Genomic DNA, 72089 nt, shown 5'->3' on the forward strand with positions numbered 1-72089 from the left:
TCCCTTGTGATATCCTATGCTTGTGACGAAAGAAAAACGATTGGTATTTGCTAAAATTTTATACTTTCTCTACTGAAATAGTGAAGGTCTGTCTTACATTTTGCTGCAATTTGCTTGTCAATTATGCTTCCGTATAGTACCACAAACTTGGGCTGCTCGACATCTAATATCTCAATTATCAACTGGATCATATCATAATGTTTGAATATGTCATCCATCCAGAGTCCAGTGACGTGATCGTTTTTTCGCCGATTTTGTCCAAAGGGCAGGTATGGTTTGAAATCTTGATAAATTATCTGCTTGATGACAACGTTTTTTGGTGCTTTTGTATTGATGCTCGAGGGAAGAGCAAGAATTCAATTATCGTAACATTACATACAACACACTGAAGTGGCTTTTGCTGATATCTGCTTTTTGTTTCTCAAATTTGCCTTACTGTGTGTATATGTCATTATATGTATATAGACGCTGTTGAATATTGGATTCACTTGATATCCATAGACGGGGCATTACAGAGAAGAAAGTAAAAGAGGGATTTTGATGCATGAAAACTGTAACAAGTGGCTTTTTATTTCTCAATCTGTTTCAATTTTTGCTGCATGAAAACTGTAACAAGTGGCTTTTTAGTTCCAAATCTTTTGCATGTATAATTGAACTATTTGTTCGAAATAATTCTTGAAAATGTTCGAGATATATTTATATGATATATTATTATACTATATCGATAAAAGTGTTAATATCATGTGTAATTTGATTTTGAAAAAAATCACTTTTTCACTTTTAATTTCAAATTTTATCACCTTTGAATTTTTTTTTATATATATTTTTCACAATCTATAGATTTAATCATTTGTCTAAAAACATAATTTCTTTTAGACTAGAAGACAATTTCGAGTTCAACAACTAATTAAACAAGAAATATAAAATATAAAAAGAAAAAACAAACCCATAACAATAACTAAAAACGTAATTTCTGTCAAGGAGCAGTATAGAGCATTCTGATGTTAAAAAAGAAGGAGCATTTTTTAATTCAGAAAATGATTTAAAAAATAAGCAACACTGAAAACCAACGTTACTAGTGGGCAGAGCCATTGATTTATCAACATCCAATCATTTGTTGTTAGTGTTTTCAATCGGATCTTTATGTTTCGATGATTGCCTGAGATCTGGTTCTCTCTAAATCGGGGTTTCGACTACTGATGCATCGTCGTATTATGATACAGGTGATGTGTATTTTTTTCCAGATTCAAGTATTGTAGTTAGCTTGTTCATGGATGCAGGAGTTTGGTAATTGAAAATAGAAGCTGAGGAGATCTGCAAATACATTGTTCCCGGGATGAAAACCCCAGCCAACAAAACTAAGACAATACTTACAATCCCTTTAAGGGAGGATATCAGAATTTAGAGTTTTTCTGACAGAAAGTTGAGTAGCGGGCATTCCCCAACCATTTCTACTTTCTAGGCAAGCAAACTTGCACATCCCCATGCTTGCTGTATTATTCAGCAATTTTTTCCATATACTAGTTAACTTGGAGGGAAATCTTGAGGAAAATCTTTTTAGTTCTGCAGATATTGAAATAAAGATCGATTGTCCATCAGATTATTTCAAGGGGAAATATTTTTGCCAACATGGCAAGAATGAAGTTTCCTAGGTTCGAAAATTTCTCACCCATCTTATGATGCTTTAACATGATTCCACAAACAAGAAACCTGAGAAAAATAGCAATGCTATTTAACAAACTACAACTCCAAAAGACTCTCGATCAGAATCCAAACTGTCAAATCAACCTGTGGATTTTTCTTTCAAAAGGCTCCTCAAACAGAAAGTTGCTATTTTTCCAAAATACAGTGGATCAATCCAGACAACAAAAGGATATTCTCAACGTGAAGATGGAGCTCAGCTGATTTCCTCCGATTTTTCCAATGAGCACATATTCTTCCTTGTTAGAATGAGACGTTTAAATGTCCAAATATTTATTGACTGTGTGAACATCCTTGTCTCCTCTACCACTGCAGTTGAGGACAACCTTAGTTCCATCAGGAAGTTCTGGGCATAGCTTCTCCAGATAAGCCAGTGCATGGGATGTCTCCAGAGCAGGGATAATGCCCTCTAGCCTAGCTAGTCTCTTAAAGGCTGCAAATATAGGTCAAATAAGCCGTGGGGAAAATCACTCGAGATTGTCACTTCAGATTTTCTGTGTATAGATGAGTAACTCATGCATAATAAGTATGTCTCAAGTTATTTCAAGTACATTAACTATTGAACTAGCATATGAACCGACATTCAAAGCAGAAGATTTGACATCAGTCAATGGCCTTCATTCTACATGAAAGGAGACTTGCTTTTTAGTAGCATTATTAGCATGTGACAAGGAACGAACAACCACACACACTACTTCAATATATAGATCAAAATAAAATGCAGCCATCATTTCTCACCTTGTAAAGCTTCCTCATCGGTGATACTGTAGTACTCTGCCCGTCCAATATCTTTAAGAAAGCTGTGCTCTGGTCCAACTCCAGGGTAATCCAGACTATAAAAGCCATCAAGCATTATTTTTTAGTTAATGAAAAAATGTCATCACTTTAAATACAATGATGCTAACACAAATACTTTTACCCAGCACTAATAGAATGAGGCTCAATTATTTGCCCATCATCATCCTGCAACAAGTAGCTCATAGCTCCATGAAGAACTCCAACCTCTCCTTTAGTCAGTGTGGCAGAATGCTTACCACTGTCTAAGCCAAAACCAGCCGCCTCCACTCCGATCAATCTCACATCTCTGTCATCAACAAATTCATGAAAAAGCCCCATAGCATTCGAACCTCCACCAACACAAGCAACAAGCACATCAGGTTTACCACCCCATTTTTCCAATGCCTGTTTCTTTGTTTCTTTACCAATCACTGCATGAAATTCTCTTACCATCATAGGATATGGATGAGGCCCAGCAACAGATCCAAGTATGTAATGAGTTGATTCCACATTAGTCACCCAGTCCCTGATAGCTTCAGATGTAGCATCCTTCAGTGTGGCAGTTCCAGAGTGGACGGCTCTAACCTACAAGCCGGAAAATTTTGAAACAAAAAGCAGGAACACTAACTGGAAAAGGCCACTGAAGAAACGGAAATGAGACTAAAATGCATTTGTACATTTCCACACAAGAAAAATTAAGAGACGGACTTTTAATGTCCGTAGGACTGTTGGTCGCAATTGCAATTAATAGTGGGACCTCAGAACACTCGAGAAATTTAAAATTGATAAAATTTAACCGATCCATCAACAACTTTGAGGACAACTCTATGATGCCAATTTCAAAAACAAAGATATCTGAGTCAGTTACTGCTGCTCACAAGCATCCTAATGAGCATATGAACAAGCGGCTGACAACTTCAAGCCAGCCCACTTGAATACACAGCATTATTGCAGTAGAATATATGCCCCTTACAACACCATCACAATATAGAAGTTAAAAAAGGAATCAACCCACCCGTAAAAAGTAATTGCCGCGTGCATGTGTTGCTTAAAACAGCTGGAACGTATAAAAAAAAACTAGTACAAGCTGCAAGAGTGACAGACCTCGGCACCAAGAAGCCGCATTCTAAATACATTAAGCGCTTGTCTCTCCATATCCTGAGCACCCATGTAAACAACACACTGCAGACCAAACCGAGCACAAACGGTAGCTGTGGCAACACCATGCTGACCAGCTCCAGTTTCAGCAATAATTCGCTTCTTACCCAGACGCTTGGCAAGCAAAGCTTGTGCTACCGCGTTGTTGATTTTGTGAGCCCCGGTGTGATTAAGGTCTTCCCTTTTGAGGTATATATGAGGCCCCTTTGCATCAGCACGCTTATAGTGCTCTGAAAGCCGCTCTGCAAAGTAAAGGGGGCTCTCTCTTCCAACATAGTCTCTCAATATCCCATCTAGCTCTTTCTGAAATTAATCCAGAAAAGAATTATATTCAAATTTTTAAAGCATTGATGTACCCTCCCCGCTCACTTAAATATCATTATGACTTTCCCATGTTACATAACTAATTTCACTTCAATTCTAAGTAAGATTTATTCTTTAACTCTGGTAGATAAGTTACTCCAGAGTCGTAAGCTAGCAGAATAATCATGTCAGTTTTGGATTGCCATAGAGTCATAATCCCAAAATGCATAGAAATTATGCATTTCATAAGTAACAAGAAACACTACCAAAATCTAATTTATGATTGGCTACAGAAAGAAAGTGCAGAACAGACTTCAACCATGCATATAAATCGAAAATATTGGTAAAGAAATCAAAGCAGGAAAACTGTCCCATCAGGCCGTCGTGAACTTCACCATATACCTCGCAAATGTATCTGTTTTCTTTTGACCAACTATCACTCTGAAGTCATAAAATTTTCACAACAATAAAAAGTTTAATCCTTTGGTTCTTACAGATTTTGAGCTCTTAAAACATTGCCCATTAGATAGCACAAGAAAAATTATAGAACCTTTGTTTCTGAACTAGCTAAGATACCTCGGCATTCCCTAGGTCAGTTCTATTACCTTTCCAGACCATAAAACAAACACGTAACAAGCATCTTCAAACTCACAATGCATAGCACCACAAGATTCTTTGAACAAAATATTCACTATCCCACTGCTTTTCTAAAGACAATAAAAACAACAACAACAATAATAATAATAAGATCCAATCTTTTATGAAAGGGGAGCAACCAAAACCTGAAACCCGTCATCCGTAGCAAGGGATTTGAAGGCCTCCTCGAGCTCCGTGAGGGCGTGCATTAAAGTTTCCGGAACGTACTTCCCGCCAAACTTCCCGAACCGGCCGAAGGAGTCGGGCCGCTGCAGAGCAGCCGGGTCAACAGCCGCCGCCATTGCTTGTGGTTTGTCTAGCGTACAAACTATGGCAGGGTAACGTGGATGGCAAGGAGGTGTAATTTTGCTGAATTTAAAGGGTAAGATGCGAGGTGAATGGCAATGAGAGGAGAAGCGAGCTGTCGCCGGGTGGGATGAAGAAGAGGAGGTCATATTTTGTGTTAAAGGCGGGGAGTTCTGATTTCGCTTTTTTGATGGATTTCTTCAAATCCAACATTACAAATAACGAAAATGTGTAAAAATTTTGACTTTATAATACAGGTTAACCTTTTGTCAGTCAATAAATTGGGCAGATAAATAGTTCGATCATTTATGAGTCAAAAAAAACTCATATTTTCGAATCGAAGTCACGTTGTTAAGATGAATTATATATCAAGGGTTTAAACCCATTGTTCATTGGGGTCACTTTTTAGGCCGAAACCGCGTTGTCAAGTGGAATTGTAATCTGGTAGATAAATTGTTGTTCATGGCTCTAGTCATTCATTCATTCATTAAGTCATTCAATGAATAATTCAAAAAATCAAATATGCAGTACAGTATGACCAATAAATTGAGAAATTCACAATATGATGTAACTTATATAAATAAATTGTAGATTATGAAACTTTATCGTAGAATCCATTCCGAATGTCAAAAAGGTCATAATTTAAATAAAAATAAATAAATTTTGGAACTTTTTGAAAGTCATTTTGGTATAAAACTTATACTGTTTTAGTTAAAAACTTATAATTTCATATTAAATCAAAGACACGTCCAAAAAATACGAAACTTCACCAGATGGCCAGAGCCATGTTGGAAATATTTAGAAAATATAAAAACCAGCTTCTGGCTGGGGCGTGTACACGCACAAGTGCTGCGATGCATGTGGTTGCTCAGGTGACCACACACAACTGAAATTTTTCAGACGAATATATTTTTAGACGATCTACAACTTTTATGTTTACACATTTTGAAATTTTGAACCGAATATATTAGGTCCGTACTGAAATGACCTCAGCTTTGTTTTCACTAATCATAAATCATAACTCGAAAATTCTAAAATAACTAACTTAGCATTTCCAACAATCATAATAAATTAACATTTGAGATCTCAAGTGCATAAAATAAATCATATATCATCAACTAACCAAAACTCCTAAATCGACCTTCACAAAGATCAACTAACAATAAAATAAAGTATAAAAATATCTCTAATAAAAATCATTAACATAATCTTTAAATCATTAATCTATCTAGCTAGTGCGGAAACATAAAGGCCCTCGGGTGTGTAATATTGTACTTGATCCACTCAATCGTCACCGCCTCCATAAAATTATCAAATCATGCATCATACAAACCTAGTGAGTTTAAAGACTCAACACGTTCTAAACATGGATAGAAATTAATACATATACATTCACATGCATTAAAATCATACTTTTATTTAAAATAATCTTTTGAACATAAATAAACCATTTAAAATCATTTAAGCATAATTAAATTATAAATCATAAAATTATTTTAAAATAACTTTAAGCATAAATAAATCCTTTAAAAATCATTTAAAATAAGATTTGAGCATACATAAATCATTTTAAAAATAACTTTAATCATCATCATGAATCATATATCATAAAATCATTTTTATCATAAATTTTCAATCATATATCATTTTGAGTCAAGTTCGATATTTGAAAGTGACTAATATTTATTATTTGGTCGACTGATCAATCTTCAGCTCCACATGGCTCTTGGGGTTGTGCACTAGGCCCCACCGTGAAAATACAATCGTCGGGATCCCTCTGGGGCCTTGTCCCATACACGGGGTCTCTCTGGGGCCTTGACCCGTAAACGGGGTGTTTCTGGGGCCTTGGCCCTCACGATATCCCCACTAAATCATATCTTTTGTCACAGTCAATTCACATCTCTCAAAATAATATTTTGCACAACTTTACCATAAATCAATAAATAACATATTATCATCAAAATCATCATTTTAAATCATAAAATATCATTTAACATGCATTATGATCCTTCGGGACGCTGCCAAGCGTCTACGTATTTTTCTAAGTATAAAATTACCGTTTTGCCCTGGACGTAAAAATTCTTGATTTTAGGTTTTTCTCACTTTTAATGACATGAAATTATTCTAGATAATTATTTAAGCTTAAATCCAATTTTTCATAATTTTATAAACCTTAAATTATGTTTTTCAATTAATTCTTTAATTAAAATTTCGTGAGTCGATTAAATCCCGGATAAATTCAAAACTCATTATTTTGATCCCAAATTTTAAACATAACATATTATTTATTCTATCCTTGTCAGCCATGAACCAGACCCGTGGACCCATGGTTCCAATTTTCCTTATTAAATTCGAAATAATGACCTTCATTCGAACACACCAAGCCAACTCCCAAAATACTCAAGCCACGGTCTCCGCCTCTTGTCACCTCAAACTCGTCCTCACCTGCATCGATCAAGCCTAGTGAGTCTAAAGACTCAACATATATAAACTGGGAATAATAAGTAACGTATAATAAAACCACATGTATTTTAAAGTAGCACATACATACTTAAACTTTTAATATACTTACATAAGTATAGACGTACATTCATTTCATAAACGTATTACATCATACATACTTAAACATGCATCATCATCATTTTGCGTAGAGATATGTTTCAAAGCAAGTGACCCATAATATAGTGCGTCTGATCAGACTAAACCACATTACTGGGCTGGCAGAGATGTTCACTACCACATACAGAAGATCCTCGGTCATACTTTATCGGGTGGATTTGGTCCTTGTTCATATTTTTACCGCTTTCCAATCCTCATCAAACCCGGTCATACTTTACCGGGTTGGAGAGGTCCTCGTACACGTTCTCCGGCTTCCAAACCCGTTCATAATTGGTCACAAGACATTTAGCATACCTCAAAAATAAAAAAATTTCTATTTTTGCACGTCGAACATACTTACAAAGCATTGAGGGATTCGTTGGATCTCTCTTGGGCTACTGCTGCACATAATAATGCATTATCATGCCCTTTTTTTATAATTAGACGTAATAATCGTGCTCACCACCGAAATAAAGAATTGATTTATGACATTCTAGATCACTTGAGAATTGACATCGTTAAATCATCATACTAAATCATAACATTGAGCCCCAAAACAAATCTTGGTATGGAGTATGAACATTTCCCAAACGTTGGAAAACATGGACCTAAACTAGTAGTTCAAAAATTTCGGAACAAGTGCCTAGGCGCTGGGCAGTGCTGCGATGTGTGCCCCGAAGTACTAGCGTTGCGGTGCCACAAGGGTAGCGCCACGGTGCTAGGCTTTCGAGAATCGGGCGCTGCGGCGCTCCTCATAGAGCGCTGCAGCGCTAACCCTACGCAAACTCAACCCAAAGAACATTCTTGATGCAATTTTTATGCCACACCCAATCAACTCGAACCAACACTTCGAGACCCATCCTAGGACGATATAGCAATGACTCAAACTCATACAACGCTCCAAACGTCCCCAAACAAAGACGCACAACTACAATGCAACGCATGTAATCCCATAAACACGAATTTTAGACACAAAATGCTTCCTACGACTCCTATTGCAACCAAGTGTTTAACGACACGAAACAAAGCACTAATGTTCGAACACTACACTCGACATACCTATATGCAGCAGTGATCAACTGGCGATTCTCAATGAAGCCTGCAACAAAAAATTCTCAAGAACACGTTTTTATAACAACACAACTTGAGCAGTCACACGAGAATGATCGTAACTCACTCGTTTCTTGTCCAAAAATTACGAATTTACTGTTAAATCGAAGGTATCAAAAACTAATACGTTTTATATGTTGAAAGCTTTTCCAGAAAGTTGATCGAAAATTCACAGTACTTGAAGTGACAACAGACTCGTTTTTGAGATCTAAAATTTTGATCCAAAATCACTTAAAAACATTTTTGCTCAAACTTTTGTACAACATACATGGATTTTGCATACAATACGCATCAAAATACTTACTACGAGAAGATCAATGCAAAAATAAAAGAATATACATGTCTTTAATTTTTAAAACTCATGATACGGTGAATACCGAAACGAGGCGGTGCGAGAAGCGATCCGAGCAACTTGAGGCACGATTTTGCTGCTAAAAATAGATGGTGGCTGCTGAAATAATTCGAAGGTGATGGGTTAGCTGCTGATTTCTAAGAACCCTACCCCTTTTCTCTCAAAATGAAATGAACTCCAAGAGAATTGTGTGAGTGTGTGTAGCCGCTTAGTGTGTGTAGTTGTCTGTAACGTGTGTGTAGTTATTTGGGGGAAATATTTCTTAATAAATTAATTAAAATACTAATTAAAATACTAACCCAATACTAACTTTACTAAAATCCCCTAATTAAAAATGAAATGCACATGTGATAAACTTTAAAAGTTTAAAAAATCTTAAAATCACCTAATAAATTAAATTAGGCTTTAAAATGCTTAAAATTTCATAAATATTTTAAAATACTAAATTTCTTGAATTGAAATAAAATACAACATTTTCCCAAAATCGCCTAAAACGTCGCTGGTCTCTTTTTCCCGATCCTGCATCGAATATTCGCCTGAAACATACAACTCGAGAAAACATTTTAATGTGCATCAATTAAACATATAATAATTTAAAAATAATGCAAAGATCACAAATCATGCATTGCTAAAATCGTTTAAAAATTTAAATAAATAATCTAACAATTTAAATAAATGCAAGAGTTCTACGTGTACTGATTTTAAGCTCTAAAATTACACACCAAAGCCCAATTTTCTAAATGTACACTTAAAAACACCTCATCTTAATTAATTAATTAAAATTAATTATTTAATAAAAATATTTTTCATGATTATCTCCGGTCTCTGTTCGTTCGAGTGCGAAATGTAACTTAAAACCCTAATACATGAAACTTTAAAATAATCATGAAATAAACTCTAACAATAATCATATTTTAAATAAAATCCTAGATTGCATGCATTCAGGTCACGTAGTTTGAATTTCCTAAACCTTATAGTGTACAACCATAACCGCGACTATTTCATTCGATAAATGATAACTACTTAGACAATTTGAGGGAGGGTTGTTCAATGAATCATCAAACGATCACCCATCTATATGAATAAATATCTTCATGTCCTTACCAATGAAACATAGAGTTTACATTACAGATGCTAGTCTCAAGCTCAAGCGATATTTATCTTTATTTTAGATGGCTGATTCAATTAAGAACCTGTTTAGAATATATAGTATACTTCCTAATGAGTTTCATGGTCTTATATTGAGAGACAGACCTCATGGTACTTATTAAATATTCAAGGATTTTATCTATATAACTTGCATGATATACTAATAAAGTAAATGTTAATTGGATAAACCGTAAAATAGTATTAAAATAAGATCATTTTTACATTAGAGTAAATAAAACTCAATTGTCATTATCCTATCATATTTTATATATTATGTTATTTTTCACCACAAATTTTGAAATTTAAAGTACCCTTATTCTTAGCACACATGGAATATTATTGTATCATTGCACACAAAAGGTTTTAATTAATTGTGTATATGATTAAAGGCAAAAACTTGTGTGCGACGGTCTCACAAGTCGCACTTTGTGAGACGAAGTTTTTACTTGGGTCGTCCATGAAAAATTATTACTTTTTATGCCGATAATATTACCTTTTATTGTGAATATCGGTAGGGTTAACCCCTCTCATAGATAAAGATTCGTGAGATCGTCTCACAAGAGACCTGCTCATGATTAAATTAATATCACAACTGGGTTCATTTTTTTATTCGATTAATGATAGATTTTGATAATTGAAAGAATCTATTTGAAGTTTAAACAACTAAGCTTTTGGGAATCAAACCACGTTGTTTCTCTGGCTTAATTATCATTAGCACGTTACACACTAGGATTAATGGTACTTTTTCCCAATTTTTTAATAAATAGTTATCTATTAAATTAATGCAATTATATAAATAATTTATTAAATAATATATATAATAAGTCAGATTAATAGTTGTGTACGACCGAGTCCAATGAAACTTTTCATTCTTATGGAACCATTTTTTTTTAAAAATTTCCACTAAATACATCTAATTAATTAGCTGTTGAGTGCATGTTCTTCTATAAATGCATCAATAATATATACATATTATTTCATACTAATAAACAAATAACTTATAAAAATAAAAATGACATTTATGCTGTTTTTTCTAGAGGAAACATTTAAATGAAAAACATATTAGATAACATCTCTTTGATAGAAATTGATATAAATTAATGAAAAACATATTATAAAACTAAAATTAATACTCCAGAAAGTCCCTGCATTATATCTAAAAATATTTGATCTTGAATAATAAATTATTTTATCATTTTAATAATAACTTGATTTGGAATTTGAGTTTTTAAATGTGAGATGAAATAAAGATATCTGGAAAAGATTTTGGCTGATATGAGAAGTTGGTCAAGACAAGCTTTCTATCGACCATGTATGTCTTGCATAGTGGATTTTGTAGAAAATGTAAACATTGAAATGGTGCCTCTAATGTTGGTGCTTATCATTTTGTGACGTTAGATAAATTTCTTTTAGTTTTTTATCTTATAAGTAATTAAAGATACCAGCATTTTAAAATCTATAGAAAACAAAAATTACAATTTATGGAACAGCTATTATCTGATGTTGCGCTTGGATTAATGAATTTCGAATTATGGATTTCAAATCTATTTGATTGTTCTGAGGAATTTATATTTGTCACTCATCTGTTAATTTATTATGTTGATGTGTTGATAAGTGCAATAACTTTGAAATACACCGAAAATATATGTTATTTGAAATATATTTTCTGAATCTCTTCTTCCTAATCAACCGGGTGCAACTTAATAGTTTTCCAAATATTTTATATTCATGCATATATTTTCGAACAAAAACTCCCATGATACCATTCATATGTCATTTTTGTGAGACAGATCTCAATCGACCATAAAAAGTATTATTTTTTATGTCCAAAGTATTATTTTCATTGAAAAACATCATTTTTTGTTCTTTATGTTATGAAAAAATATTGTTTAATATGTACTAAGTTGAGAACAAATTATTATTTTATGTCAAAAATATTAGTTTTAATTTCACTATATGAACAGATCAAGTCGACGCGATTCAATAATATAGTCCGTTATATTGTTGCAACGGAGACCTACTAATATTCCCGAGCTCAATTTTTACGTATAATAATGAAATCCTAGAGGAATAATATTTGGAATCCTACTAAAAACTTTAATATCTACCTAAAAATTTCCCGTATTTTTTATTCATTTATTTCTTCTAAAACTTAGCATTCAGAATTACGGTAATATATTACCATATTTGTTGACTTTTTGGGCCTAATACAACAGAACATGGTCTCGACCCAATATGATCTCAGGCCCATTTGGAACCGAAATAATACGATATGCGCAGCGTATATATATATAGTTTTGATATCCTACACTTTTGGGGCCTACGGACCACAACGCGTTTCACTCTTATAAGAAATTATTATGGCATTCATGTATTCTAAATAATTAATACAGGATTGGGTAATAATAATTTTATATTTTTGCAGATAATCTTGTGTAAATTTTTAATATGTTTGAAATTCAATAAATTCTAAAAACAAATACGCGAAGCCAATTTTACAAAATATAGAAGTAACTTTAATTTAATATGGCTTTGAACTTGGAATATTTGCTAAGATCATGTTTAAAAAAAATTTCCCCAAAAATGATAGTTTCAAATTTCGATAATTATTAATTTGTCTCATTGACCTTACATATCATCATATTAACATATTCGTATTAGTCACAACCAACTCCCATCTTTCAAAAATATGTCATCATATTCATCACTTAATAAAACATACATATATACATAAATTTTTCTTTAAAATCAAACATGCAACGTATTTTTTTATAACTGCATAAAAAGTCGTATCCATGATGTCATAACGTTTAAAACATATAAACTCGTGGTTGGGGCGCTGCCAAGACCGATAACTCTACCCGAAGATAACCCCACTTAAATCATAATTCAAAGATTCTTAATCAAGCTTTGCATGACCTAATCTAATCCTCACTAAGCTCGGTCATAACGACGTATCCATATCCAAACGAGCCAATAGCACATAAATGATAAGCTCTTCAAACCCTTGACCAGCGCCTAGGCACCGACTCTGTGGCGCTGCGGCGCTTGGTTAGCGCCTAGGCGCCCGGTGTCAGCGCTCCCTAATTCGAAGCACAGGTGCTGCAGCGCCTAAAGGGCAGAGCCGCGTCGCTAACCCTGCGGTAGAAAAGTTCCCAAACACTTCAATGACAACATCTACCGTACTCTCAACCAACCCGAGCCAGCCTCGAACCAACACTTCCTAGCCCACCTTTGGACCCTTCCTAGACCAATCTAACCAAGAACCCTAGCCCATGCACGCTGCAAGGCGCAACAACCCGAGAATCACCCAAAAGAACTCCAACCGAGACCAACCTCAACCAAACCACTTCGACCTACTCCAAGAACCCCACCAGCTGTTCATAGCCCTCTCCCAGCCCTGTCACGGACCCAAGATGGTCAGCTTCTTTGCTGTAATCGAGCCATGCACGGCTGCAACTCCCTAACCTCTCCATCTAGCCATAGTCGAGACATACACCCAAGGAAACCGGTCGGCTATCACAAAATATCGAACTCCAACCATTTCCAGCCCCTTGACGCCTTACTTCTCGACATATACAGCCCCCTAGGACCCTTACTCGGCATCCCCTTGCACATGGTAAACAAAAACATGAGTTGTACACAAGATAAATGCATGTTCATGTCAAAACCTTTGCAAAAACGATGCAATATGACACATCAACGAAATTTCATGCAAAAACGTATACAACAACATATAAATGGTGTAAATGATGAGAAAAGGATGATACAAGGCGTGCCTTAACGTTTATAGGCTCACAAACTTGAAAATACGCACGTTGGACAAACACCGGAGGAGCGGAGAGGAAACTTCTTTGAAAACTTCAGAGGGTTTTCGAGAAAAGCTGCTGGTTGCTGCTGTATTTTCGAAAGAAGGCTGCGATTGGAGGGGAGGGGGAAGCCACAAGGTATGGGTTAGGGTTTGCTTAAGTGCAGTTTAGGTTAACTAAAATGTGTACTAATGTGCCTCAATTAAAAATAAAAATTTTTTGAGCCCATTTAGCATTAAAACAAACCCAACAGGCCAAATAACACTCTCGAAAAATATTTCATTTAGGTAAATTTTTGAAAATATTGCCCGAGCCCTCAAAAAGTCCCCCGACTTAATAAAATTTGCGTACCGGTTAAAAATATGACCCGGCGAGTGAAAATATTCATCAAGGCCCACTTTTTGAAAAACACACTTAAAACACTTCATTTTAATTAAATAAAATTAATCATTCAATAAAAATATTTTTCCTCAATTTTCCCCATTCTCCGTTACTCGTTCGAGCCGCAAAATGCAATATAAAACCTTAATGCATGAAATTTAAAAATAATCGTGAAATAAACCCTAATCATGCAATATTTATGCCTTAAATGCATAAAAATCATTAAACACCTATTTTAAATAAAACCATAGATTACATGCATTCAAGTTACGTAGTTCGGATTTCTGGACCTTACATAATCTGCTGACAAGTCTTATGGATTTAAAAGTAACCTACATCCAGTTCAATCATGTTGATGGTAGATACTTCATTAGTGGATCCCTGGATGCTAAGGTGCACATATGGAGCATCCCTGATCGCCAAGTTGTTGATTGGAGTGATTTGCATGAAATGGTTACTGCAGCTTGCTATACACCAGATGGACAGGTCTTGCATAAATTGTATTTATTACTGTAGTTCTAATTGTTTCAGTTTTTTTTAGTGCATAGTCTGGATAAATCCATTTGATTTTGAACATACTCAATTTGTTTCTATAAAATAAGTTCATAAATTGTTGTAAGGGGCTCTAGTTGGTTCATACAAGGGTAGCTGCCGCATATACAACACATCTGGTATGATATAGTAAATTAGTTGCATAAAACAAACTTCTCTTGATTAGTTTTTTTATGCATGCTACCATCTTTTTCTAGACAATAAATTGCAGCAAAAAAACCAAATAAATCTGCAGAATAAGAAGAAATCCCATCAGAAGAAAATAACCGGTTTCCAGGTAACCATGGCATTAGTAACTGCAGAAAAACACACACTCAACTATGTATCCACTTGTTCAGAAAGATAAAAGCGGGTGGTGGTGGCTGCTCTTCTAATTGTTCTTCAAATTATTTAAGCATCTCTGCCTTGAAAAGCTTGTTTTTTAAAATTATTGAGAAACTTGATTCTGATTTCACATATTTTGCAGTTTGCACCTGGAAGTACATCTGAAGTGCTTGTAACTTCTGCCGATTGTAGAATTCGAGTCATAGATGGTGTTGAGCTTGTTCACAAGTTCAAAGGTATGAAGATGTGTCTTAGCAAAAGTTCATTAAGGCTGTGATTTTGATCTATTAAATTCTTGATGGTATCACTTTAATGTACTTGCCAAAGTTTTACTTATTTTTTATTTCCCAGTGTCCGCCAACTCACTTTTTTGGCGGGTAAATTTCACAATCATCCTAACTTTCCTCCAATCCTCGGATGCTTCCAACATTTATTTTTCTTCAATTTGGTCCTTCTATTAAATTTATGATATCCATGTGTACCAGATGTTGAAAAATCAAATGATCTATCAAAAGAATCGTGTCTAAAATTATAATTACCCTGGTATCCATATCCACCTAATTGATATCCAGTCGGATTATACCCAACATGTTGAGAGTCCCAGTTGTAACTCATCGATCCGTAATTATCTCTCATTTGAATTTGTCGATTCCCCCCAATCCAAGACATCTTATATGCTCTTCGACACCCATGTATGGTTGAGAAAAATCAGTTGAATGTTCTTTATCACTGGCACTATGGAATTCTGATAAACTTTACAAAAAACGACGTTCATAAGTTCCAACCGCTACCGTTCCGTTCCACAATTAAAGCGCTGCTATAATGTCGAAGAACAACGCTAAAAAGCAATCACCGATTTGCCCTAGAACTTTGAGACGTCAGTTACCGTTCCCGTTCCGAAACATGCGCGGTCGTTCCGGCGAACCATGCCTATACCAAATTTTAAATTAATTTGGCTAAATACCCCTCGATCAATAGTTTTATGTGTGAAATAAATAAATCATCTAATTACGGGAATACATGTAATTTAATATCCCAAATTCGAGTTTCAACTTGCTATTTCAAATAATATGAATTTTAGTAATCCTTGACACTCTTAATACCATGTTTCAAGCCTTGTAGCCTCTTAAACATTTATCGATAGTAATGATTGGATACAAACCTCTTCCTCACGACCCTCTACATCTCATCCTATGTTTCGATAGGTTTCTCATTAAACCTTCTTCTAGTGGTCACAAATTGATCACACCAAATAAGAGCATAATTTAAGAATTCAACAACCGCCAACGCAACTTTTTTGAGTTCGGAGTAGTATCCGAACACAAACTCTACTATCTTTTCCCACTCTAGGTAAGCTTCTAGGTCAGATTTACCATGGAACGACTATTTCTTCATTTTAATGCTAACCACACCATCTTCTCTACCCCATCGTTATACGTACCATGCTCATAATCTCTTTTACCTCTCCTAAATTCCTTTATTTTCATTCCGACTCTCTTCCTCGTCTCCCAAATCATATCCTTCCTCGTCTTCTCCTCTGCCCGTATTCTTAAACTTATATTTAATCCCGCTAGTACTAACCTCAAGTCTACTCATCCTCTCATGTAATGGATCTAATTCGGCCCTCATCATCCTAGTGAAATGAGACCGAACAACGCCTCCATTTGAACCTTGAAAAGTTCTTGGTTAGGGCCATCCCCTACTTCCTTCTCAAATTTTCTTTCAGATATTGTACCTGCAAAAAACATTAGTAGAAATAACAAAATATTCCTCATCCAAATTCATACGGTCACTCCAAAGTAAAATCACTCGCTCTTTTTTTTTTTGTTCAAACTACAAATATTTCACGCGTCACTCCAAGGAAAAACACTCGTGCTCAAGTATTTCACTCAAGTTTGAAAATTGTTTCGAAGGGTACGCGTAAAGCTTTGTAGCTTGTGTGTATCAAACTTACAAGTTCAAATTTCTAGACATTGGCAACTGTCTCATTTTGACTGCTCAAAACCAAGAAAGTTTGAAGATTTTTCCAAGAACTTGAATATGACTTATACTAAAAACAAGAACAGGCGGTATGAGGCTATCCGACAAGCGAGGCTGGTGAGTAGACGGCGGAGGTGGAGGCGGCTGAGTTGATCAATGTTATTAAAATCTCAATCAACTGTCAAAGTCAAATAATTTTAAAAACCTTTGACATTCTCTTTTGTATTTACTTTTGGTTTCAACTATCTTCATCGTCAACCAACAATCGTCTCCAGCCGCCCGTTGCCGTCGTCTCTTCTATCAACCACCACACCTTAATTATCTTGTTAATTAGTTTGCATTATATATTTATTTGCATTTGTATAAATTTTATCATATTGTATGGGAAAAAAATTATTACTATGTATAATTATATTAGATGATTATATATAATTACTTACAAAAATAGCTGAAACAAATTCAATCGCCTTGGGGGGGCCGAGGCGATAGGTGGTCACTGACTGCCCCGCCACCGCCTCCCACTTTTTACAATGAGATAAAATTGGTTGAGAAGATTCATTTGTTACTGTTATTACGTGGGTTGGAGGAGAGCTTGGTAATTAAGTCTGTAAGTGACGTGCAACTTGTAGGAGATTGATGAAGCTTGGAGAAGAGAACATATGGTGACACACAAGTTGGGGAAAATGAAAGGCAAAAATAAGTTGGGGAATATTAATTATCTCTTCTATTTACTCACCGCAAACACAATAAATTTTCATTACATTACCCCATCAACCCAACCAAATGTATCCTAGGAATATTTTATCAGGAAAAATGATATGAAATGCATGATAATTGATACCTATTTTTGAATTTGTTGGAGTATAAGATTTTATCATTATTCTGTTAATTTTACATCTATTGTTTATCAAGAGAAATCTTTTTTATTTTTGCTTTATCGATATTTTTCTATTGGGTTATTGATTTTTTGTGCCTTGTTAAATCCGTATGCTATTTAATATAGGACATTTTATCAAATCATCACAGATAAACAATCGAAAAAGTTATTAGAAGGATCACGTTGAAGAATCAACAAAGAAATGGATGATGTTAAAATTTGATTCGGTTATGATCCTTCTATCAATTTGACTTTGTTTCACCTCCGATATGATTTAGTATTTAACCAATATTTTTTCTTTAATATAGTAAACCTAATTGAAGCATCTGCTTTGGTTTAAATATTTTAGGGAGATTTTCTTAAATAGGACTTCACACTATTACTATAATCAATTTTAGTTTTCAATTAAATTAATTTATCAAAATAGTCTTTTTATCATATCAAATTACATAGATATCCCCTATCATTTAAACTCTATTCACCATCAATTTCTTTATCTCAAACTCTTTATTTGATTTTCGCAATTTCTCGAATAATCTTATGAATTTCATGCATTTGGACATAGAGTGGTGATAATTTGAGATAATTCTTTTGTCGAGTATCATTTTTATGTATTTTATTTTTTTGAAAGTTTTTTGTGTATACTCATAAACTGGTAGCATTGAATAAAGTAGAGACTTAATTGAGACCATCAGTTTTTTGTTTATATTTATGTAAACTCACATTGATGTAATTATTAGTTTCATAACCATGGTGATTGGTGATTTTGTTATATTATTTTAGATGAGCAACAATCGTAATTAAAATATTATAACATTGGTGGTTTCGTTTGCACTAATTCAAACTAACCATTCATAATTTTATTAAAATGTGTTTGTTGATATAAGTAAGTAGTATTAAAAAAAATTAATATATTATAAATTAAATAAAATAGAACAAATGTTAAATCAACTCTTAAAGAGAAATAATACATAATTAAACAAATGAATCACGAAAAGGAACATTTGTGTTCATAGAAAAAAGGTATTTTAAGATTTTTTAATTAAATAAGACATAATGCAAAATGCGTAATAAAAAAGACCATTTTTAAAATTATGACTTTGAAATAGACCTAAATAATCAATTTCTCAATATTTTAGATACTTTTTTATGGCCAAGAAATTAATAGAGAGGACGGGTTTCCACAACAAAGAGAGTCAAATCTCAGCCTCCCTTGCATCTAACGGGAAATATGTGATGTGATCTCAGCGAGTGGAGATTCTTATGTTTATGTTTGGAGGCATGAAGTTGGATCACAACCAAACAGAAGTAAAGGTGTTTCTGTTACCCAATCTTATGAGCTTTTCCATTGTCTAGATGTATCTGTGGCAATCCCTTGGCCTAGCATGTCGGATCAATATGAGGTTCAACATAGTTCTGGGGGGAAAAATGGTATGGTTGATCGATTTGAGGAAGATATAATAGCCAATCATCCGACTACACCTGTTGAAGAAGCTAATGGTAGCGAGAGCTCGCCGTTAGCATCTGATCGAAGTAGTAGCCCATTTCATGGAACTCCATCTCGCGCTACAAATGATCACCTATTCGATAGAATCTCAAGAACATGGTCTGAGGAGAAACTCATCAGAGCTACTAAGAACCAGTAGTCCTCGTGTTAGTGTCGACTTCTCCAATGGGTTTTGTCAAAACAGGTCAGCCGTGGGTATGGTGATAGTAACTGCAGGTCTCAGAGGAGAGATCAGGATTTTTCAGAATTTCGGGTTGCCAGTTCGAATATAGGTGTTATTTTCTATGCTGCACCAGCTGATGTGTATTGATCAGTGTTGGATTTCATAGGTTCTACGTGTCAATACTCGTAGTGTATACCACCTGGTGTAGCTTAGAACTATGCCAGAATTAGGCAGTAATGGATTCGAACGGCAGTAATTAAGTGAAGTGCCTAATGCATTCTAAACTTCAACATTTCCAAAACTGTACAGATTTTGTGTGAGAAGGTAATGTTAGAGCATCTTGTTGGCGGTGAGGTGCAAAGAAGATGTTAAACCATTTAGAAACTTGTTTGTTTCTGTAATCGGCAAGTGTAGAGTGTCGAAATATTTACAAAAAGTCTTTTGACAGTTTCATTCAATTTTATACTGGCATTTGTATATAGTTAGTATCTGCTATTAAAGATACGGGCAGCTTCCTTACCTGTTTGTTTGTACATGTATCTGTGATTCCAAATTTCCAAAAGTAAAAAGGAAGTATTATTTGATAAATGGTTTGTGACATCTCTTTATTTTTCTTTGTAGCATTGTCTTTTCGATATTTTGCAATATTTCGTGTTGTGTCTTCTACGCCATTAACTAGACTTGGTTTGCTTTCCGAGGAAACTATGGTTAATCCCATGCGCTTGGCTATGTTGAAAAGGCAAATGTTTCTTTACATTCGTGGTCTAGCAAGTATCTCGGCTTAATTTTGATTCTGGCAAGAATTATGCTATAAACTCTGGACAAAATACTGGATTGTGTCCATGTTGTTGGGAAAAATAACATTTGCAAAATAGGGATTTCTCGTTGGTTGGCTAGTGTGTTTCCATGGATATTAACAATATTCTTGACTTAAGGAACTGTAAATAATATTTCCTGCACATCCGAGAATGATGCCATAATCCATTCCATTCCCGTTATCTATATTTCCATATCCCAGACCATAACGACGTTGGGGAATGCACCCGCACCCAATATCCATATTTTGTAAGTTGTAACTACCAACGCCAGCCTTTTCTTGGCTGTGTAAGAAAAAAGTAATAAAAAAATATCACGAGGGAAATCCCAAACCACAAATTCTGATTGGTTTTCACAGTCCAATTGGCATATACATCCACAAAATATTATCTTATCCTTATATCTTTGTCAATAATCTCCCAAAATCCTCAATATATACACTGTTATAAGTTACTCCACTCACAAACTCGGAAGTATCAAGTGTTACTTGGATTGGCAGCAATAAAAAAATATTTTACTCAGCCATCACTCGCTTGATACTCAATGGCTCTACAGTCAGCTGCTTTTGTTCCCTCTGCATTTACCATTCACAAGGAGGTATGTGGATAAATTAACATCATTTTCAGGATTCAGTTTCCTATGTTCTTGGCTAAGATTTTATGCTTCCACTGCAGGGAAAAATCACTGCAGGTTTGAAGGAATCTAGCCTGTTTGGAGTTTCACTCGGAGACCATGTCAAAGCTGAACATAGCTCTTCGGCCAAGGTAACCACTAACCACTACTTCATGTCTCCTTCTTCACCAATTGTTCATAGATGAGACAGTTGGGTTTTGTTGATGCAGAGAGAATTTGGGTCGAGAAAGTTGTCCGCATTTAGAGTCGAGGCAGTTGCCACAACCACCCCAACTGTCACCCCCTCCAACGTCCAAGGGAAGAAGACTTTAAGGAAGGGAACTGTGTTGATCACCGGAGCCTCCTCTGGTTTAGGCCTTGCCACGGCTAAATCTTTGGCTGAGAGTGGGAAATGGGACGTAGTTATGGCTTGTAGGGACTTCCTCAAGGCTGAGAAAGCAGCTAAATCTGTTGGAATGGCCAAGGAGAACTACACCATCATGCATTTGGACCTCTCATCCCTCGAGAGTGTGAGGCAATTTGTTGAAAACTTCAAGCGTTCCGGTCGACCCCTGGATGTCCTCGTTTGCAATGCTGCCATCTACCAACCAACAGCAAGTGAGCCATCATTCACAGCCGAAGGATTCGAGCTCAGTGTTGGCACTAACCATCTTGGTCACTTCCTTCTTTCAAGACTGCTTCTCGATGAGATGAAGAAATCCGATTACCCTTCGAAGAGACTCATAATAGTTGGCTCCATCACAGGTACAGTAAACAAAGAATGATCCAATATCGTTTTATCTGATCAATACGCATAAATTCAAATTCAACATTATATATTCAGGTAATACAAACACGTTAGCTGGAAATGTGCCTCCCAAGGCCAATCTTGGGGACCTGAGGGGTCTTCAAGGGGGTTTGAATGGCCTCAACAGCTCTGCCATGATTGACGGAGGAGACTTCGACGGTGCAAAGGCATACAAGGACAGCAAGGTCTGCAACATGCTCATAATGCAAGAGTTCCACCGCCGATACCACGAGGAAACCGGCATCGCATTCGCTTCCCTATACCCTGGATGCATAGCCACCACAGGGCTATTCAGAGAGCACATTCCTTTGTTCAGGCTCCTTTTCCCTCCATTCCAGAAGTACATCACCAAGGGATTCGTCTCAGAGGAGGAATCTGGCAAGAGGCTTGCTCAGGTACTAAAGCAAAGCAAGCAGTTCTTTTGAATATATAACACGTGCAACCTTCGGCAATTTTTTTTCTGAATTATGTTTGATACAGGTTGTGAGTGATCCTAGCTTGACAAAGTCTGGTGTGTACTGGAGCTGGAACAAGGACTCGGCATCTTTCGAGAACCAGTTGTCTCAAGAAGCCAGTGATAGTGACAAAGCCCGAAAAGTGTGGGAGGTCAGCGAGAAACTTGTTGGTTTGGCTTAGGAGAGTGTACTCTTGATTGTAATCTTTTCCACTGGCCAAGATTTTGGATTGAGGAACTTGACATTTTTCGAAACCCGGGAAAAAAATGTAGAATCATGTAGAATCAATAAATTACTCGATCCTTTTTTTTCAACATTCTACATGGATACTGGCAACACCGCATAACCAATAAGCAGCAAAGTGATTATATCTTAAATGGAATGGATCACACCAATGTAGCGTAAACCAACTTAGTCCTCATCGATATTATGCTTAAGAATCGAGCAGATTCTTCGGGATCCTTCATTCTTCAAACGGGAAGAACACACACTTAATTTCTTGAAATCGTTTGCCTTTCTAGCTTGAAAGATCACAAGCTTAGAATCCATTTACACCGAGTTTTTTGAATTTTTTTCAGCAAGTTTGGTTAAAGAGCATGATGTTTGTGTGAAGGGCCTATTCTTAGAAGGACATGTCATTAGATTCCTCCTTCAACTTCTCTCGTTCAAAATATATTTATGTTAAAGATTAAAATTTAAACCATAATTCAAATAGGGAGGATTGTCCTAGTTGCAATTTTTAAGAACTCTGTCCAACCGATGTGAAATATCTTAACATACCCTCTCATGTCTAGAAATGAACAATTGTAGCATGAAGACATTAACGAGTTGCCCAAATAATCTAACTCAAAGAGGGATGATTGTCCAAGTCCATCAATAGATCTCCTAGGAACTCTATCCAACCGATGTGGGATATCTTAACAATTCAAAAAAAAATAAACAATATACCTGTGTGTTTTAAATGCTTGACTCCAATTGTTGGGGCACCGTTTTCTCGCACTCAAACTGCAATGGAAGTTTATTTTGACGTTTGAAACTGTCCTTGGACGTCGTATGGTTGTTTAAACATCCATAGAGTATTTAGTTTATATACCTGTGCGTTTTAGATGCTGGACTCCTAACCAATCCGAGATTAGCGAATATGACCCATCTTTTATTTTCCTTCGAACGAATCTCCACCTTTTGTTCTTCAAATTAGGTCAACGATCGGAGAATGTTTTCTTTGTTTGAATTGCACTAGTAATCGCAAACAAATTTATGTTGTGACCAGTGGCGGATTCACTATAGGACCTGGCCCCCCGAATTTTTTTTAAAAAATTATTACTATATAAGATATATTTTATTATTTAGAATATATATTATTTAACCCATAAAAATTATTAAGTATCTATAATCAGTCTAATGGCTGTGTTCCATCCTTCTTGGGTACATTTTTTTACATTGCTCTGCCACTTTTTTAAACTTAAATAACGAGGCCTTTACAAGGGTCAAGATTAAAAGCTTTTAATTAACAAAAACACAATGAAGAAACCCATTTCAAATAATAACCTAACATTGTTAAAAAAAATATCCTATATTGCCGACTGAGGAGGATTCTTGCAATTTTTTTCTCGCGTTCAGGAATTGAGCAGCGGGAGGTAAAATTATATTAAACTATTTTCGTTTTAAGATTCTTAAATCAACTCATGGAACATTTATCGAAATTCATAAAAATAGGTGAATGGCAACTAAAATATATATATCCAGGAATTTATATATATATATATTTTAAAAAAGAACGAATTTTAACGTCTGATTTGGCAATTATTCATCCAATTCTTGCATATGATGCAAGGAATTGTGAAAGACAACAATTGAAAAAAAGGCTTAATTAAAATATAATAAAATATAGTTATTTATTAGTAGAATCTGAAACGAAAGCGTGGGACTTCGAATTAATTTTATTTTATTTTTATTGTCTAATAAAAAAATTATTGATCATTTATGAGTCGGGATCTGTGTATAATTTTTTGCTTCATTTTTTTATATGGTAAAAGATTTAAATAAAAAAAGGTGGAGATATTAGGATTAACAACAATATTCGGCAATATTAGTACAGCCGACGCGACACGCAAATGATGCAATGCGTTGCTTCTGGTATGTGTTCCTCTTAGTTTATTCGATTGCCTTTTTTGTCAAATACCCGTTCCACGTTCTTGTTTTTAAGGTTTTTAAATTTTAAAAAAGTACATTATATTTTACGGATAAGATTTTTTTCACCTCTTTATTTTATCTCGAATTAAATGTGATTGATTACATTGTTGAAGTACTTTATGGGTAAGCTTTTCTTATGATTTTTTTTATAATATTATATGTGATTCTTAATGATTTGGTTATATTATAGCATTTTGGTTAGAGAAATGACTTTTGACAGATGTTAGAATTATATGAGCAAATGCACAAGAGTTCTTCTTAAGCAAAACACTGGGAAGGGAACATATACCGATGTTAAAATTATACGAGCACCTTGCAAGTTTGAATTTTATGAGCTTGGAAAGATTTTAATAGCTAAAATTCGACTTTTTTTTATTATCACAGGCTTCATATACTTCAAATGGGAAAATCAGTTACAATTGATAAGTTTTTTCAAAGGAAGAGAGTAAATGAATTAGATACAGCTGATATTTTGACATCATCAACAAGATCAAATAACAATGATCTTCCATCTGAAATTTCTCCTAAAAGATTCAAAAATATAGAAATTGAGGAGATTGATCTCAATTCTTTGGAGCGTGATCCAGGATTGCGTCGACAAATTTGGGAATATCATCATAACCAACGTGAATAGATTCGTCTAACTTATTTGAATCTAAAGGCAAATCAACCTATTCTTGGAGAATATCCACTAAATAAAAATATTAAGCACCTTCGAAGATTTCAGTCTGCTTGGTATGATAAATTTCCTTGGTTGGAGTATTCATCGGCTAAAGATAAGGTATATTGCTTTCCATGTTTTATCTTCAACAAGCCATCGGGATGCTCAAATCAAAATGCATCTACTGTTGATGGGTTTGATAATTGGAAGAAAGTTAGAAATGGAAAAGCTTGTGCTTTCTTAGGTCATATAGGGAAAGATAATGTATCTTCACCCATCGTAATGCTGAAAAGGCATGTGATGATTTGATGAACCAACCGCAACATATCTCAAGGATATTCGACAATTTTAATGTTGAACAAGTTGCAACTAATCGTCTTCGGTTAAAAGCTCACATACACTGTGGTAAGATTGCTTGCACTTCAAGGAATTCCATTTAGAGGTCATGATGAGAAATCTAGTTCGTCTAATCGTGGTAATTTTCTTGAATTCTTGGATGTGCTAACCATGTACAATGATGATCTTTCAAAGGCAATTGCAAGAGCTCCAAAGAATGCCAAGTATACAAGTCATGATATTCAGAAACAAATACTTCATGTGCTTTCAATGAGAGTGAAAAATGCAATTCGTGAACAAATTGGAGTTGTAAAGTATTGCATAATTGTTGATGAAGCCCGAGATGAATCAAAAAGAGAGCAAATGTCTATAGTATTGAGGTTTGTGGATACTAATGGATTCATTCAAGAACGTTTTTTTTGGGCTTGTTCGTGTATCTGATACCGCTGCTTTGACTTTAAAGAATGCTATATATTCTGTTTTGGTCACTACAATTTGGATGTTCAAAATATTAGAGGTCAAGGTTATGATGGTGCTAGTAATATGAGGGGTGAGTTTAATGGATTACAAGCTTTGATTGTAAAAGATTGTAAAAGTGCTTATTATGTTCATTGCTTTGCTCATCGGTTACAACTGGATTTAGTTGCAGCATCAAAAAATGTGACATCTATTCATCAATTTTTTGATAAATTAACTTTTATAGTTAATATTGTTGGTTCTTCATGTAAACGCAATGATGAATTGAAGAATGCTCATGCGGATGATATTGCACATTTGATTGCTATTAATGAACTCGAGACAACGCGTGGACTTAATCAGATAGGTACTTTACAGCGAGCTACTGATACGCGTTGGAGTTCTCATTTGAGATCATTAGCAGGCCTAATTAAGATGTTTAGTGCATCGTGTACGGTATTGCTTAATGTTATGGAGGATGGACTTCCTTCTCAACAAGCAGATGCTACATCTGTATATGATGAAATGACTTCTTTTGATTTTGTATTTATCTTGCATCTTATGAAAGAGATTATGGGGATCACAGATATCCTTTGCCAGGCTTTACAAAGTAAGTCTCAGGATATAATAAATGCAACGGAACTTGTGATATCTACCAAGAATTTACTTCTAACATATGAGGGATAACAAGTGGGATGATTTGCTTGTAAAAGTGAAGTCTTTTTGTGAAGTTCGAAATATTGATATTCCTGATTTCAGTGCTCCGTATATTGACAGACGAGGTCGAGTCCGTCTTCGTCAAGACAATTTCACCACTGAGCATCATTATCGAGTAGACCTCTTTTATTGTGCGATAGATTCACAGTTGCAAGAAATTAATAGGCGCTTTAGCGATGATGCTATGGAGTTGCTCATTCTGAGTAATGCCTTAAATCCTAAAAATGCAGTGGAGTCTTTCAGAATTGCAGATATATGTAAATTAGTTGAAAAATTTTATGCGCAAGATTTTACAAGAGATGAAAAAGAGCAATTGGAGATTCAGTTGAAGCATTATGAGTATAATATCGTCAAAGGGTCTGATTATAAAAGTCTTTCAACCATTTCAGAGTTATGTCAATGGTTGATCAAGACTAACAAGTTTGTGACATACAACCTCATTTTTAGAGTGATCGTACTTGTGCTTACTCTTCCGGTTTCTATTGCTACTACAGAACGATCGTTTTCTGCGATGAATATTGTGAAAACAAGACTTCGGAGCAAAATGGAGGATGATTTTCGCTCGGACGTATTAATGATATATATTGAGAGAGAAATTGATAGAAATGTGAGCATATAAGATATCATTGAAGATTTTGAAAATTTAAAAGAACGTCGAATTCCTTTTAGTTAAAAAATTGTACTTGATACTTAATTGAGTATATCTTTCAAGAACTTTTGTCTTCCATCTTTTTGTAATATACTAATATTACTTTTAAGTATTCTATCTATTTTTTTTAATTATTGTATTCTTATTATTGAAATTTATATGCAAACATATAATAATTATTTTCCTATTTTTGTATGTGTGGGATGGGCCGGCCCCCAAACATATAATTCTGGATCCGCCCCTGGTTGTGACTAGTGACGTCTAAATTTCAAAAATCCGAAGTCGGCGTAACGTCGGAGAGACACGGCAGTGGAAGATAATGCTTGGCCGAAATTTTATATAAATTCCTTCAAGTGGTCGTGAATTTTAATGGTGGAAGTTTATTGATTCTTAATCAATGATTAATTGAAGCTAATTAACTAAATAATCCAAATATGGCTTACGTGAATTGATTTGCTTCCTTTTCATCAATTCAACATGGCTGTGAGTCCTTTTCTCCTTCAATTGATGTGGCAGCCGAGAGTTTTTGAGGTGAGGGGAATTTTCGTCCTTGTCTTGTGTGAAAAAACACTCTTTTGTTTTTTGTCCCTCGTGATATATTTGTAGAGTGTAATTCCCGATGAATCAGGAATCCTTCTCCATTATAATAAAATTCTGATCTTATTATTATTATTATTATTATATTATATATTTATCAACTTTTGATATTATATGATATATTAATAATATATATATTTACACATAATATTATATCTTCATATAAAGTATATATATTAACATTAATATTACTCGTGCACATTTAATACATGCATAGATATATTAATTACTCATTAGTTAATCAATCCTAGATCACTCTAAAGCATTTTATGAGAATTTGTACATATTAATAGTCTCAATTACTAGTACGATCATTTAAACAATAAATTCGAAATTCATTAAATAAATTATTTCGAACTTATTATAACCTCAATCAACGATCTGACAATATCAATGTGTCAATGATACAAGACTTATTCATATAATGAAAATTGAAAATTTCGAAAATCAAAATTTTCACTTTCCATATATGAAATCACCTTCCATTTCATCCATTAAGCCCAACTTCCATGTCTTCTATCTTATGAAATCAACTTATGAACTCTTTTATAAACATCATGTTTGGTCTCAATTAAATTATAGTCGCCAAATTCAGCTCCATGAACTTTAACTTTCTAAACGAGAACACAGAGTCCAATACTTGTGTTATCTTAAATGGTTCAGAGATACAGTTACCAGTGAGTTCACGTCTCCATGTGATTCAGAACAACAATTATTCTTATTCGGTCTTACCCTAATTAGTCTTATTCTTTTCATCAACTCCTTGATCAAGAATCTCAGAAGTAATTTCTGATTGCACCTATCGGATCATGGTAAGAGAGTCTAGTAGCATCGTCTCATGATCCCATAGGCATCGCTGATAGTGTCTGCAAGAACCTCAAGTCATGGTTAGCGTACATTATGGTCCCTTCAACAAATATATCCCAATCGAATCTGCAAACATTTCTTGTTCTTACTAGAGAATCCTTGTACTATTAATTCATCATATCACATATGATATCTTCACTTGTAGGAAAATGGTGAATCCCTGACTACAATGCATTTGCTCCTACGTATTTCTAAACTATACCCAGCCTCGGCACTTGATAACCCTTAATGTAGTCGGTAAATAGATCAAAGTGCATATTAGTACGTATAGACCCTACATTGTCCTGAGTCAAAGTACTAATGGTGTATAATCATAACCGCGGACTATTCCATTCGAAAAGTGAGAATCACTTGGACAGTGAGAGGGAGGGTTTTTCACTGCATCATCATATGGTCACCTATCTGCATAAATGGACATCTCTACGTCATTGCTAATGAAACATGACGTTTGCATCACAGATGCTAGTCTCAAGCTCAAGTGAACTTTATCCCTATTTCTAGGCCACTGATTCAACTAGGAACCTATTTACTTTCTAATGAGTTTCACGATCTTACATTGCGAGGCAGACCTCATGGTACCTATTATATATTCAAGAACTTTATCTATGCAGCTTGCATGGGTATACATATAAAGCATAATACATAAAATCGTAAAATATTATTAAAATAAAGATCGTTTTTCATTAGAGTAAATGAAAGTCCAAGCCACAAGTTGACTTGCTGGGCACATACTCTAACAATCTCCAATTTGCCATATAAACAAATACTCATAGATCTTAGACCCATTGCTTCACGATGCTTATCAAACAATGGTCTTGGCAAGGGCTTTGATAGTGGATTAGAAACGTTGTGTGCAGAGGAGACTCTCTCTCTATCGATATCTCTCATTTTTCCACAATCTCATGGATTATGTGGAACTTCCCCAGTATATGTTTGAATATCTGAGGAGACATGGGTTTCTTTGCTTGCGCAACGACACCGGTGTTGTCATAGTAGACCGGGAATAGATCAACAGTTTGAGGAATGACACCCTACTCTTGAACAAAATTCTTCATCCAAAATCCCTCCTTTGTTGTAGCCAATGCAGCTATATATTCAGCCTCAATGGTTGAATCTGTTGTGGTGTCTCGCTTGGAACTCTTCCAATAGACAACATCATCATTGAGATTGAACATAAATCCAGATGTTGATTTTGAATTATCCACATATGATTGGAAGCTAGAATCAGTATAGAACAAATGTTTTTTTGACAACAATGGCTTTAACAACAGTTTTTTTGACCTACGACAACGGTTAAAAACCGTTGTCTTTCGTCTTTTTTCTTGTAGTGCAAGAAGAAATTCTTAGTTTTTCTCAAGTACTTACATATGTCCTTCGCTCATTTTCCAAAGCAATGGACAAGGATTCGACTGATATATACTTGCAACACTCAGTGCATATGTAATATCAGGTCGAGTAGATATCATACCATAAATAATACTGCTTATAGCAGATACATATGGAATGCTGCACATGGATTCCATCTCTTCATCAGTCTTAGGGCACATAGACTTAGGATTGAGTCACACCATGAGGCACTGGGAGATACCATAGAGAATCTTCTCAGTATGGTATTGATATATGTGGATTGGGTTAACCCTAGCATCCTTTTTGATCTATCCATGTAGATTTGTATTCCTAATATATATGATGTTTCACTCATATCTTTCAAGAAGATTTTACCAGCCAACCACACTTTAGTTAATTGCAACATCCTTATATCATTCTCAATGAGTAGTATGTCATCAACGTAAAGTACCAGGAATATCACTACACTCCCACAAACTTTCTTGTATACACAAGGCTCCTCAGGATTTTTGGCAAAATCAAACTCTTTGATAGTGTTGTCAAATATGAAGTTCCAGCTTCTCAATGCCTGTTTGAGTCTATAAATGGATCTTTGAAATTTGCATACTTTATGCTTTCTACTTATGTGAATCCTTTAGGTTGAGATATGTGAATCTCTTCATTAATGTCCCATTAAGGAACACAGTCTTCACATCTATCTGCCATATTTCATAGTCATATCATGCCGCTATGACTAGCCATATCCTAATGGACTTGAACATCGCGACCAGAGAAAATGTTTTCTCATAGTCAACACCTTGCATTTGAGTATATCATTTTTCTATCAATGTCGCCTTGAAGGTAAGCATCTTCCCGTCCGCTCCAAGTTTCCTTTTGTAAATCCATTTGCATCATATGGAAATGCTTTTTTGATTTGAAAGCATCGTGTAATGCTTAAATTTACCATTTTCTTGATTGGACATATCTCACACATATCCATACTCAATTTTGTAGCTGAAATTATGCCGTACTCAGAATTATAAGGTATGAATATATTGTGTTTTCTTTTGAAGTAATGCATTATATTTTTTTATCTTTTGTATTTTTAATTTCGAAGTTGTTGAAATTTGATAAATATTGGGCTTTTGATGTTTTGTTTGAATTTTTTAATTTTGTATAAGTGAATATAAGTATTCTAAATCCTTGCGTGGTGTTTTCTAGAATTCTGGAGATTATAAAGTTAATATTTACGTTGAAAGGCACGAAATTTTATAAGGTACAATATCTTCTTTCTTCCAATTAATTTTTTTTTCAAAAGTTTAATTGATTATAACCCAAAACTTTCTTAATAGTACATTTTAATTTTGAGAAGGTTGTGAAAATTTCGATATATAACAAAGATATGATTTGTGATTCAATAAGGTGTGAATAAAATTTTAAAAATATATTTACTATCTTGTTTTCATCAAATAATCTATTTAAATGATATTTATTTTGATTTACATATTTTTAAATATTTTTTAAAAAAATTTCATTTTATATTAATTTTTTAAAAATATCCTGCGCCGTTACTGTTCCGTGAAATGTCAAGTCAACTGGAACGGTGACCTTCGCGACCGCGATTGCGAACCATCGATAGCAGAGGACCCAAGAAGTGAGAATTATGAAGATGGGACCGAGGGAAGAAGTGCTATAAGCATGATACCATCTAAATTTTTTGAATTAAATGGTGAATCTTTAATATACTTACATAATCAGTTAAAAATCTGAAACTAAATAGGTAGGGAGCATGTCAAAAGTTCATTCATGGATCCCATTTTTAACCTGATGTATATAATGACTTAATAGTAAATGTCGTTGAAATTTCATTGGAAGGTAAATATCGAAAGTAATACTTTTACAAAATGAGATTAGATTATAGTTCATGCAAGATCCTGCATGCATAGAACGTGATCTCTTCAGATCATGCTAGTTAATACCATATAACCAAAACTAAGTACTTACTTTGTGAACAAACACAGTAAAGTAAATCAGACATGGAAAGCAGGTCCAACTTCAGCTGAGTTCATCATGCTCCAGCATGCCGTGAATGAAAACAAGAACAACCTTCTTAAATTGATTACAGAGGGAGGAACCTCCGAAGGACCGAGCAAGTTCTTAACCCATGGCGGAGATTCATCGACCTTCTTTTTTAGCTGGGGTTTTTAAGTTGATCTTGGTTTTTTTCCTATTCAAGAAGCTGGTCATCCGCAGTTTCTCGAATGCAGCTTCGATTGATTCTACACCTCTCTCATGACATGCATATTAATTGGTCCAACAAAAAGTTCCGAGCACTCCAAATATTTTCCTCAGACGCATCAACAAGTATACCCAAGAGTTTATAAGTATTCCAGATATTCAATCGAGGAAATGTCAAAATGTTTCCCGCAGAGATTTATATATATATATATATATATATATATATAAAGTCAGGCATGAAAATCTTCATAAATTTGAGACAAGAAACCTCATATACTTACAATTTCCAAATGAACAAGAACAATCATGGTTTCACTGCAACATCAGTAATTGAATCTAGTTTTTGTGAATTTTACTGATAATCGTTCGTGGAAGCCGCCCACCCGAAAATCCGTCCGATTATGGACACTGAAAGGAAAGGAGAATAGTGAGAATCGCCCAACGCTTTCTTCCTCACCTACTCGGAAGCCGCATGATCAAATTAATTAAGAGCAGCAGATTTGGACCTTTCCCGAGTATACTTTAATTTGTTGTCTCAGGTAGCGATTAAAAGTCAAATACAATAAATAAAAATAAGTATACAAGTTTGAAAATTTTATTACTTTTGAAAAAATAAATTTTTAGACATGTGCTTATATTTCTTTCGGTTAACAATAAATTCTAAAAATAAATTTTTAGACATGTGTTTATATTTATTTCGGTTAACAATAAATTCTAAATTTAATTGTAATTTCTAATATGGTCAAGAATAATTTCTCAATTATGATTAAAAACTCTATTATCATTTTTTTTTTCAATACAGAGTTTTTTTTTTCAAAAAAAATAATTTATATTTTTCAGTCTGTATAAAAATGCATGTATGTGGGAATAGCGTTTGAAAATTGTATATTTTGTTACATATATTTATCTTTTCGTGATTTAGGTTCTTCATGTTGTTAATTTCAATTTAATTTTTTCGTTTTGTTAGCAATTTTGTTCTTTTTAAATTGGAAGCGTTGACGTGACCGTGTCATATCGAAAAAATACAAAAAAAGAAGAAGTTAAAGATAGGATATAATAAACTGAAATTTGACAAAATTTAGGGGATCAAAATCAGAAAGTGGTAATGCATGTATAATATTAAAAGTTACAGTTTTCTACCATTTGAAACTGATTTCATTTTATTTTTGAGAAAATTACAATTTTGATGATCCATTTCAGTCTAATATACAATATTAAAACATGCACACGAAATAGTATTGTTTAACCAACCTAATTCTATGACATATAACAATCACAGTAGACTGGCCGGTAAAAGTCTGAATATGGAAGCATTCACATATCAAACGGTTCCTTCTTTCAATAGATTGGGCTACTTAAGATATAGCATTATCAAGTCTATATATATAGTTCATACTTAACGGCTACCAAATAAAATTTTAATGTACCTTGATCTTCAACGAGGTGTACTACCTTGGATACATGCTAGAAGGAAAATATTTTATTTTTTAGAAACCATTTACTTATTATAATTCGACCTTTTATAGTTAAATTATAATATAGACTAATTTTATAAATTCACCCATAAAAATTTGAGTAGGTCTCTTGTGAGAAGGTATCACGAATCTTTATCTGTGAGACGGATCAAGCCTATCGATATTCACAATAAAATGTAATAGTCTTAGCATAAAAAGTAATAATTTTTCATGGATGACCCAAATAAGAGATATGTCTCACAAAATACGACATGTGAAACCGTGTCATATAAAGTTTATGTTTATCGAACTCTGGAGAAAGTATTTCATAATATATGAAACAATAATATTCCAACTATGAATTTATTTTCTTTCTATTTTGAGATACAAAGGTCCCAATTTTATTTTAATTTCAGAAGAAAATATTATCTCACCCCAAAATTTTTGGGTATTTAAATATACCAACCATTGCCCTCCAAACACAAAGCACCACAATTCAGAAGTAATCTCCAGAAAAGCAAAACATGGAAAGAACTGTTGCATCTGGGATGAAGAAGCAACACTTGCGTGGTTGCAAGGAGACAGAGTCTCCTCCAAACATTACAATCAAAGGGATTCTTGGATTGTTGATGGAGAGTGTAGATCATTCTGATGATAAACAAGTGATTTCTTTAGGCATGGGGGATCCGACCGTTCACTCGTGCTTTAGCGCCACCGTTGCTGCTCAAGAAGCTGTTGTGGAAGCTCTCCGTTCTGCTAAATTCAATGGCTACTCACCCACTGTTGGTCTTCCTCAAACCAGAAAGTATATTATATCCTTTTTCATAGAATATTTTTACTATGGTTTATTTTTCTTGTTTTTCTATTTCTTGAAGATTGTTAATTCCTCCAAACAAATTTTAACATCAAAACAAATTCGAACCCTTTGTGATGATATGAATCATGAACGAAATCAAGTAAACATACAAAACTATTAATGGGGATTTCATGGTCAAATGAACACTTCATTGCTGGTTTAAGGAATGAACTTTCTCTCATACATAAGTTTCTGGAACAGGGCGATAGCGGATTATCTATCCAATGATCTTCCATACGAGTTATCGGCAGACGAGGTTTATATCACTGCCGGATGCACCCAAGCTATTGAAGTGGCCTTATCGGTCTTGGCTCGCCCCGGCTGTAACATCTTGTTGCCAAGGCCAGGTTTTCCTATTTATGGACTTTGTGCCGAGTTCAGAAATATCGAGGTTCGGTATTTTGATCTTCTACCCGACAACGGATGGGAGGTGGATCTCCACGCGGTTGAGGAGTTGGCGGATCACAACACCATGGCAATGGTGATCATAAACCCCGGTAATCCGTGTGGAAACGTCTACACCTATCAACACTTAGAAAAGGTTCGCATATATTAATTGCCCTACCATATATGTATCTTTGCCTGGTCTATTAATGTGTAAATTGGACTATATCATATGCATGCATGGCTATTAGATTGCTGCAACTGCTAAGCGACTCGCAATTGTTGTGATTGCTGATGAAGTTTATGGCCATCTTGCTTTTGGACCTAACCCTTTCGTGCCGATGGGGACGTTCGGATCCATCGCCCCCGTGCTCACGCTCGGTTCGTTATCGAAGAGATGGTTAGTGCCGGGTTGGCGAGTAGGTTGGTTGGCTACTACTACAACTGTTGGCACTTTAAAAAATGCAAAGGTTTGTCTTCAGTATCGCATTGCGTGGACTAGGGTTTGGGTAGGCATCTCTGGCTAGTGTAAATGAACGTCGTGGAAATAGAACAGGGAATCCCAACCTCATTCTCATTTTCATGTCCATTCCAATAGAAATGTGCTTATCCATTCTCATCCGCCAAATTTTCCTATTTAATTTTCAAACAGAAAGTCTCCTATTATTTACTTTTCATATTTATCATTTACATACATCACTTTTCTTCTCCACCTAAATAATTTCTCACGTAAATCCCTAACTCATTTTCCTCGATTTTTATGATATAGTTACTGTTATTTGATAGAATAATGGTATTAATTAAATCTAAGTCGCTATATTATTATTATTATTATTAGAGTATTTGACGACGACGACATTAATAATAATAATAATAATAATAATAATAATAATAATAATACATTAACGATAAATAATAATTTCTTAATATTAATAATAACGAGCTTATATGAAACATAAACCGATTAAAACTAAAACCGTTGTAAATAATCAAACAAAACTATGCAAGATCATTGTTTATGTACTAATAAAAATTAAAAACAAAAATAAATAAAAAAACGATTACCACTAAACCAATACAACAAATTTGAAGGGGGTGGATGCCACCACCCGCCAAGTTTAAATGTGGTGTTCTTCAAATAAAATGTTATTTTTGGTGTAATTGGTCCGATTTTTGTTGGAGTAGTTGTTAAATTTTGGTCTTAATCCAATTTTCTTTTGCATATTTACAAAGTTTAGTTTCAATCCATATTTAATTTGATTTTTTCCCGGAGTACCTTGCCATTGCTCTCATAGAATCAGATTAAATATGAACATTAACAACCAATTTATAACATTTAATAAACCAAAATTTGACTAATTTAATTAAATTACCAAAACCCAAATCTACGCTGGGATGATTTTTGGAATTTTCCCGAGTGAAAAACCAAGTTTTATTGTTGAATTATCTTATGTTAGTTCTCAATATATAATGAATATATTATATCTTCCCAGTTCGTGGAACGCCTCAAGAAGAACTGCGACATTTGTGGAGGCCCTGCAACCTTTATACAGGTTTTATATCGCGTCGCTAAATCGACTTATACTGATTTGTCTTGTGATAGATTTCAAATTAAACCGTTATTGATACCTCAGTGTTTTTTCTCGAAAGCGAGAAAAAAAAAATCTGATTAGACGACGTTATTTTCTCAGGCTGCGGTCACCGGAATTATCCAGGGAACACAAGATATGTTCTTCAAGAAGAACATAAGATTGCTGAAGCAAACATCGGATCTTTGTTACCAAAAGACGACGGCGATCAGCTGCTTTAGTTGTCCCAGTAAACCACAAGGGTCTATGGTTTTCATGGTATCACCAACTATTATATATACATATTTTTTCCAATAATAATTGAACCTAACATACATAAAATTAATTGATCATATTTAATTTGAAGAAGGAAATTTTGTTACTTATTTTTTTTTAAAGTATGATATATATATATATATATATATATATATATATATATATTATTTTATTTAATGATTGAATCTAATTATTATCACGTACGTAGGTGAAATTGAATAGTTCCATGCTGAAAGATATTAGCGATGACCTAGACTTCTGTTTCAAGCTGGCAAAAGAGGAGTCTGTTATAATACTTCCAGGTACTTTTTATATACATAAATCAAGAATTCGAACATGAAATGAACCAGATTTCCTGTAATATATAATCTAGTATTTTTGGAAAAATTTCGCAATGACATGCATCAATAACTTTCGACTCGTTAAAGCCCCAAGATCAATCACAAGTGAAACAAGATGCATTAAGAGTGATTGGCATTCAAGGAAAACGTCGACATGCATGTTTGATCCTAGCTATATACTCACATCATACTTACGAAACACACGCACACATATAATATATATGATTTTTCATAAGCAGGATCCGCCGTGGGACTCCAGAACTGGCTCCGGATCATGTTCGCTGCCGAGCCATCTTCGCTCGAGGAGGCACTGGAGAGGGTGAAGTCCTTCTGTGATCGTCATGCACGTTAAATGCATCCCGACAGATAATTGAACAAGACCAGATGTTTGATTTTACTGAGGAAATCATATTAATAAATAGATATTGAACTGATTTCATTTCTTCTCTTTTTTTTGAAAAACAAAATTCTCTATTCGTTAAAAATAGTACAGTAACCCACTGGGATCATCTTTATCAACTATCAGCTATGGAGAAGTCTATTTTAATGACCTGGTGCTTTGACGGTGGAGTTTTTGCACTCTAAACATGTATTAAATTGAATATTATCTTAGAAATAATTTCATTCGTAGATTGTATATTTTCATTTGGTATTTGAATCACCTATGGTCGATTTACATATTAATGACTTTAGATTTTTTTTCAAAATAATTTTTCAAGTGCTGACATAACACCAAAAAATGATAACATGTCGCTGAAAATTGATAGCATGCATGTGTCATGTCATGTCAGCACTCTGGTGAAAACTGATCAATAACGCGAATTGACCGATCACATAGCTACAAATGCAAAAATTTACATTAAAAAAGTATAATTTTCTATTTCATTGAGGTTGGAGATGAACAAATAGGCTAACCTCAATGAGGAAAGAAACCCATTAATAAATGGATGATTAATAAGGGTTAATACATAAAAGGATAATATTCTTTTGATACAGGATGAATTTGATCATATTACTGAATTTGCAGATGACAACACTGGATATGATATTAAATATTATCATGATGCAATATTTGCATTAAAGAGTTCTAAAGAAGAACTTAAATATCTTTATATATTTTCAGGATATATAAATTTTTGTCCTATTGATAATGCTCTAAAAGGATCTATCTCTTATTCATATAGCTCAAAGCTATTTAAATAAAGATTTAAAGCCAATTTATGGAAGAAAAACAAAAGATTATTTTGAAACAATTCTAGTTGAAACTGATCTATTGACTTCAACATATGGATAGAGCTAAAGACTATGCATTCTTTAAAATGATAATTAAAAAGGTAATGACGGCTGTCAATTGGGGTTTGCCATTAGGACAAGCGCGTCAAATGAATATTTTTCAGGCCATGCTAATATGTATACTCCGTGGAATGGGGTGCCAAAGATGAAAACAAGGACGTGAGCAATAATTGCCCAATACGAGAATGTGCGAGTATACAAACTGATATGATGCATCTGAAATACAATATGCTCGGATATCAAGGATCAAGTCAAAAATGTTATGCTCAGTCTAGAGGCACCTGAGCGTATAGTCTCTGATCTGCCCAAGTCATGTCTTGGCTCTCACACTCATCAGCAAGACGTGGACCTACAATGTCCAGGGTCATCAGAGCCCACGGGTCCCATCAGACACTATAACTCGATGCTTAAAAGTCCAAAATACAAAATATGGCTGAGTGGCCCCGACAAACAAGGTATATCTCAGAAGGTATCAAGCCCAACATGATATGCCATGCATAATATTCCAAAGCAGTAAAAAAATGTAACATGCAATAGATAAATATACAACATATAAGTGTGTATACTATGCTTGGATATTTCAGTCAGTACATCACATAGCTCACTAAAACAATCTGACGGAAAGTTGCTCGTCTTAACCTAAACAATACTAACATAATGAAATCACTATCAAGCCTGATCCTAAATTAATAAACATGCTTAAAATTTCTTTCTAATGATCATTAAATCACTATTTAAGACTTTAGGATTATACCTGCGTCCGTCTTCAGCCCAGTGATGATCTCTCGATCTTCGTGTTCCGCTTAAACGACTCCTCCTCGAGTCGACACTAGATGTGAAGCTTCCCGACACGTATTTGAAGGAAATCTGGTGTAGGAAACAAATGAAATCAGTATCCATTTATAGGTTGCATCCGGACTAGTTCAGAACATCTGAAATCAATATTATCTGCCATGTATTATAATCTCATTCGTCTAGTTAAGTTTCTCGAGATAATATAATATGAAGTAGATTAGATGGTCAATTTTAAATTCGGTGGATCCTAACAGTCTGATCCGGAATTATCAATTCCTGAATAATGCTAAATTAACAACTCTTTAATCATCTCTTTAATTAGTAATTATTCAAAATAACGATTCGGGTCATTATAATATACATTCTTATGTACTGTATGCACATTATTTATGATGCATGTTCCTGTCATGATATTATGATGTATTATATTATCACGATGGGCCAGTATCCTTTGAGATATATAGCCTTGTTGTATGGGGGGTTTTTTTTTTTATTTCGTTGACAAGTGAACATCAAGAGTCACAGTGGTCGACGGGTTGAGCGGGCTCTGGTGACAAAGGACATTTCAGGTCCACGTCTTGATATTGAATGTGGGAGCCAACGCCTTCCTAGAACAAATAAGGGATTACACACTTATGCGCCTTTAGAATGAGCATGATGTTTAGATTAATCCAAGATAGTAGTACATGTTTCATGCGTTTTATATAATTTTGTATAACCATATATTATTTATTGGTTATTTGTCGCTTAAGTTCTTGCTCTCATCTTGGACACCCCATTCTATGGGACATGTCCATGGTTGGAAGGTCCAAAAGGACAGAGAAGTGGCTAGGAGAGGCCGAGGTTCATCCGGAGGTTTATTTCACTTATTATTTTGGCTATATGATTTTATGTTTAAATTATTCAATGTGGATGTTTAAGAATTTGATATTTGTATATCAGTTTTTGATTGGATTGTATAAACTGTTTAATTTTGTTATGTTTACGCTGTCTAATTAGAATATGATTTTGTTACTAAGTTTATTATGCATGCATGTTAGTTAAATCTAGGAGGCCCGAGTAAAGGCGCTACACTTTTTCTTTACCAGACAGATACAGCTGGACCATTTAAAATGATTTAACTTCAGAAAAGTTCGGCTCGATGGATCATTTTTTAATCAAAGGACTAAGATTTTAACATTGTAAATCGGATAATATTAAATGAGTAAAATAAGAAATAAAATAGATTTTTATAAAAGTTTGAAGGTTTAATAATTCTACGTCTTTCCGTCTTCCACTTAGAAAGCAATTCACTAAAATTCTTTGGCTTACAATGGCTTGTTCAAATCCCCTTCAATTTATGGCTTATACCTTGCCTAAATTGAAACTCCTAATAGCACTTAAACAACAATACAAGAATTGCAGAAGTAAATGAATCCTTTGATTCAATCGATTAAAAAACTCTCGTATGTGACTAAAACAACGACTTAAGAAGTTGTGAGAAGCTCTGTTGATCATTGATTATCTGTATTAAACATGAACACGAGGGGTTGCGAGCGGTTTAAGAATATTTCGAATGAGTGTGTTTGGAATTCTTAAGAAAATTGAGAGCTTGTATACTTATAAGATGTTAGGGGCTTCAAATTAATGAAGACACTCTCAATTTATAGTTTTGGATTCTAACGTTCAAATCCTTATAACATTTTACTTTTTTTTTTATCGGACGAAAAACAAATTTGTTTCAATCCTTTCTTGATCCATCGCTGCATTAAATGAATGTTGGCAACTAAACATGGGAACAAATGGCTCTGGAAAGTTGATATTTACAAGAGAGAATATACTGTTTTCCACGCTGATGGTTTTTTGGTTCTTTTGCATTTGCCACTGCACCACCTGTTATCACAGTATAAAGTAATGGAATTTGATGCAGCAGGAACAACCTCAAGGCTTAGCAAAAACTTTTTCAGCCAAACTGTTTCTTTTGCTGCTTCACAAGCCTGCTACATACTCTGCTTCCATTGTGGAATCAGCAATACATGATTGCTTGATACTCCTCCAAACAACGGCACCACCACCCAATGTGAACATAGATCCTGATGTGGATTTACGAGAATCTCTATCAGCTTGAAAATCAGAATCAGTATAACCCACAGGTGCCAATTTTGAAGCCGAATAAACCAACATATACCCTCTAGTTCTGCGAAGATACTTGAGAATATGTTTTACAGCAATCCAGTGCTCTGGTCCTGGGTTTGACTAATATCTACTAACAATCCCAACATCATAACAAATATCTGGTCGAGTTCATAGCATTAGCATACATAAGACTTCCTACAGCCGAAGCATATGGAACTCTTTTCATGTATTCCACTTCACTTGGATTCTTGGGATTGTGGTCCTTTGACAAGTGAATTCCATGTCTAAAAGGTGTTTGATCTTTCTTGGAAGTTTTCATTGCATACCTCACCAATATTTTATCAATATTTGAAGATTGAGATAAAGCAATCCGTTTGTTCTTTATCCCGAAGGATTTGGATACCTAGAACATAACTTGCTTCTCCCAAGTCTTTCATGTCAAACTGTTGAGACAACCATTTTTAGCAGATGTCATCACCCCTACATTAGTCCCAATAAGTAGGATGTCATCCACATATAGCACAAGAAAAATCACCTTGTCATCCAAAATTTTCTTATAGACACAAGGCTCATCAAGATTTTGATCGAAACCATAATATTTCACAGATTGATCAAATTTGATGTTCCAAGACCTAGACGCCTGCTTAAGTCCATAAATAGACTTTTTCAGTTTGCATACTTTATGCTCTTGACCGTTGTGAATAAAACCGTCTGGTTGTACCATATAAATGGTTTCGTCAAGATTTCCATTAAGAAATGTTGTCTTGACATCCATTTGCCACACCTCATAATCAAAATGAACTGCAATGGATAAGAGGATCCGAATAGACTTTATCATAGCCACAGGTGAGAAGGTTTCATCGTAATCGATTCCTTCTCTTTGGTTAAAACCTTTGGCTACCAATCTAGCCTTAAAGGTCTCTATTTTTCCGTCTATTCCTCTCTTTCTCTTGTAGACCCACTTACACCCTATAGGTCTCACACCTTCAGGAATGTCTACAAGAACCCAGACGGAGTTAGTGTACATGAATCTCATTTCTAATTCCATGGCACTCCTCCATTGGTCAGCGTCAACATCCTCCATAGCTTCTTTGTACGTGATGGGATCCTCCTCTTGTTCAATGGAAACCGCATCAAACGATTCTCCATAGAGCAAGTATCTAGAAGGTGGTCGAATGACCCTCCCACTACGTCTAAGTTGTGGAGGTTCTTGGTTGATTGGAATTGATTGTCGTTGTCTTAAGTTCTCTTCTTGATCATTTCCTTCATTCTCCATTTGGATATGATGGGGTGACCGATCATTGCAACCAACGTCTTCTACCACTTCATTTGTTTGGAAACCAGTGGTTAATGGTGGTAGAAATGTGAATTCAAACTGAGTAGGTTCAGTGCGGATCTCTGGAGTATATGATTCAGCAATCTCTTCCAAAAGAACCTTACTCTTTGATTCACTCTCTTCTATGTGCTTGTCCTCTAAGAAGGTTGCATTTGTACTTACAAATACCTTCTTGTCTTGAGGACTATAGAAGTAATATCCTCTTATTCCCTTCGGATATCCAACAAACATGCATAATTCTGATCTAGGTTTCATTTTATCCATCTTTCTCTTTAGCACATAATCATGACATCCTATATCTGAATATGTCTTAGATTAGGCACGCGCCCATTCCACAATTCAATAGGTGACTTAGAGACAAACTTAGAAGGAACCATGTTCAATAAGTATATTGCAGTTTGGATAGCATATCCCCAAAAGGATGTACTGAGCTTAGAGAAACTTAGCATAGACCTAACCATGTCCAACACAGTCCTATTTCTCCTTTCAGAGACACCATTCTGCTGAGATGTAGCTGGTGCGCTCAATTGGGATATGATACCATTATCTGATAAGTATTTTCTAAAGTCGTTGGATAGATATTCGCCACCTCTGTCTGATCGAAGTGTTTTTATGCTCTTACCTAATTGTTTTTCCACTTCATTTCTGAATTCCTTGAACTTTTCAAAAGATTCAGATTTGTGGGACATTAGGTAAACATAACTGTATCTAGATTAATCATCAGTGAAGGTGATGAAATACTCAAATCTTCCTCTAGCTTGTACACTAATTGGTCCACATACATCAGTGTGCACTAATTCAAAAAATTCATTGGCTCTATGTCTTTTAGATTTAAAAGATCTCTTAGTCATCTTACCTTCCAAACAGGATTCACATACAGGCAAAGATTCCACCTTTAAACTACTTAAAAGACCATCCTTTACCAACCGTTGAATTCTATTAAGGTTGATATGACCAAGTCTCAAGTGCCACAAATAAGTTTCATTAGTGGGAGACAATATAATTCGTTTGTTGGATTCAATGTGATGCAAAGAGCTGTCATCTTGTTTACATACAAATCGTTATTCAAATGTCCCGTGCAAATAAGGGCTTTATTCAAGGTAATATCAACCACCATTTGTGAAAAATGAACATAATATCCTTGTCTAAACAATAAAGCAACAGAAATCAAATTTCTAGTAATCTCCAGAACATAATAACAATGTCTTAAAACCAAATGTTTATTATTCAAAAAATAAAGATAAACAATTCCAACAGCTTTTGCAGACACCACAGCCCCTGTGCCAACTCTTAGAGTATGTTCTCCTTCATTGAGGTTTCTGGTTACTTGGAACCCCCGCAATGTATTGCATATATGATTAGTGGATCCAGAATCTACAATCCAAGTATCAGTAGAATCAACCACTAAACAAGACTCAATAAAAGATAACTCACCACTAGTCTGCTTCTTGGAAGCTAGATATCCTTGGCAGTTTCTTTTCCAATGACCCTTTTCTCCGCAATGGAAATATTTTCCCTTAGGCTTGCCATCTACCTTGACCTTCTTTTCATTTTGTTGTGGACCCTTCTTGTTGGGCTTCTTCCTTTTATTCCCATTTTTACTTTCGGCTTAGAATAAGATGGTCCAGCAGAAACAACAACAAATGCATCACCAGTTTTAGTCTTAAGAACACTTTCAGCATTTTGGAGTTCCTTCATCAACTCAGTCAGGGACATGTTTAGCTTATTCATGTTATAGCTAACCTTAAACTGTGAGAACATCTCAGGGAGAGTCTCAAGTGCCGTGTCAACCTGATCTCTGATTTGATTTCAGCCCCTAACACCTCAGCCACGTTAAACTGAGCGATCAATGCAAGCATATGATCTCTCACGGGCATCCCAGGTTTCATGCGCATGTTCATAATGGTTCTAATGGCTGCTTGTCATGCCTGACGTCCTTGATTCTCAAACATTTCTTGGAGACTATCCATGATTTTTGTAGCAGTGTCCATGTTCTGATGTTTCTGTTGCAGCACATTTGAGATGGATCCCAAATTGTAGCAACGGGCCATCTCATCAGAACTGATCCACTTATCATAAGCCTGATTCTGAGCTACTGTGGACTCCGTCGTAGGCACCGATGGACAGGGTTCATTGAGCACAAACTTGTGTTTCTCCGCAGTTAAGACAATCAATAAATTACGTTTTCAATCAATGTAATTTTCTCCGACTAGTTGATTGTTGGTTAATATCATAGACAGTGAATTTTCAATCATTTTTCTGAAATTAAAATAAATTTAAATGATCAATACAATAAATAAAATTACGTGTTATGTATGAAATTCAATTGTAGATCCCAAAAACTACTACAACACAGCAATTTACCTAAAACTCGAAAAAACATAAATTTTCTTTAGGAAAAAACATGTTATTTATAGCTAGGCTGGGACCCTCCCACTAAATTCAATATATCTAACAACTCATGCAATATTAATTTATTATTGCTTGATTTTGGCCATCAAAAGATATTGTAAAAATATTCTATAGGAAATTCTCACAATATCATTGACTTAAGTGTATACCCTTAACTTAATTATTTATCAAGTACCAAATTAATTATGTCACCTATAGGATGGTCACAATTAATTTTACTATAAAATAATTATAATAATGGGTCCAATCAAGTAACCAAAACAATGTAGCCCTCCTATAGGAAGACCAATAAAATTGGCACGAACATACATAATTCTTACTAATGGACTAATAAGGGAGACCGTAGGTTTATTTAAAATATACCCTCTCACACTTAATATTTAAATTTAATTTTGGGTTTTATCCGATTAATAAAATCATGACTATTTTAACTCTTAAAATAGTTCAATTATTAATCAAAATATTAATTCTCTAAAAAATAGAATAAATAAAATTTTATGCATGACAATATGTTACCTAAAGCGGTGTTTATAGCAATCTACATGGCATGATACATGAATGACAATTAATTTCGTAATTAAAGCAATAATTAACCAAGAACAAATTTATTGCCCAACCTAGACACAAAAATTAAAGATCTAATTGAACCCAAAAAATTGGCCCAATACTTTAATTTAAAAATTTTCAGCCCAAGTAGTAAACCCAGCAATGTGCCTTGGCCCATGATCATTTCCCGGATCCGACCCGAAATCCCATGACCCGAAACCGTGACCCAGAACCCGTGTCATCTTCTGCAACCCTAAAAAATCGTTGCCACCGCCGCCGCCGTCTGAGTCGCCAGAAATATGCGTACGTGAAAATCTCCACCGCGCCAGTCATCGGGAAACCGGCGAGACACCATATCCATTTCGAAAACAAAAATCGGTGCCCGATTTTTCCAGATCCAATGCACAAAAAAATGGCGAATTTTCGCATCTCAATCGCGCCCGCTCCACCGTGAAGAACGGCGCATATGAAGGACCGAAAATCACCTTTGCATTCATTCCTCATCCTCGCGGCCGTGTGCTTCCGATTACCCGATCCAGAAATGGTTTTTCATGGTGGCTGCCAAAATTGCAGAACAGGTCCCTGACGAATTGAAGAAGGTGCACTCCGGTCCCTAGAACCCTTTGGACGAAAATTTCATTCTGGTCCTTGTAGTTTTAATTGAATTGCATTCGGCCTTCAAGTTCTTTAATCAAAGGCAGAAAAGCCCAATCCGAAAAAAAAAACGATAAATTGCACGAAAATAAACAAGGGGAAACATGGAGTCGTAATCCACCCCCTTGGTTACAGACTCGAAAATACGAAATACAATTTCACCAAAAAACTAAGGCCATAAACTATTCAAAAATTAAATAAATCAATCCATTCAAACCATAATCACATAAATCTAACACCGCTTTAAACTAAAACATGCATAAATAATTAATTAATTCGAAATACGCAAAACAATATCAAAACCCGTGGCTCTGATACCATATGTTAGCCAAGATCGAGAAGATCGGATCACAAAAATTAATTTCTTGTGATTTCAATCAACTCTTCTTCACATGATCGATTGCTCTACGTATTTAACACGAATCAATTAATTACAACACACAGAAAATTAGAAATTACCCTTGAAGCGTGTTTACGATCTTCTTCTGCACTGGATCTACGCTTCAAACCTCCAAGCCTTCTCTGGTGTTCTCTCACACTCTAAACGTAGGATTGTGTGTGGTCACAAGTTACAATATCACATATATAAAAAATATTTGTGATATCTTGTAACAAAAAGATAATGACGATATCTTTTAAAATATAAATTTAAATGGACAGAATATATCATACCATATCTAGAAGATTTAGATGATAAACTTCCATGCAATATATAGTCCAGATAAATTTATCCCACATATACCATAAATTATAACTCATATAATTTATCCGAGTTTATATTAGAGCCACCAAAAGGACCTGGTCGGATTCAATTAAATTAAGCTCCAATAAATTAATTTGATCCAATCAACTCATGATTTATCAAAATAATTTATTAATCTTATTCTACTCCACTAAAAGGATAAGATTACACTCTCAAATTAATTAATATTACTGAAGCACAAAATCAATAACTATATCCTCTGATTTATCGACCCAACATATACAACAATTATATGTCCTTGTTGGGAGACATTCTGATCTTCTGGTGGCCTAATTTTTTGCGCATAATAGGTCAAAAATCTTCTAATACAACCTAGTTTGTAGGCATGATTTTTTTTAAAAAATTTTTTGCGAAGTCCAGCTCTGAGACCGAACACTAATCTGATACTTGTAATTACATGGAAAGACGGTTGCATAGATATTGTTGTCATCATGACCAAAATCAATGAATTATAACATGTATATTATCACGTCAACATTTTCAGAAAATAAAAACTAATAATTTCACAAATCGACATATATGTAAATAAGGTTGAAATTTAATAAGCTAGTAAAACAAAATCACACGTAAATTTAGACGGCAGTATAGATTACCGGATTTGTTTGGAACACCGCCACTGCCCATAAATAAAGCGAATAGTAGCATGCATCGTAACCACAAAGAAACTATTTTTAAATGGAGACAGCGAGACATCGCAGGTAGGTGCCACGCATCGGGGACACATACACACAATCTCCTGCGAATATATCCCCCCACTGATGATCGATTCACGGCTGAAAAAGACTAATCCAATAATTGTCTTTCGATCGATAAATATCTTCTCTTGTCTTCTCTTCCTTCTTCATCTCCTTGCAACCTTCGATCTAAGAGAAATGGCCGGTGGCCAAGTTATGTCCTCACAGGCGTCAAAGATCCAGCGCCGCCTCTCACCATATCTCCCCATCTCCATAAGGGTACAGAACCATATTAAATATTTACACTTTCGATGTTAATCTGCAAATGTAATCGAAGTGTTTTATGTGAACCTGACGTATACACAGAGATACGGCGAAGGGAGTAAAACAGATAACATCAAGAAGAGTGCACACGGGAACTTGATCGATGAGGAAAGAGCACATTCGACGGCTGAGGTGTTCAGAAAGGTGGCGGAGGAGAAAACCAGCCGGCGAGGAGTTGTGGAGAAAGTTGATCAATCTGTATCCGAGACTGAAACTTTGAAGGAAACATACAAGAAGCCTCCTGGGAACGTTAATTCCGAGTGATGGATTTCAAGTTATTCATTTGGTTTTGTCGACTGATAATGCTACTGGTTTTTGTGTGTGTGTATATATATATATATATATATATGTATATGTACGGAACTTTCTTGGGTTTCCTTAATTTTCTGAACATTATTCCAAATCATATTTGTATGTGATTTTTCTGAGATGTTTTTCCATTTTTAGATATTTTGTGAAGCTTTACGTTTGTATCGGTAAGATTGGTATTTGCTGTCCATGTCTTGTTTAATTTTGAGTGGTTTTAATTGGTCGGGCTTAACTTTTAATTTTTACTATTTTATCAAATGGATAGCATGTATTTGAAAATACTGTTTTGGTCGAGCAAAGATTGTTTTTTATATGATAATTTCCAATATTTTATTATTTTGATCAAATAGCTGATATTTGAAAATACTGTGTTGACCCACAAGATCAGTTTCCCAATGTCTGTGTAACGACAAATAGTTAGGGTAAATTAGCATAAATGGGTGCAATAGTAGTAAGTTGTAACTTTTGGAGTATATTTATTATTATGCATTTTTTAAACTTGCTATTGGGATCAGAGCTTCACCATTTGGTAAACAATCGAGTTAAATATTAATTAAAATTTAAGTTCGAATTTATTTAAATTAAATATATTCGAATTCGAGTTCGAGTTCGATTAAATTCGAAATTTTTCGATTTTTTTTTAGTTAGTGTTTGACATGAAAGGAAGTTGGAGTTCGGTTCAAAATCTTCGAAACTTATTCAGTGAGTTTATTCAAACTATTGTTCAGATAGCAAAGTTCGTGAATAAATGTTTGAAAATTTGAAATGTTCGAAGACTCGAAATGTATATATATTTAATATATAATTATTAATAAAATATTATGTTTCGTGAATTATCGAACAAAATAATTTTGACTCAAGTTTTGATCGAAAATAAATTCAAACACGTTTGAGTTTGATAAATTCGAATGTGAATCAGATATTAATAAAGTTGACTTGAAAGATTCATGACCGGCTCGGTTCGTTTACGATCATATTTGTGATATTGAAACGCCCCAATACGTGTAGAAATATTAATGTTAGAGTTTCACATTTGAATCTTGGGATTTTGGAGACGCGACGTACATGCCAATAAATGACATAGTATTGATGTGTTTGGATATGAGGTTGTGTTGTGAAAATGACATGGTAGTACATACATTGATGTGTTTGGATATGAGGTTATGTCGAATTGTTGTGTGATACCCCCATAAGGATCTGGGCCCTCGTCAACTCGGTTTGTTATTTGGATAGCTTAAAACAGAGCCAATATGCTAGTCATTTTCCTGAGGACCCGGGGAGATCTCCTCATCCCGGGCACTTCTCCTCTCCCCGGGCAGTCATCATAGCCCAGGCTCTCTACCAACAAGCCGGGAACTCTATTACCCTGGGTTACCTCGAGAATTGAACCACACTCGAGTATGATTGATACAGGCCGTCTAATCTGTCAGAACAACTTTGGCTAGGAGTGTCCTAGAAGCCATCGGAAGCTCTAGTGTTGGCAGCCGACTTACCATACCTAGTAGGTGGCACGAAAATCGAGGAACTACCTATTCTTCTACTATAAATAGCAGGTATTAATGTCATTAAATGATTATGAAATCTTTGAACTCTAAGCATTATACATATTTTCTCTCAAATATTGCTTGTGTTCATCTTCAACTTGCTGACTTAAGCATCAGAGTGGTCACGCTGGACACCCCTCCGGCGCCCATTCACGAGTTACTTTCTTGTTTGCAGGTGTTAATCTCGGCCATTATCTTCACTCAAAATTCTCAAACACTATAAATTGTTGGTTTGATCCGTTGGAGCTCCTTACCCGGCTCACCCATTTCAGCGCGATCACATCATTGCGCTTTCTGTGGGAAATCTTGAGCTCAAGACGTTGATATGGCTCGTACGAGAAGAACGAACTAGGATAATTCTCGGGCCCAAGAAGATGGGGGACAAACTTCGAGACAAAGAGGTGTTAATAACACCGGGCCAAATCTCATAACCGTGACCTCTGAAGAGCTAAAGAAAATTATGGCCGATGCCATCGTGCAAGCTATGGCCAGAAAGGAAGTCTCTCGGCATGTCATCCCATCCGAGCAAGATCAGGAGCAGGAGCAAGAGCGGGAGGAGGCGGGAGGAGAGAATGAGGAGTACAGTGCTGGGTCCAAATCTCCGACTACGGCAGAAGAATTGCGGGAATTGAGGAAGAATATGAAGGTCCTGGAAGGACAGTTGGAAAGTCGGAGCGTTGCCCTGGCAGTCCCGAGAGGATGCCCGTTTACTGAAATCAATTTCCGGGAGCCTCTTCCCGGAAATTTCAAGTCTGCAAAAAGTGAAAGACTATGATGGCAATGCAGACCCGGAGGAGCACCTGACTAGGTTAGAAAATATGACCATGTTGCACTGTACACTGATCGAATCAAGTGTAAGGTGTTCATAACAACACTGGTAGATTCAACTCAGAGGTGGTTCGAGGGCTTGACTTCCCAAAGTATTAGCTCCTTTGAAGACTTCCAGAAGGTGTTTTTACACCATTTCAGTAGCAGTAAAAAGTACAAAAAGACTACTTTTAGTCTTTTTGAAGTTAAGCAGAGCCCAGAAGATAGTTTAAGGGCCTATATCAGAAGGTTCAACAGAGTGGCCTTAGACGTCCCCACTTGTGCCACTGAAACAAAGACTACTGCATTTACCCATGGTTTGAGAGAGGGTGAATTCTTCAAGTCACTGACCAAGAAGGTTCCTGTGGATTTCGAGGATCTGTTGTCACGAGCAGAAAAGTACATCAATATGGAAGGGGCCCGGTAACAGAAGAGGGAAGCTGTGAGAAAGGAGAGAAGAGACCGGGTGTCTTAAGCCCGAGGAGAGGGGACAGAAGAGGGGCAATACATGGCACTTTTCTCATCACGTGCCTCTGAAAATTGCCCAGGAAAGGGAAGTGCAGAAATGCAGCAGAGATTTGGCCCTGTATCATCAGTTATCCCGGCCAGAGAAGAAAGGATTTTGCTCTCTTCACTAAGTGTGCTACCATAACACTGAAGAGGAATTATGTCTCACCTTCCATCCCGGGACCCAGCAAATCCAGAGGCCGAGAGTGCCACCCTGGACATCTCGGCAACCAGGGATCCAGCGCCCGAGGAGGAAGTATGAGGAATATCCCAAGGATGGAGACCAGTAGAAGAAGGGAGCCTGAGCCCGAGTAGAAAAAAAGAATTTGCCCCCTGCTACGGGATGGATTAAAATGATATTAGGAGGCTCCACTGATAGAGACTCCAACCGAGCAAGGAAGTCGAGAAGTAGGAAGGAGTGTTTGGAGGTGGAGGGAGCGAGAAGGAGTGAGGTGGTCATCAGTTTTGGCCCGGAAGATTTGAAAGGGGTGAATCTGCTCCACAACGATGCCCTGGTGATCCAAGCCCGAGTGGCAAATTATGATATTCTACGAGTCTTCGTGGAATCGGGCAGCTCTGTAAATGTAATTTCTAAAGATGCCTTTATGCAGATGGATTTGCAGGGCTATCACTTGGAGGCTGTGGAAACTGTCCTCTTTGGTTTTGCTGGCCATGTAGTTTACCCGGAAGGGGAGATTGTTTTGTCATTAACCCTGGGTTCTCAGGATCTTAAAAGGACGGTGATGACTTCATTTACCGTGGTGGACTCCCAATCATCATATAATATCATTATGGGGAGGCCGACTATGAATGAGCTGAGAGCCGTAGCATCCACCTACCACCAAAAGATAAAGTTTTCAGTGGGAGCCCGCGTGGGAGAAGTCCGGGGAGATCAGCCATCCTTTCGAAAATGCTATGTGGAGGCAGTACGGGCTGATCAGAGCAAGACCAGGAGGGAAGGGAAGAAGGCAAAGGTGGATGGAGTAGAAGGGAGAGTGATGGAAAGAGGAGAGGTACACTTTGTAGCAGAAGAGGAGCAGGAAGTGGTAGAAGTCGGACCAGGCCAACAAATCCGGGTGGCCCGGGATCTCAGCATATCCACCCGGGTGAGTCTGTTAATTGTTTACAAGCTAATATTCATGTGTTTGCCTGGTCCCAACAGGAGTTGACAGGGATTTCTCCCCTGATAGCGGAGCACCAATTGAACATCCTCCCGGGATCTCACCCGGTGAAGCAAAAAAAGAGACACTTTGGTCCTAAAAAGGACAAAGTTATTGATGAGCAAGTAAAAGAGATCCTGAAGGCTGGCCACATTTTTCGAGATATTCAATTCCCTTCATGGCTCTCGAATGTGGTCTTGGTGCCCAAGTCTACCGAGAAGTGGCACATGTGTGTAGATTTTCGCGATCTTAATAAAGCTTGTCCCAAGGATCATTATCCTCTGCCCCGCATTGATCAATTGCCGGATTCCACATCGGGCTTCGAATTGCTAAGCTTCATGGACGCGTACCAGGGGTATCATCAAATCCCTCTGGCCAAGAGTGATCAAGATAAAGCCAGCTTCATCACCTCGGGAGGTACATTTTGTTATATTGTAATGTCTTTCGGTTTGAAGAATGCAGGGACTACTTACCAGCGTCTGATGAAAAAAGTCTTTGAGCCCCATTGAACTTTTTTCATCAGACGCTGGTAAGTAGCCCCTGCATTCTTCAATCCGAAAGGCATTACAATATAACAAAATGTACCTCCCGAGGTGATGAAGCTGGCTTTATCTTGATCACTCTTGCCAGAGGGATTTGATGATACCCCTGGTACGTGTCCATGAAGCTTAGCAATTCGAAGCCCGATGTGGAATCCGCCAATTGATCAATGCGGGGCAGAGGATAATGATCCTTGGGACAATCTTTATTAAGATCGCGAAATTCTACACACATGCGCCACTTCTCGGTAGACTTGGGCACCAAGACCACATTCGAGATCCATGAAGGGAATTGAATATCTCGAAAATGTGGCCATCCTTCAGGATCTCTTTTACTTGCTCATCAATAACTTTGTCCTTTTCAGGACCAAAGTGTCTCTTTTTTTGCTTCACCGGGTGAGATCCCGGGAGGATGTTCAATTGGTGCTCCGCTATCAGGGGAGAAATCCCTGTCAACTCCAGTTGGGACCAGGCAAACACATGAATATTAGCTTTTAAACAGTTAACCAGACTAACCCGGGTGGATATGCTGAGATCCCAGGCCACCCGGATTTGTTGGCCTGGTCCGACTTCTACCACTTCCTGCTCCTCTTCTGCTACAAAGTGCACCTCTCCTCTTTCCATCACTCTCCCTTCTACTCAGTCAACCTTTGCCTTCTTCCCTTCCCTCTTGGTCTTGCTCTGATCAGCCCGGACTGCCTCCCCATAGCATTTTCGAGAGGATGGCTGATCTCCCCGGACTTCTCCCACCCGGGCTCCCACTGGAAACTTTATCTTTTGGTGGTAGGTGGATGTTACGGCTCTCAGCTCGTTCATATCCGGCCTCCCCATAATGATATTATATGATGATGGGGAGTCCACCATGGTAAATGAAGTCATCACCTTCCTTTTAAGATCTTGAGAACCCAGGGTTAATGGCAAAACAATCTCCCCTTCCGGGTAAACCGCATGGCTAGCAAAACCAAAGAGGGCAGTTTCCACAGCCTCCAAGTGATAGCCCTGCAAATACATCTGCATAAAGGCATCTTTAAAAATTACATTTACAGAGCTGCCCGAGTCCACGAAGACTCGTAGAATATCATAATTTGCCACTCGAGCTTGGATCACCAGGGCATCGTTGTGGGGCAGATTCACCCTTTTCAAATCTTCCGGGCCAAAACTGATGACCGCCTCACGCCTTCTCGCTCCCTCCACCTCCAAACACTCCCTCCTACTTATCGACTTCCTTGCTCGGTTGGAGTCTCCATCAGTAGAGCCTCCTAATATCATTTTAATCAATCCCGTAGCAGGGGGCGATTTCTTTTTTCTCTCTGGCTCAGACTCCCTTCTTCTAATGGGCTCCATCCTCGGGATATTCATCATATTTCCTCCTCGGGCGATGGATCCTGGATGTCGAGATGTCCAGGGTGGCACTCTCGGCCTCTGGCTATTGTTGCTGGGTCCCGGGATGGAAGGTGAGACATAATTACCCTTCATTGGTTTGCAGTCTTCAGTGTTATGGTAGCACACTTTGTGAAGAGAGCAAAATCATTTCTTCTTTGGCCGGGATAACTGATTATCCGGGGCAAAATCTCTGCTGCATTCCTGCACTTCCCTTTCCTGGGCAATTTTCAGAGGCACGTGATGAGAAAAGTGCCCTGTATTGCCCCTCTTCTGTCCCCTCTCCTCGGGCTTAGACACCCGGTCTCCTCTCTCCTTTCTCACAGCTTCCTTCTTCTGTTTCTGGGCCGCCTCCATATTGATATACTTTTCTGCTCCCCAGGCACCTTCTTATTCAATGACTTGAAGAATTCACCCTCTCTCAAACCTGGGTGAATGCAGTAGTCTTTGTGTCAGTGGCACAAGTGGGGACGTCTAAGGCCACTCTGTTGAACCTTCTGATATAGGCCCTTAAACCCTCTTCTGGGCTCTGCTTAACTTCGAAAAGACTAAAAGCAGTCTTTTTGTACTTTTTACTGCTGCTGATATGGTGTAAAAACACCTTCTGGAAGTCTTCAAAGGAGCTGATACTTTGGAAAGTCAAGCCCTCGAACCAGCTCTGAGTTGAATCCACCAGTGTTGTTAGGAACACCTTACACTTGATTCGATCAGTGTAACAATGCAACATGGCCAAATTTTCAAATCTGGCCAGTGCTCCTCCGGGTCTGCATTGCCATCTTAGTCTTTCACTTTTGTAGACTTGAAATTTCCGGGAAGAGGCTCCTGGACAATGACATCTGTAAACGGGCATCCTCTCAGGACTGCCCGGGCAACGCCTATTTCCAACTGTCCTTCCAGGACCTTCCTCTTCTTCCTCAACTCCCGCAATTCTTCTGCCGTAGTCGGAGATTTCGACCTAGCACTGTACTCCTCATTCTCTCCTCCTGCCTCCTCGTGCTCCCCCAACTCCTGCTCTTGCTCCAGCTCCTGCTCTTGCTCTTGCTCGGATGGGATGACATGCCGAGAGACTTCCTTTATGGCCATAGCTTGCACGATGACATCGACCATAATTTTCTTTAGCTCTTCAGGGGTCACGGTTATGAGATTTGGCCCGGTGTTATTAACACCTCTTGGTCTCGAAGTTTGCCCCCGTATTCCTGGGCCCGAGAATTATCCTGGTCCGTTCTTCTCGTACGAGCCATATCAACGTCTTGAGCTCAAGATTTCCCACAGAAGGCGCAATGATGTGATCGCGCTGAAATGGGTGAGCCGGGTAAGGAGCTCCAACGGATCAAACCAACAATTTATAGTGTTTGGGAATTTTGAGTGAAGATAATGGCTGAGATTAACACCTGCAAACAAGAAAGTAACTCGTGAATGGGCGCCGGAGGGGTGTCCAGCGTGACCACTCTGATGCTTAAGTCAGCAGGTTGAAGATGAACACAAGAATTATTTGAGAGAAAATATGTATAATTATTAGAGTTCAAAGATTTCAAAATCATTTGATGACATTAATACCTGTTATTTATAGTAGAGGAACAGGTAGTTACCTATATTTTCGTGCCACCTACTAGGTATGGTAAGTCGGCTGCCAATACTAGAGCTTCTGATGGCTTCTAGGACACTCCAAGCCCAAGTTGTTCTGACATATTAGACGGCATATATTAATCATACTCGAGTGTGGTTCAATTCTCGAGGTAACCCGAGTAGTAGAGTTTCCGGCTCGTTGGTAGAGTGTGCCCGGGCTATGATGACTGCCCGAGGAGAGGAGAAGTGCCCGGGATAAGGAGATCTGCCCGGGTCCCCAGGAAAATAACTAGCATATTGGCTCTGTTTTGGGCTATCCAAATAACAAACCTGGTTGACGAGGACCCGGATCCTTATGGGGGATCAATATATATACATATATTTCTATACGTCCATACACATATATAGCATGTTATGAATAGATGAAGTGGATACACATATCCAATAACTATAAAATGAGGTGAAATAGTGAAAATAATTTCTCTGTAGATGTAAAAAAATACAACTTGCCATTTCAATCATTGTATGGATAACCTTACATATACACTAAGGAAGGAATAATCCTATATAAAAAGTAGGGAAGAAAGAATTTTCTAACATAGAACCAAACCCTTCAAATAATAATAATAATAATAAAATAATAACAAACAAAGTGAGACAACTCTCCATCATTATTGGAAGCTCTCATAGAAGGTATGAAATATTTCCTATTTGTATTTTATCTACTTTAAAGATATAATATTAATGCATCTAGATATTGCTTGAATGACCAAAAATACAATATAATATGTATAATAACTATAAACTTTTGTTTTATATAGGTGCCTAAAACATGGTATGTAATGTCCGAAAAACAAATCCACGTAAACCACATGCATGAAAATTATTTTAATTAATTGCTAGCATGATATTTATTATATGATTAAATTTATGATTGCATGATTTAATTATAATATGACATGTTTACATGAAATTTGAGGATTTACCTGAATATTCGATAATATGCAGGGGAAAGAAGACCAGGGACGATCAAGACAAGAATATTTATTTTTCATTAAACATTGGTAAGGTTTCCTAATATGATTAAAAATGATTTAATATTCCTAAAAGTGTTGGATTTCGAATTATTTTACGAGTTGAGCTCGATTTTTTCTGAGAAGCCGGTTTTGGGCAAACAAGGAATTTTAAAAAATCAAACATATTATTTTTGGGAAACTTATTTTATAGACTTTTATGTTTTAATTAAATAAGTTTTATTTGCTCAATTTAAATAATTAAATTAGTCTCAATTACCCTTAAGCTTGCAAACCCAAAACTTAAGCCCATTAGCATGTTGTCTAAATCTATAAATATGCTACCTAGGTCTCTTTAACACATTATTCCACACCACCAGCAGCCGAAATCACACCTTGCACACACCTACAATTTTTGAAAATTAGGAGGAGAATGAAGGCTTTTGTTCTACGTCGTCCGGTCATCCAACGTCGCACCCTCGCCAACAATCGTTTATTCGAGCGTTCAAAGGCATGTTCCTAAACTCTTTCAAACATCATACAAATCATAATATGTGTGTGGTTATTGATTGTGCATGAAAAATATTGGTGTTCGATTATTTTATGGTACATTACGTATTTTCAGAGTTTTAATGATTTTACATTTGTTTTGAAAACGTTTTTGAATCCAACAAGTACGCTGCCAAAGTAGGATGTTAAATGATTGAATTATGATCAAAGAATAATAAATTTAAATGAAAAATCAAGTTGGAACCATGGGAAAAGAATCAGAGAGAGACGTGGGTTTTGTTTGGCTTGTCCAAGGTTCAAGGGGGCGGCTAGGGTGCATGGGCACTTTGGGCTTGACCAGGTCTAGAGGTTGATTCCTAAGGGTCTTGGTTAGGTCCGAGGAAGAGTCCTAGGTGGGATAGGGCTCGAGTCATGGACTGGGGAAGAGTCCACGTGAAGTGAGACTCTCCCCCACGCATGCAAGGGTTATTCGGGAGAATAGGGGAAGTGCGGATGGCCTGGGGAGAGCCAGGGTGGGCCATCAGGGTTCTAGGGTGATGGGCAGGGGTTGGACCAGGGGCTGGAGCGGTTGGGCTCCCTGCTAGTTCGAGCATAACGAGAGAGACGTGGAGTACACAAGGCGCGCAAGATTGTGTTCACTTGCAGGTGGCTCGTGCATGGGTTCAGCGGCTTGGGCTGCTTGGTTGGGTCTGGGCGTGGTCTAGGGTTGGTTAGGGTTAGGTGGGCTTGGTGGTGGCTCGGATGGAGGTGTCCTATGCTAACTAGGAGTTTTAGTCATGAAGAGGGTTCGCGCAGATTTGTGTGTCCGGTTCCAGGAGAGTTTGAGTGAGCTACGGCTGGGCTGGGCTTGGTCAGGAGGGTTCCTAGGTGGGTTGGCTCGGGTTTGGCTAAAGGTGGCTCGACCATGGCTCGAGTAAATAGGGAGATGGCTTGGTGTATTCCTAGAAGGGTCAATTTCGAATTAATAAACATTAAATTGGAACCATGGGTCCATGGGTGTGGTTCATGGCTCACAAGTGTAGAATAGATAATAAAAATTTTATGTTTAAAATTTTGGAGGAAAATAATAAGTTTTGAATTTATTCGGGATTTAATTGTCTCACGAAACGTTAATTAGAGAATTAATTGAAACATCTATATTTAAGTGGAATAAAATTATGAAAAATTATATTTAAGCTTAAATAATTATTTGGAATAAGCTCATGACATTAAAAGTGAGAAAAAAATAAAATCGTGAATTTTTACGTGTAAGGGCCAAACGATAATTTTATACGTAGGAACGTAAAAGCTTGGCAGTGTCCCGAATGATCATAATGCATGTTAAATGATATGTTATGATTTAAAATGATGATTTTGATGAAAGTATGATATTTATGATTTATGATAAAAGCTGTGCAATTTTCATTGTTTAAAATGCTATTTTTGGAAACTTATGATGATTTATGCTTGTAAAAGAAAAAGAAAAATATTTTGAAGGATGTGAGTTGACTGTAACAAATGATATATGATTTTGTGGAGATGACGTGATGGACAAGGCCACAGAGAGAGCCCATCTATGGGAAAACGTCCCAAAAGACCCCGACGATCGTATTTTCATGGTGGAGTCTAGTGCACACACCATGGACCATGTGGAGCTAAGACTACAATAGACCGAAGGATAAAAGCTAGTTACTTTCAAAGATCAAACTACACCCAAAATAATATATGATTGAAAGCTTTACGATTAAAATGATTTTATGATATATGATTTAATTATGCTCAAAAGTTATTTTTAAAATTATTTATTTATGCTCAAAGGTTATTTTAAATGATTTTACGATTTATGCTTTAATTATGCTTAAATTATTTTAAATGGTTTATTTATGTTCAAAAGCTATTTTAAAAAAATATGATTTTTAAATGCTTGTGAGTGTATATGTATTATTTGCTACTCATGTTTAGAACGTGCTGAGTCATTAGACTCACTAGGCTTGTATGATGCAGGATTTGATGATATATGAGAGGCGCTGTCGATTGAGTGGATCGAGTGCAGCAGTGCACTCCCGAGAGATCTTTATGTTTCCGCACTAGATTGTTAGATATAAGATTTATGTTAATGATTTTATTAAAGATATTTTTATGCTTTAATTTTATGTTGGTTGATCTTTTTAAAGGTCGACGTAGGATTTTTGGTTAATCGAAGATTTAGATATTTATTTTATGCACTTGAGATTTTAAAACTTAATTTATTATGGTTATGAAAATTTTAAAGTTATGTTTTAAAAAAAAGGTCGAGGTCGTTTCAGTTGGTATCAGCGTCAAGGTTTCTTAAAGGGTTGTGTATTGTCACTCCGAGAAGCTCAAGAAGTCATGCCTCAAATATGTGAGGTTTTACTAATTTATATTTTGTGTGCTAAAATTCCTTTAAAATGCTTTTATAATACATGATATAAATGTTAGTTGCATATCGCATGTTGCATGTAAAATGTTAAATGCATGTTGGTTACGTGGTTTGGACGACGTATACAAAGATACATCCTAGAATGATTTTGCGTAGGAATGATGAGGATAGACATGAGGAGAAAATTCCACAGCCTCCACTTGTTCAAGATGCTAGTGCCTGTGTACTAGCTGGTATGGCCCGTTTCTTTTAGCAACACGTAGGAAATGGTGAGAGTGTTAGACCAGAGGTTACTTATGAGCGTTTTAGGAAGATGAACCCCAAGGATTTTCAAGGCACTACTGATCCATTCGTTTTTGGGGGATGAATTAGATCTTTGGAGGTGATCTTTCGTTACATGGAGATGGCTGACACTGACCGAGTTCGTTGCACTATCTATCTGCTGAAAGGCGACGCTTCTCTATGGGGGGGAGCAGAGCGAGGAGTGAATATGGCGACTTTGACTTGCGAGGAATTCAAGAGTGGTGTTCTATGACAAATAATTCACATCTGATGTCAGTTCTAGGCTTAAGAGAGAGTTCATGAGTCTCCATCAGGGGAATTCGTCTATTGATGAATTTGTTCAGAAGTTTGATAGGGGCTGTCACTTTGTGCCCTTGATTGCCAACGATGCTGCTGAGGAACTACGACATTTCCTAGATGGTTTGAGACTGACTATCTAACGTGATGTGATGCTCAGCGATCCTACTGATTATACTACTGCAGTTGCCAAAGCTTTTAGAGCCGAGCAGTCACTAAAAGATATTGATTGGAAGTTACACCGAAAGAGGAATCGTGCTCAGCAAGCTAGTAAGATTAATAAGAAGTCTTATGTGGGACCACTTAAGAAACCAACCACCAAGAGGGAACGTTCCGAAGGCTGATGAGAGACCACTGTGCAAAGAGTGCAATCGTCCACACTATGGCAAATTCATGTGGGGCACTTACAAGTTCTTCAAATACAGAGATTTGGGACACAAGACTAAGGTTTGCCCAAAGTTCAAGGAACCCACTGCTGGAAGGGTCCATGTGATGCAAGCTGAGGAGGCTGAGGCAGAGCCGACACTGCACTGATTTCTAGGTAACCTAGCTGTTTAACATTTTTTTCGGTGCTTTTATTGCATGAAATGTTAAAATTGGGTTATGGGGATTGATTGGGATAATGATGAACTTAGAATAGAATAAGGTGCATGCACTACTTGAGCTGGATTTAAGAGTCGACTTTGGGAAATTTTTTGGTTAGAAATGCAATTTTCAAGATTTGGAGGACCAAATTGAAGAGTAAGATATAAGTTATAGGTTAAGTTTAAGGTGGATGAGGGAATCTAAGCTGAAATCAAGTCAAGGAAAATTTCGAGGACGTAATTCTATTTTAGGAGGAGAGAATTGTAACGTCCGAAAAACATACCTACGTAAACTACATGCATGCAAATTTTTTAATTGCTTAATTGTTTTAATTAATTGATTTTAAATGCTAGCATGATATTTATTATATGATTAAATATATGATTGCGTGATTAAATGATAATATGACATGTTTACATGAAATGCGAGGATTTTACCTGAATATTCGATAATAGGCAGGGGAAAAGAGACTGATAACGACCAAAAAAAGAATATTTATTTTTCATTAAATATTGGCAAGGCTTCCTAATATGATTCAAAATGATTTAATTTTCTTAAAAATGCTGGAGTTCAATTATTTTACGAGTCGAGCTCTATTTTTTCAGGGAAGCCAGTTTTGGGAAAACAAGGTATTTTTTAAAAGATCAAAAATATTATTTTTGGAAACTAATTTTATAAACTTTTATGTTTTAATTAAAAAAGTGTTATTGGGCTCAATTTAATTAATTAAATTAGGCCTAATCACCCTTAAACTTGCAAGCCCAAAACTCAAGCACATTAGCATGTTGATGAAATCTATAAATATGCTACCTGGGTCTCTTTAACACATTATTCCACACCACCACCAGCCGAAATCACACCTTGCACACACCTACCAATTTCGAAAATTAGGAGGAGAAGGAAGGCTTGTGTTCTTCGTCATCCAATGTCGCACCCTCGCCGACAATCGTTTATTCGATGGTTATAAATGCAAAGGCACGTTCCTAAAATTTTCCAAACATCATATAAATCATAATATGTTTGTGGTTATTGATTGTGCATGAAAAATGTTGGTGTTCGATTATTTTACGATACATTACGTATTTTCAAAGTTTTAATTATTTTACATTTGTTTTGAAAACGTTTTTGAATCCAACGAGTACGCTGTCAAGGTAGGATGTTATATGATTGAATTGTGATCAAAACATGATAAATTTAAAGGAAAAAGAAAGCTGGAAGCATGGGAAAAGAATCAGAGAGAGACGTGGGTTTTTTTTTTGGCTTGTCCAAGGTTCAAGGGGGAGGATAGGGTGCATGAACTAGATCTGGATGTTGGGTCCTAAGGGTTGTGGTTAGGTCCTAGGAAGAGTCCTAGGTGGGCTAGGGATCATTTCATGGGCTGGGAAGAGTCCACGTGAAGTGGGACTCTCCCCCACGCATGCAAGGGGAGTTTGGGAGAAGAGGGGTAGTGCGGATGGCCTTGGGGCGAGCCAAGGTTGTCCATCAGGGTCCTAGGGTGATGGGCAGGGGTCCGATCAGGGAGTGGAGCGGCTGGGCTCGCTGCTGGCTCTAGCATAACGAGAGAGGCGTGTAGTACACAAGGCGCGTATGCTGCTTTTCACTTACAGGTGGCTCGTGCGTGTGTTCGGCAGCTCGGGCTGGGCTTGGTTGGGTCTGGGCATGGTACAGGGTTGGTTAGGGTCAGGTGGGCTCGGTCGTGGCTCGGTTGGAGGTGTCCTAAGCTAACTAGGATTCCTAGTCATGAAGAGGGTTCGAGCAGATTTATGTGTCCGGTTCCAGGAGAGTTTGAGCGAGCTAGGGCTAGGTTCTATGGGCTGGGCTTGCTTAGGATGGTTCCTAGGTGGGTCGGCTAGGGTTTGGCTTAAGGTGGCTCGACCATGGCTCGAGTAAATAGGGAGATGACTCGGTGTGTTCCTATAAGGGTCAATTTCGAATTTAATAAAAGTTAAATTGGAACCATGGGCCCATGGGTGTGGTTCATGGCTCAAAATGGTAGAATAGGTAATAAAAATGTTACATTTAAAATTTAGGAAGGAAATAATGAGTTTTGAATTTATTCGGGATTAATCGCCTCACAAAACGTTAAATAAATAATTAATTGAAACGTCTAAATTTGAGCATAATAAAATTATAAAAAATTATATTTAAACCTAAATAATTATTTGGAATAAGCCCAAGTCATTAAAAGTGAGAAAAAGATAAAATCGAGAATATTTTTCGTATAGGGGCAAAACGGTAATTTTACACGTAGGAATTTACGTAAAAGCCTGGCAGCATCCCGAAAGATCATAATGTATGTTAAATGATATGTTATGATTTAAAATGATTATTTTGATGAAAATATGATATTTTATGATTTGTGGATATTTTATGATTTATGATAAAAGCTGTGCAATTTTTAATGTCTAAAATGCTATTTTTGGAAAGTTATGATTATATATGCTTTTGAAAGAAAAGGAAAAATATTTTGAGGAATGTGAATTGACTGTGAAAAATAATATATGATTTTGTGGAGATAACGTAAGGGCCAAAACCCCATAGGGAGTCCATATTCGGGCCAAGGCCCAGAGGGACCACGTTTACGGGCCAAGGCAACAGAAGACAATCTACTGCTCCACAAGACACTTATGCTCCATAAGACACTTTAACAACCTACTGCTCCAGAAGACACTTCTGCAGAACCAGCAACAGCTCCCTCTTCTGCTCAACCAAAAGTTGTTCCCTCTTCTGCACTGATTATCCCTCCGTCTCATTCAGCTGCGCACATTGCTCATATTGCAGATATCATGTAGCGCATTCAAGAAAGAACTCCATACCCACAAGAACAGTTTGACCTTGAATTTGAGATAGATGTTCTGAAAAGAAATCTTGGCAATCTCTCGGATATAGTAAAACGGTTGTCACGTGAACATGCTGGCGAACTTAGTGCTACCAAGTTCTACCATGAACATATTTCTAAAGAGGTCACTCGCATGGCAGTATCGTTGGACAAACTCTATGCTGAAACCGGTTTATTCATGCAATCTATTTTCACAAGTCAGAGTAACATCGATAACTAAAACTGTCTCTGATCATGATTTGTCTTTTAGTAATACCTTCTGGAAACAAAAGAAGGGGAGTCGTAGAAGATTTTTTCATCTTCGAACTTCCAGAAACAACCACTGTCTATTGCCTACTGTTTTATTGTTTTCACTCTCGTACCATCATATCGTTTCCGCACTTATTATTGTGATCTCCTGGATATATATTCGAACAAGATAAAGCTATAGTCTCTAACAGGATTCTAGCACATTTGCAAACAGATCAGATTAAAGGAACGAGTTTATTCACCCTCCTCCCCTCTAAACTCTATATCGATCCCCAACAAGTGGTATCAGAGCAGGTCATTCTTGTTCTGAAAATATACAACTGATATGGCACATTTCAGCAAAGTCCATATGTTCTCAAAAGAGGATTTCGGTGATTGGAAGATCAGGATGAAAGCCCATCTTGCAGCCCAAGATGATGACATGTGGTTTGTCATCACAGATGATCCCTTGAAAATTATAAAGCCTAATACGGTCATTGCTGTTACTGATGGTGCACCACAAATTCTTGAAAAGCAAAGAAGTTAATGGACAAGTGAGGACAAGAAGAAAGTAAATCTAGAAAATGTTGCGAATGATATTCTCTACGAAACAATTAACAAGAATACCTTCAGCAAAATCAAGATGTGTCCTACAACAAAAGAGATTTGGGAGAAACCCATCCAAATCTGTGAAGGAAATTAACAGACAAAGGAAAACAAGCTGTCTGTGGCTATGCAAAAGTTTGAAAATCTCTAGATGAAAGCTGGAGAAACTCTAAATGAGTTTGATGAGTGATTTAGCAGCTTGGTAAATAAACTAGCAGCCTTGGGAAAAGAACATGGCAATAGAGAAGTATCCCTCAAGGTGATGAGAGCTTTATCCAGGGAATGGGATGTCATGATAACGGTTATGAGAGTTTCAAAAGATCTGAACAAGTTGGAGCTACACGGCTTTTTTGCAGACTTAAAAGCATATGAGTTTGAATTGGAAGTAAGAAGTGGAGAAGTGCCCTTGTTGAATCCACCTACCAAAGCTCTTGCAGCTACTGCTACTGCTACAGTTGTTCCAAGTGTATGACCTGCTGCTGCTATTGAAAGCACATCTGACAAGACTGTTGAACAAATTAGCAATGATGCAATGTCCCTATTTGTGAAGAAATTTTCAAGAATCATGAAGAAGAATCACCGAGCATACCAAAATCCTAACCGAAACTTTAAGAAGGATTCACCACCTGGTGATATGGCATGTTTTAACTGTAGAAAAATCGGACATTTTATTGCTGATTGCCCTAAACCTAAGAAGGATGATCAAAAAAAGAAGGAGTACAAGCAGGATGACAGGAAATCTAGATGAAACCGCAAAGTGATAATCGTTGAAGAAAGTAAATCTAAATGGGCGAATTCTAGTTGTGAGTCTTCTGACTCAGATAGCCATTCCAGCAATAGTTATGAAGAAGAAATCAAGAGTCTCATGGCAAACATTGAATCAACCTCGAAATCTGGAGAGGTATTTGATTTTGATTCTGATCAATTTACACGAAATGATTTAGTTAAAGAATTGCATGATATGGTAGAAGAGTATTCAAGACTCTCGCAGTCATTCGAGGAAGTTAAAGTTGAAAATCAAACTTGAAATATCAAATCATTAAGTTCACTTGCTTGCAAGAAAATAGCTGCAATGATCTAGAAGTTGAGATAAGTAAATTGAGAACTGAGAATGATAGAGTAAATGCATATTACCAGACGATGATGTCTGAAAATCAAAAGCCATCGGTACTGGTGAATGCATGGATTAAGTCTTCTATTTCATTAGAGAAAATTCAAGAATTGCATAAGCAATCTGGAGACAAGAGTGGTCTCGGATTCAGTAATAATGAAAGCACTCTGAAACAAGTACAAAGCCAAAACTGGATATGTGCAAAGAGAAATACATTCACTTTGTTAAGTCCAGTGTGGTACAAGAACTAGGAGTACCGACTGTTCAAATTGAAAGGTTTGTAAACCAGACGAAAAAAAGTACACATTATGGTCTGGGTTATGTTGAACCTAAGAGTAAATTTCATCAGAGTGCTGGATCCAGTTGAGAATTCAACTCAGGAGGACAACGCTCTATGAAGATTAGAAACTACCAGGTACTATAATTTTATACCAGTTCAGAAGAGATACAGACCAGACAATAAGAATAGAAGGGAAGAACTACATCCTAAAATGCATCCTGTTAGAAATAACATTGTTAGACCCTATGTTGCACGCACCTTTGGGATACCCGAAGTACAAGATCACCTAAGATTGTACAAATGTGGATTTCTAAAGGACTGATAATGCTTGGACCCAAATAGATTGGGTACCAGTTACTAAAATTTGTGCCTGCAGGAACAATCGATGAAAGCAGAGATAAGCAGCTCTACATGGTATCTAGATAGTGGATGTTCCAGAAATATGACTGGACAAAAGAGTCTAATTTCAGAAATAATGAGTTGTAATGAACCAAAGATAACTTTTGGGGAAAACTCAAAAGGTAAAACCGTGGGTAAGGGTAAGATTATCAATGGTAATATCACTATAAATGATGTGCTCTTGGTTGAAAATCTCCGTTACAATTTAATTAATATTAGTCAATTATGAGATAATGGTTACTCAGTAGCTTTTCAGAAGCACACATGCACAGTTAAAGATGCTAATGAGTCTATAATCTTAACCGGAAAAAGAGAAGGCAATCGTCTTAACTTCAAGTCAATCAATAATCTCAAGAAGTAGAATATAGTTGATGGTCTACTTTCGTAAAGAATCATGTATGTTCTGCATGTCAATTTAGCAAACAAGTAAGATCTAGCTTTAAGAATAAAAGTAGTAAATCAACATCAAGATGTTTCGAAAATGGGCCCTGTTAAGGTATTTTTATTCAACGAGCCATATTTTAAATTGGTACGCAAAATTTAGCAAGTCGGGGAAATTTTAGAGGATTCAGACAATTTTTCAAAACCGTACCTAAACGAAATGTTTTACGGGAGTGTTTTTGGGCATAATGGGATTATTTTATTTCATAATAGGCCCAAAATTCTACTTAACCTCATTAATTAATTAAGGGTCCATTATACTACTTATATTATACTTAAACTACATCCAAAAACCCTAATCTCCTACACTCACCTTCGGCCAGCTTCCTCTCCTAACTCCAGCAGCCATCTTCAAAATTTCAGCAGCTGTCTCCTTAGGTTTTCTCAAGTTTATTTCAAGTAATCTCTTCCACATATCTCCGGTGCAATTTCTACGCGAATATCTCAAATGTTTTGAGCGTAATTACGCAAAGGCACGCCTTATACCTCGCTTTTCTCATCATTCTACATAAATATATATTGGCTTGTATGTTTTTGCATGAGGAACCGTCGATCTATCATGTTTTATTGATTTTACACAATTCTTGCACGAAAATATGCATATGTTTTGACATGTACTCACGTTTTACATGGCTTATGTGCAAGGAGCTGCTAGGTTTAGACTCTACACGTTGAGCTCGATGGTGACTAGGGCAGAGAGCACCTCGGATCGCGCCTAGACAAGGGGGTTGATCGGTTGGGTCGTGTAATGCATGTTTCGGCTAGAACGGGGGGAAAGGGGAGATCAGCCGTCTATGGCTCATTCCAGGTGATGGTTTAGGTCATGAGGGGTCATGTCAGGGCTTGGGATGGTCCTTGGTTGGCTGGTATGGATGCTAAGCGCGGATCGAAGCTTGATGGCAAGTTAGGAGAAGTTTGAGGCTAGTTCACGTACTCCTTGATGAACTGAGGGATCCGCATGCATGGGACTGATACCTAGGGCTAGGTCGGTCCAGGAGGGTCCAATCACGTCCTAGGAGGTTCTGGTCCGAGGCTGGTCCAAGATGGTTAGGTGCAGGGTCGAGCGTTTAGATTGTTATTGTAACAAGGGTTCGGTCCTCTAGTGTGCAGAATTTTCCAGCAGTTGTGTGGTCTTTCTCGAGGGTCTTAGGTGGTCTGAAACAAGGGGTTTAAGGGCTTGTCATGTAGGTTCAGGTCATGGTTTAAGTTTGGTTGAGTTTTGGGTTGATTCAGGTTAAAACTAGGACCCCGGTCCAAGACGAATCATATAAGCTATCGAATGAGCTCGAGTTTACGTCTAGGAAATGATTATAAATATGCTTTGAGGTGTTTTAAGGAGTTTGGTTGGCTTCTGGTCGAAACTTTGAGGTCAAAGTCAATTAGGGTTTCAAGGGGGCAAAATGGTCATTTTTCACCCGGGTTGAGTTAGCAGTTATGGCAGCTCCTTTACCACCAAAATTACATGTTTTGAATATATATTTGTCATCAAAGAAGTTTTATGAAATATGAAAATATGTTGCATACTTGATTTTAAGAAAATATACGTATATGCGAGATTTTTATGAGTATTGAATACGATGACATGTTTTTGAAGAAAAGAATTGGTTGTGACTAATATGAACACGAACAAGAACGTGAACATGTAAGGCCAATGCTCAGTAGATGGGTAAAACTGTCGCTGATGTCCCCGTCGCTGGGTACCTCGGTTTTACGTAGATGGATCCATTGAATAGAGATGATACGAAAGTCACAACTAATTATATAAATTAAAATAAAGAAAATGAATACGTATATGTTGACATGATGAGATATGTTATGGACACAATTATGCTTTGGCACGTTATGTTTAAGCTCAAGCTTTTAAAATCATGAAAGATATTTTAATTACAATATTTTTCACTGTTGCATGTTATGTATATATACTTGCTATCAAGGTTCGGGTGTATGAGTCTTTAGACTCACTGGTGTGAATGATGAAGGTGAACATGATGATGTGGATACTGGAGCCACTGAAGACTGAGTAGGCAGAGCTGGGTGTACGTTTTCCGCATTACATGTTTATGAGTCAGGAGCAAAACATTGTTATTTTATACATTAATTTCATCTTTTACTATGTTGATGATTTAGCAAAATTTTGGATGTTACTTATGAGTTCCTTAAAACAGTGGTCTACGATTTTGACGCGATTAAAATTGTGGATGGGAAAAAATACCGATAGTTCCGGTATACCACATTTACCATACCGCAAAATAACTCACATATCTAATTTAATAGTATACCGACTATTTAAATATAGTATGATACCGTACCAAACTTTTCGATATCGGTATCGGTATAGAATTTAAAAAAAATTCGGTATTCGTAATATACCGAAATATTGAATTTTTTTTATCTACTTATATTAAATTGTGAATTTGGGTTGCTTGGCCAATTTTGGCCCGATAACAGGTTAAGCCCAAACACGTGTCATGGGATTTTTTCTACTATACTACCACAACAGCAGAGACCGCACGTTACAGCGAGGGTTTGCATCCTTCTCTGCCTCTTTGTTTTCCTCGTCTTGCTTTGTTTTGGAGTCTTGGTTTTCTTCTTCCCACGTGGTAGCGAGCAAAGGTCAGCAAAGAAGGTTTGCTTGGTATGTTGTCCGACTCCTCCGTCTTGCAGTTCCTTCGGCGCCAACTCTGCTGTGTGACGTTCCCCATCTTGCCATTGGAAAGCGCCTTCTATGTTAGCTTTCTTACTTATGTTTTACTTCTGTTTTTTTTCCTTACAATCTTGGGTTTTTTCTTCTTTTGTTCTTGGTTTACAATGATTAGTTTATCTGACCTCACAGGCTTTCAATATAAATCTAGCTCATGATGTGGCCTTATTTTCACCATCTTGATAGAAACGAGAAAATCAAAAAACATTTCATAGAATATGTAACGTAATGTACTTTTCATATTTAAAATTTGCGGAAAAATTAAAAATTTCTTGAATACGAGAATAAAAATCCATACAGTCGTCACTCATCGTTCATAAAAAAGAATATTTGAAATCAAACATCACCAATAAAATTTTTGCTAAAAGAAAAAATTGCTCAAACATCTCGCATCAAAACATAAATCAGAGTATTAATATTTTCATGCTTAAAATCTTAAAATAACGTGGGCGGTCCTCGGGTCTAGCTTTTTGCTCAGTCCAAGCCTGCTCCTTGGTCGCCACCTCCTGTCTCCTCATAGACATCCTCACCTGCATCGATCAAGTCTAGTGAGTCTAAGGACTCAACACGTCTAAACTGGAAGTAACGAGTACTACATAATAAAACCACATGCAACTTTAAAATAGGACATATATACTTGAAGCTTGGCTTTGAAATGAACTTGAACTTGCATACATACATAGACGTGCCTTAACTTGAAAGCTTTCATAAACATGCTAACATAGTTGATCATACTTAAACATACACGACTTCATTTTGCATAGAGGTATGTTTCAAAGCAAGTGACCCATACATAATAAACGCCTGATCAGACAAACCATAGTACTGGGCTGACAGGGACGTATCCACAGCCACATACATGAGATCCCCGTTCATGATTTAACGGGCTGGCTGGTCTCCGTTCATGATTTAACGCTTTCCAACCACGATCTAACCCGTTCATAATTTAACGGGGTGGAGAGGTCCTCGGCCACGTTCACCGACTTCCAAACTCATTCATAATTTGGTCACAAGACATTTAGCATACCTCAAAAACTTAAAATATTTTCTTTTTGCACGTCAACTTACTTACTTCGTGTTGAGGGATCCGTTGGACTTCGATCGGGGCCGCTGCCGCACATACTAACGCAATTACATGTACTTACATTTCATAGCTTAGACGTAGGTACTCGTGCTCACCACCGAAGTAATTAAATATCTTACGACGTTCTAGATCTCTCGCGCCTTGACCTCATTAAATCATTGTACTAACCCGCAACATTGAAACCCGAACAATCTCTAGAAGATGTGTGCACATTTCCCAACAATAAAAGACGTACAATTACTATTAAATCTTGAAAAGAAGCAGGAACAAAATATTTGGACAGAAGGGGTGGCGCTCGGGCGGTGAAACTATACCGCTCGGGCGCCAGGGTCCGCGCTCGGGCGGTAACAAACTTCCGCTCGGGCACCGAGGTTACGGGGAAAAACACTCGGACAGAAAGAATGGCGCTCGGGAGGCAAAAAGTTACCGCTCGGGCGCCGAGTAAACTGGACTCCGCGACCCATAAACTTATACTCTCCAAATTTCGATTACACCTGTCGTGATCAACGCCTCGAGACTCATCCTAGGACACTATGATCCATACTCGACACCATAGAATGTCTCAAACATCAACGCACCCTAAACTAGCAACAAATTCTTAAACTCAAATTTCGACATCAAAACACTTTCTGCGGCTTCTAGTGTATTCGAGTGCCTATCGACACTAAGCGACACTTCAAATAACAACCCATCATCATACTAAGCATACCTAGACGCAGCAACGATCACCTGTCGATTCCCAACGAAGCCTGCAACAATAAAATCTCGAGAACACATCAATACATAATTTTCTGAAAATGCAGTTTGAGCAGTCCCACGAGAAGCGTCATATCTTACTCAATTGTTATTCAAATATTTCGAATTTTATATCAAATCAAAGGTCTCAAAAAGTTCTACAATTTTCACGTTGAAAGTTTTCTCATATTCACGGTAGAAAATTAGCATTTTTAAGAAGAACAGTAAAAACATGATTTAGATCTAAAAATTTTCCTTCAAAATCGATCCAGTCAATTATTTGCTCAAACTATGAACATCATACATGAATTTTACACATAAAATAACGCAACGCATAATATGACATGATCGACGCAGCAAAAGAGAGATTATACATGCCTTTTGATATTCAAAAATACCGTGTCGACGATACCGAAGCGGGGAGAGATGCGAGGTTGATCCGGGACGAACGTGGGACGTTTTCTAGCAATCAAATCAACAAAACCTTGCTGGAAATCTACTGGAGGAGGGGCGGCTGCTCTAGGAACAAGAACCCTAGGTTTTGCTTCTTTTCAAAATAATAAAATTGTGAATAATGAAGA

At 36.6% G+C, this 72089-nt stretch overlaps 7 protein-coding genes and 1 long non-coding RNA gene across 8 annotated transcripts; 5 read left to right on the plus strand and 3 right to left on the minus strand.

The window, feature by feature from the left end:
• Positions 1-1578: 1578 nt before the first annotated feature.
• On the minus strand, positions 1579-5095 carry LOC140833960 (tryptophan synthase beta chain 1). Its single transcript, XM_073198508.1, has 5 exons — positions 4722-5095; positions 3583-3939; positions 2621-3063; positions 2440-2534; positions 1579-2134 (listed from the first exon to the last, which is right to left on the minus strand). The coding sequence occupies exons 1-5, from the start codon at positions 5028-5030 to the stop codon at positions 1959-1961; spliced, it is 1380 nt and encodes a 459-aa protein (XP_073054609.1). The 5' UTR covers positions 5031-5095; the 3' UTR covers positions 1579-1958.
• A 9500-nt stretch (positions 5096-14595) lies between these two features.
• On the plus strand, positions 14596-17848 carry LOC140835414 (uncharacterized). The gene is made up of 5 exons (XM_073200906.1): positions 14596-14766; positions 14900-14951; positions 15030-15109; positions 15299-15392; positions 17766-17848. Exons 1-5 carry the CDS (start codon positions 14596-14598, stop codon positions 17771-17773), a joined length of 405 nt encoding a protein of 134 aa, XP_073057007.1. The 3' UTR covers positions 17774-17848.
• A 3017-nt stretch (positions 17849-20865) lies between these two features.
• LOC140833961 (protochlorophyllide reductase-like) lies at positions 20866-22688 on the plus strand. Its single transcript, XM_073198509.1, has 5 exons — positions 20866-21096; positions 21174-21263; positions 21342-21876; positions 21956-22314; positions 22400-22688. Exons 1-5 carry the CDS (start codon positions 21043-21045, stop codon positions 22553-22555), a joined length of 1194 nt encoding a protein of 397 aa, XP_073054610.1. The 5' UTR covers positions 20866-21042; the 3' UTR covers positions 22556-22688.
• Positions 22689-34393: 11705 nt separating this feature from the next.
• Positions 34394-37645, plus strand: LOC140833394 (probable aminotransferase TAT2). Its single transcript, XM_073197744.1, has 7 exons — positions 34394-34673; positions 34926-35265; positions 35360-35578; positions 36602-36661; positions 36800-36955; positions 37161-37254; positions 37533-37645. The coding sequence occupies exons 1-7, from the start codon at positions 34417-34419 to the stop codon at positions 37643-37645; spliced, it is 1239 nt and encodes a 412-aa protein (XP_073053845.1). The 5' UTR covers positions 34394-34416.
• A 3704-nt stretch (positions 37646-41349) lies between these two features.
• On the minus strand, positions 41350-41815 carry LOC140835415 (secreted RxLR effector protein 161-like). The gene is made up of 2 exons (XM_073200907.1): positions 41682-41815; positions 41350-41557 (listed from the first exon to the last, which is right to left on the minus strand). The coding sequence occupies exons 1-2, from the start codon at positions 41813-41815 to the stop codon at positions 41350-41352; spliced, it is 342 nt and encodes a 113-aa protein (XP_073057008.1).
• A 6067-nt stretch (positions 41816-47882) lies between these two features.
• On the plus strand, positions 47883-48702 carry LOC140833395 (uncharacterized). The gene is made up of 2 exons (XR_012118458.1): positions 47883-48160; positions 48248-48702. It is a non-coding gene; the product is annotated as an uncharacterized lncRNA (long non-coding RNA).
• A 2671-nt stretch (positions 48703-51373) lies between these two features.
• On the plus strand, positions 51374-53041 carry LOC140835417 (uncharacterized). Its single transcript, XM_073200908.1, has 3 exons — positions 51374-51503; positions 51736-52418; positions 52535-53041. The coding sequence occupies exons 1-3, from the start codon at positions 51374-51376 to the stop codon at positions 53039-53041; spliced, it is 1320 nt and encodes a 439-aa protein (XP_073057009.1).
• Positions 53042-53710: 669 nt separating this feature from the next.
• Positions 53711-54415, minus strand: LOC140835418 (uncharacterized). The gene has a single exon (XM_073200909.1). It carries the CDS (start codon positions 54413-54415, stop codon positions 53711-53713), a length of 705 nt encoding a protein of 234 aa, XP_073057010.1.
• Between the last annotated feature and the right edge of the window lie 17674 nt (positions 54416-72089).

This window comes from Primulina eburnea, chromosome 6, assembly GCF_022965805.1.
Source record: "Primulina eburnea isolate SZY01 chromosome 6, ASM2296580v1, whole genome shotgun sequence".
NCBI classification, from domain to species: Eukaryota; Viridiplantae; Streptophyta; class Magnoliopsida; order Lamiales; family Gesneriaceae; genus Primulina; species Primulina eburnea.

Bases quoted from the DNA above. Each gene is read 5' to 3' on its own strand.
- LOC140833394 (XM_073197744.1), top strand. From the start codon at position 34,417: ATGAAGAAGCAACACTTGCGTGGTTGCAAGGAGACAGAGTCTCCTCCA. The intron at 36,662-36,799 runs GTTTTATATCGC...TTATTTTCTCAG, and splicing joins GCCCTGCAACCTTTATACAG to GCTGCGGTCACCGGAATTAT. The intron at 37,255-37,532 runs GTACTTTTTATA...TTTCATAAGCAG, and splicing joins GTCTGTTATAATACTTCCAG to GATCCGCCGTGGGACTCCAG.
- LOC140835417 (XM_073200908.1), top strand. From the start codon at position 51,374: ATGGCACTTTTCTCATCACGTGCCTCTGAAAATTGCCCAGGAAAGGGA. The intron at 51,504-51,735 runs GTGTGCTACCAT...AAATGATATTAG, and splicing joins GATTTTGCTCTCTTCACTAA to GAGGCTCCACTGATAGAGAC. The intron at 52,419-52,534 runs GTAGAAGTCGGA...TGGTCCCAACAG, and splicing joins CAGAAGAGGAGCAGGAAGTG to GAGTTGACAGGGATTTCTCC.
- LOC140835418 (XM_073200909.1), bottom strand. From the start codon at position 54,415: ATGGAGCCCATTAGAAGAAGGGAGTCTGAGCCAGAGAGAAAAAAGAAA.
- LOC140833961 (XM_073198509.1), top strand. From the start codon at position 21,043: ATGGCTCTACAGTCAGCTGCTTTTGTTCCCTCTGCATTTACCATTCAC. The intron at 21,264-21,341 runs GTAACCACTAAC...TTGTTGATGCAG, and splicing joins AACATAGCTCTTCGGCCAAG to AGAGAATTTGGGTCGAGAAA. The intron at 22,315-22,399 runs GTACTAAAGCAA...TGTTTGATACAG, and splicing joins CTGGCAAGAGGCTTGCTCAG to GTTGTGAGTGATCCTAGCTT.
- LOC140833960 (XM_073198508.1), bottom strand. From the start codon at position 5,030: ATGACCTCCTCTTCTTCATCCCACCCGGCGACAGCTCGCTTCTCCTCT. The intron at 3,940-4,721 runs GTTTTGGTTGCT...GATTAATTTCAG, and splicing joins CTACGGATGACGGGTTTCAG to AAAGAGCTAGATGGGATATT. The intron at 2,135-2,439 runs GTGAGAAATGAT...CTATATTTGCAG, and splicing joins CGATGAGGAAGCTTTACAAG to CCTTTAAGAGACTAGCTAGG.
- LOC140835414 (XM_073200906.1), top strand. From the start codon at position 14,596: ATGGATTTAAAAGTAACCTACATCCAGTTCAATCATGTTGATGGTAGA. The intron at 14,767-14,899 runs GTCTTGCATAAA...AAATTGTTGTAA, and splicing joins GCTATACACCAGATGGACAG to GGGGCTCTAGTTGGTTCATA. The intron at 15,110-15,298 runs GTAACCATGGCA...CATATTTTGCAG, and splicing joins AGAAAATAACCGGTTTCCAG to TTTGCACCTGGAAGTACATC.
- LOC140835415 (XM_073200907.1), bottom strand. From the start codon at position 41,815: ATGAAAACTTCCAAGAAAGATCAAACACCTTTTAGACATGGAATTCAC. The intron at 41,558-41,681 runs GTATGCTAATGC...GTATCTTCGCAG, and splicing joins TCGGCTGTAGGAAGTCTTAT to AACTAGAGGGTATATGTTGG.